Source organism: Anas acuta, chromosome 12 (assembly GCF_963932015.1).
Source record: "Anas acuta chromosome 12, bAnaAcu1.1, whole genome shotgun sequence".
Lineage (NCBI taxonomy): Eukaryota > Metazoa > Chordata > Aves > Anseriformes > Anatidae > Anas > Anas acuta.
Window position 1 is genome coordinate 5,345,454 of NC_088990.1, and position 72,089 is coordinate 5,417,542.

The 72,089-nt window shown below is 40.2% G+C and overlaps 3 long non-coding RNA genes across 3 annotated transcripts in view; all 3 read left to right on the forward strand.

The window, feature by feature from the left end:
- Positions 1 to 31,719: 31,719 nt before the first annotated feature.
- On the forward strand, positions 31,720 to 35,361 carry LOC137863136 (uncharacterized). Its single transcript, XR_011100705.1, has 2 exons — positions 31,720 to 31,889; positions 32,372 to 35,361. It is a non-coding gene; the product is annotated as an uncharacterized lncRNA (long non-coding RNA).
- A 7,167-nt stretch (positions 35,362 to 42,528) lies between these two features.
- Positions 42,529 to 50,470, forward strand: LOC137863229 (uncharacterized). Its single transcript, XR_011100755.1, has 2 exons — positions 42,529 to 42,639; positions 43,075 to 50,470. It is a non-coding gene; the product is annotated as an uncharacterized lncRNA (long non-coding RNA).
- A 16,789-nt stretch (positions 50,471 to 67,259) lies between these two features.
- LOC137863347 (uncharacterized) overlaps positions 67,260 to 72,089 on the forward strand; it is an 18,110-nt gene continuing 13,280 nt past the window's right edge. The window contains exons 1-2 of the long non-coding RNA XR_011100880.1: positions 67,260 to 67,539; positions 67,624 to 67,693. This is a non-coding gene — a long non-coding RNA (uncharacterized lncRNA). The remainder of the gene's footprint in view (positions 67,540 to 67,623; positions 67,694 to 72,089) is intronic.

Here is a 72,089-nt window from a genome sequence, read left to right on the forward strand (position 1 = left end):
CAAAGCAGTGCTGAGCTTGCAAGGGAGGAGATGGAGGAGAGCAGTGCAGTGGGAGCACAGCTGCTGCTGTTCAGGCACTCTGTACCAGTAGCATGTGGACAGCAGAGGTTTTTCCAGCTTCATACTTCATAATTTCATCCTCCTTAAATCTAAACTGGGGAGAGAAGAAATATCCCCACTGTGACAGTCTAGATCGTCTAAACGGATCCTATTTTTTGGTGGAAGGGAGGGAAGAGGAAGGAACCGCATTTACTATAGAAACTGGTTTCTATTCCTACATAATAAAAAAGCAGATGAAGTCCTGATCAAAAAAAAAAAAAAAAAAGCTGAAAGAGGAACCAATATGTTGCCAAATGCAAACCTACCGAAAAACCCCAACAAAAAGCCCAACAACCGAAAAACATGCCTTTTGTAAGGCACTCTTTGTAGCAAATCAGTAAAAGTTGATTCCTGTAATGAATTAAAATATTCCAAAAGCTTAAAGCTTCTATCGCAGTTGACCTTTAAGGCATGTAGCAGCAAAGAAGTTAATACACTTTGCACATGTTGCAGAGCAACAGGTGGTAGAAAAACCCATGCGGGCTCCTCGCATTCCTTACTTTTCAAACTGGTGGCCCCTGGTATTCTGGGATTTACACTACCTCCCCCAGGCTCTGACTGACAAGCTAATCGGTGTGCTGGGAAGCCCTAAGCTATTGATTCCACTGTAACAGAACACCTCCCAGTCAATGAAACTGCAATGAAATGCTTCAACAACGAAGAAAGGGAGGCATTAGGCTGTTGAGCAACTGGAAGAAATTTGCTTGTAGGTAGTGCGGCAGAAATGAAAAGGCTCTCGGGGGCACAAGCTTGAAAAGCCAGGTTATTAAAAAAGCCACAAAGCTGGAGTCTGGCTGAGTGGAGAAAAATAGTTATGGCTCAGTTAGGCGTATCTAAAAGGAGGAGGGAGGGGAATGCAGCTTTCAAAATTGCGTTAATCCCCCATGTACTTAATTTCTTTTCTTTTATGGCAGCTTGTAGTATAGCAACAAGTATTCAAGCAGTTAATAATTTTAAACAGTTTAGCTTTCCGTAGGCAATATATCTTTAGCCTTAATTAAAATTTTATTTTAGTAAGGGGAAAATATTAAAATGACATTCTGATCATCCTCTAAGATGGAAAATATATGATAATATGAATATTTTATTAGACAAACTATTATTAAACAGCTGGTGCAAAATCTTAGCCACTGATTAGGTGGGGTTGTTGGAAATGCAGGTCACTATTTCTTAATAATGGCCCAACAGCCTCCTGTTGGAATAACGACCACTGACATGAGAACTGCAAACACAGAAAAATCTAATATCTCTTACCATAATCCTAATATCTCCAGAACAGAATTACATACCCGCTGTGCCAGTCCTCTGGAAGGTTCTCATTTGGGGTTAAAAAGCATCGTTTCTATTCTTTTGTATTCTTTTATGTGGTAAAGCCTGTTTCATTTTTTTTGTTTTATCACCTGATAAGGAGCTAGTCTTGACAAGCTGGCAGAATGTCGCTGCCAGCACAAAATACCCGTGTGCTCTCTGGGTATAACTCAGGTGCTGCGTCCATCCCAACCTGGATGAAGAGACATGCCCTTTGCTGTGGGATAGCTGAAGCGGCAAGCATCAGAAGGTAGAACAGCTTGGCCACTTTAATTTGGGTGGGAGTCAGGGCAAGCTGTCAGAGCAAAGAGTTGAGGCTGGAATTTGCATCTGTCATTAATTCAGGAGCCTGGGTTTGCTGACCTTCAGGCAACGTCCAAGTCCTATTTGTTTACTCTGTGTTTTCCTGAGTAAGCTGTCAGGTTTTCTTTTGGAAAGTCCTCTCCCCCTGTGTGGGATGATGAGTACAATAAAAAATGTGTAGGCCTTGATTGCACATGAGGCAAAGCTGTTATGTGCTTAGGCAGCTGGATTAATTTTTCAATGGCAATAAAGTGGCTGACATTGTACATAAACCCTGGAAAAAGTGGCCTTTTTGGAAATTTTCCACCCCATCAATTATTGCCTGCTATAGGTTCAGGAATTTTGCCTTGAACAACAGAGATGGCTTTTCTGCATTTTTTTCTTTGTTTGTTGATGGTGGTGGTGCCACCTATCTGAGTCTATGTATGAATGAATATAAATGTATATAAGGGTTGTCTTGCTGTAATGGACTGCTCTGTGTATAGAAGAGACAAGGGAGCTGAATGCTAAAAGTTAGGCTCAACTTGCTTAGCGTTTTTGCCCATCTCTCATGCTTATGAAGCCGTACTTGGTCACCTTTGCTCACAGAAGCCTCATCGATCCTGTGATGGACAGACCTGGATGAGCAATGTCCATCTGGCTACACAGTCATGGAAACAAGGAGAGCATCTGCAGGTTAAAACTGGAGTCAAGGTATTAGCAGAAAGCCTTATAAACTTAAAATTGCAGAAACCCAACTCCTACCTGTGCTGAAGCCAGTCAGAATGTGGACTCTGATTTCAGTTTGACCAGAATAGGAATAAAATGTCTCTTTTATTTAATATATTTTCTTATGATGAGTGGGATATATGCAAATTATGGATTGTTCCTAATGCTGACCCATATCTGTTTGCCTTAATTCTATTCTCATCCTTGGATGAAATTCCTTTGAGTTTGATGGACACTCACCAAAAACTTGGATTTGTGTCAGCAGTGTTAATTAATCTGAATCCAGAAATATGCAACTCAACACTGAGGAGCCCTGTTTTACATTTGTACAGCCTGGCCTAAACTCTCATGGACTTTCCAGTCATTGAAATGAAACTCTCCGGCCATGAAATGCATATGAGCAATATACAGCTCAACTGAATAGCAGGCCAACAGCTGTAGACCTAACTAATAAATTCTCTGCATACCATGTTATCAATGTTTGGGATGTTCTTTTAGCCCCAGATATTTCTACATTTTTTTTTTTTAATCATTCATTTGTTTTGATCTGATAGTTGTTTATATTTTAGAGACTTTTGTCATTATCTGATGACGTGAAAAAAAAAACAGTGAAGAACATAGTGTGTCTATTTCTAATCTGAGAATTTAGTAAATTTTTACAGCACTTTTATTTTATGCTTGGAACATTACCTATTAGAAAAAGCAATTCTAAACTCTTTTATTTCACCACTTAGAAATGAGTGTTTTACAAGAAGCTTCCAGTTTAAATATTTCAGTATCATTTTTTCCTTTAAGGGTCTGTAAATCTTGTTTTTCTTGATGTCCAAGAAATTGAAACATTAAAAGCTTCGAGTCCTTTTCCAATCTATAAACTCTGTGCTGGTGTAAGCTCTAAAACTGAACAAAAGATATCTTTCAGGTCTAGATCATGCCAGTTGCTGAGTCTATTTTCTTTCTGATACTTTGCTTTCCTATGAGCATATTTTACAGATTACCATTAACAGGAGAACAGGAGGATGGAGGCTTGGAGATAGGGACTTCTTTTCTGCTATTCACAAAGAGAAATTAAAAAAAATAATCTCCAAGGTGATCTAAGTCAGGAAGTTTATAAATAACCAAGGATGGCTGGAACACCTTGGAGAAGATAATCAGCTCTGTTTACTCCAGATGATTGTTAATAACCCTGTAATTATTGACTATTATTAGTGAAAATGTAAAAACAATTAATAGTTGCTTAAAAATAAAAAAAGAGATGTAATGCAAATGGGCTTCAATCAATGGGCTTTTAAGCTTCCTCTAGGCTTTAGATTAACAGCAAAGTCACTGCTGGCATGGCTTATAGTGGCTGTTAATGCAACACATGCCTATCATTTGCTGTTGACAGGCATTAATAAAAAACTAATCTGAGGAAATTATGAAAAACCTACATATTATGCAATCTGGTTTATGTTTTGGCATGTGGCAATCATTGGTCTAATACAAAAGAAACCATCATGTATAAACTTTACTGCCATTGTTTCCACGGTAAGGGCAATTGCATTTCTCTCTCTTTCTCTCTCTTTCTCTCTCTTTCTCTCTCTTTCTCTCTCTTTCTCTCTCTTTCTCTCTCTTTCTCTCTCTGTTTCTCTCTTTCTTTCTCTCTCTCTCTCTTTTTCCCTTTCTCTCTCTCTCTCTTTTTCCCTTTCTCTCTCTTTCTCTCTCTCTCTCTCTCTTTCTTTCTCTCCCTTTCTTTCCCCAAATATGTTTGATCCTTTAATCGCCTCAAGATTCAGACAGGTTTACTTTGTGGTACCATGGGTGTTACTTGAAGGTTTTCTCCTACAGAAGCAAGAACCTCAAACAGCAATTACTGACTCCAGGTCAGCAATAGGGAAGTTCCACTCCAATACATCTCTTCTCTAGCTGCCTGCTCTTTCTCCTAAACACTGGCTGTTTTGGCATGTTTCCAGTTCCCTTAACCTGAAATCTTCTTAGAAACCTATCCTCTTTTTTTTTTTTTTTTCCCTTTTATTTATTTATTTTTGTTTCTTCTTCATTCTTCCTTGCTTCCATCCTAGCTTCATTCCTTGTTTCTTTCCTTCTTTCCCTGCTTCCTTCCTTCTTCCCTTCTTTCTTTCTTCCCCAGCTATACAACCTCCTTCTCTTAAAGGAACAGAACTTTATCATCAGCAGAATCAAGAACCTACCACTACTAGGTCTTCTTTTTTCTTTGGCTTTCTCTTTTCTGTGTGAGTTGCTTCACTGTTGATGATAATCCGCACTGTACAATTAGATCTTCTGCATTTATCTGGAGCCGCTGGGAATTCACTGGATTTCTCTGCCTCCCAATAGGGATATTAAAACTTATTTACTAGTTTCATCCCATACACCAGAAAATGTGTTATTTCTTAAAACACCATAAAATTCAGTTATATTTGTAATTTAAGGTGTGATAAATTATTTCTTGCTTGTTTGTTTTCTCTGTCTTTCTCTTCTTTGTCTCTTTCACAGGATTTTTTTTTTTTTTTTTAATTTAAATTTGTAAGCTGAGAAATTCATGTTGTACTGATAAGTTTTTGTCCTTGTTTGTAGTATTGTGCTACTAAACTTTAAAATATCCAAAATATGAATGCATAAGAGAACTGAAACAACAACAACAACAAAAGACACAGAAGACAATGAACAGTATAAGGGTGAGAAATGGGGTGAAATGATTCTATAGATAACCAGGCTGGAATGTGAGCACTAAGAGAAGTCTTTGGATAAATTCAACACAGATTTGGCCTGCAGCTCTTAGCTGGCAATTCCAGTAGAAAAGCAGACTTCTACCCTGTAGTAAAGAGGTACAGAATAATGCCTCTTTGAATTAGTTTCAAAATGTTACTGTGATGCAGATGAATGGCTTCTAGATACTGAAGTGCAGTGCACCAACATAATAGCATATTGTTAAGTCACACTGACATTAAAGTATATAGTTATTAATCAAATTAAGTCAAAACACAAAGCGAGTACAAATTAGTATCAGATGACATGTCTCACTGTGAGCAGTGAAGAAGGAATGGGGGGAACCTGCCATTTTAAAAGAAAACAATCTTTCATAAAACCAAAACAGAAGGTGAGGGAATATCCTACTACACAGTAACTGGCAGCTGGTATGTGCTATCTGGACAGTATTTGTCTTTAAATTCACATGACAGTCCTCGAGTGCTGCAATATAATTGGTGTCTCAGAAGCCTGGGCTAAACTCTGAACAGTGTTTGTTTTTGGAGATGTGGAAAATGTTTACCAAGCAACACAAAAGTACTTGAAACTTAAGGGGGTTCATATTTTGATACTTTTTCTGTCTTTATACACATCTTGTCAGTGTAATTTTTTACTTCCAAAAGAAATGTTATTTCTCATTGAATGTTGATTTGGGGTTGGGGTGATTTAAATTTTAATTTCATTAAATTCTGTAGGAATCTCCTACATCACACATCATTTGTGGGTTGCAAAACTGGTCCAAATATTGTGACTTGTGCATGTTTGTCTAGAAACAAAGGAACCTTTCACAACAAGAAATGATGCACTAGTTCATCACACGTGAACACATGGTCACTCATCATGATACGGATATATGTGTGTTCCTAAGTACCACAATATTAGCTTCAGCTCTTTAAATTCTTCCAGGTATGGCTAAATTTGATGAGTAGTTTATTGAAAACAGTGATACTTATAGTGCCTAAAGGTAATGTAATCACCTTCAGTGCCATTGAAAGATTAGGATTCCGCATTATGATGTGCATCCTTGCAGTAAATTTAGTTTCTTTATGGATCATCAGAAATGTATAAAGTGGAAGCAGAGACTTTTGCATGGAAGAAAAAGAGGCATTTTCCCTCTGCGCTTTGAAGCTAGTGTGCCTGCTCAGGCATTAGATGCATGGCCAGCATGGGATAATCTATCTTAAAAATGATTCTGAATTTTGTTTACAGAAAGATTTGCATTTTTTGTAAGTGTTGGTTTGATTTGGAACAAGACTGGTAGTTGGCTTTGTGAGTTACCTGTCAACATTCAAGTGTGTTTACTTCATTAATGTTTTCTGAGCGTGAAAGTTAGTTTCACTTCTGCTCTTGCTTCCTGAGCCTATGGTTTCCTCATCACCATGACACTGCCAAGCATGGTGCTAACAGACTACTGCAGAAGAGAATGTCATCACATGGGATTACAACCTTAAACAAAAGTCACAGCAGCAAGGCAGTCAATCTCAGGTGAATTGCTTAAACAGTGCATGTTTGTATTAGCTCAAATGTTAATATAGGCTGCTTTCTGCCATTATACATTTGTTATGGGTGACAACACCTGGAGAATATATCTTTCAAAACTGGACAAAGAGCAAACATTGCTCTCACTCAGTTCCTCACTAATAAATGCACTGAGATGTCACATAGTTTGTTATTAGTCTTTTTGTAAGGTGTTACTCTACTAGATGTAGGAGAGAACTACAGAAACTGAAAATAGGGATAGAGGAGAAATTCCTGGAGGGTTATTTGTAGATGATGATAACAACTATTTGACTGACTTGAGTAGAATTGGTAGTCACTAATTGATAGCAAATCATGTCCTTTCTTAATTATGGCCTTTTGGTGACAACATGTTTATAGAGTGTCTCAAGGGTATATGCATGTGAAGCACAATGAATAGAAACAAAGAAAGAGGATATCATTTCAGGGAGGTTTGGCTTTAAATCTTGGAAAAATACAATCCTAACAGGCGAGGCTCTAGTAATCTTTGACCACATGCTTTATGCTCTTGAAAGGTCAGGTCATCATTTGTTTATGCAATACCTAAAATACAGTATGATGAGCAGGTCTACAAAGAGGTTTCAAGGGTGTTATGTAGTATGACAGCAAAGATTTGGGAATCTGAAGAAACAAAAGGTGTAAGGCTTGTAACAGATTAATACAGGTCTCAGCATGTAGAGGCTGTTTTAAAACAGACTAAAACCAACATGTGTACTTCAATCCTCACTCAATAGGAATGAGCTTAAGAAACACCTTAAATTATTTGCTCATTTGAAGCCTGAATGGGATGGGAATATAGCAATTATTATAGGGTGTTAAAAACAAAACAGCCCTCATATAATTGGGTACAGCTTTCCTGAAGCAAGTATAGTTGCACCTGTTTGAACCAGGGCTTCCTCTGGTCTGCTGAAGGTGAGCTTGAGGCCCACCAACACCTTTCAGATGGATCTACCATAAGTCAACAGCTGATGATAACAGCCTTCAACCCCAGCAGCAAACAATCCTCATTCAAGAAGTGTTTGGAACCACACAGGAATACTGGGAAATAAACCTGTTCTGAGAAAGAATGGACTTTCCATAAATAGCTGAGTTTAATTCTGAATGTTCACTCCATCAGTGAGTAAAGTAATGTAGCCATCTCTTTCTGGTCTATCTATAGAGATAAAGGGGAGATATGGGAAGCTTATACAAATTAAGGAAGATGCATATATGGTCACATATTAAGGTGGTAATAGATTCAAGGAGCTTCTTCCTGACTGTGTCTAGATTAAGAAATTCTGATGATGAAACTTAAAAACAGTTATTGAGATACAATCAGCTTTACACATTAAATATTCCAAACCCAAAAAGGAAACAAAACAGAATCAAAGCTTCTAATCAGTTTATGATCCAGAGATTTTGCCAGCCAAAATTATTGGAAGAAGTAATGTAAACAGAAAGATGCAAGCAAAGTCAGTTAAGTGGAATTTAAGCTGTCAAGCTACAGTGTAGAACTCCATTACCATATCTCCTAGTGGTTTTTTTTTTTTTTAATAGTATTCTCTGAAAAGCACTAGATGTAATAAAGTCAATTTAAAATTTGTTCTACCAATCTTTTGCATCTGTAATTTTCCCATTAAATGTAAATGCCCATGAGGCATGCTATTTGCATTACATTGCATTTGCAGTCTTTAAAACAAACTATAAATCCCCTCCTTGTTTCATGTGATTGATGCTGTGTGTATAAATACCACCATAAACCTCAAAGGGGGCTAACAGTGACAGTAAATTAAAGTTTTCAAGTCTGGCAGCATCTCAGCACTTCAGCCCTTGATCTTAAGCAGCGTTGTTAACCCCCGCCTCATTGCCCTCCTGAACTCACCTTTTTTTTTTTTTTTTTCTTTTTTTTTTTCTCCTTTCCCCTTTTTCCCTATTCTGTCCCTGCTCTGATTTCCTTGGGAAACACCTTCCCACCTTCCCATCCATACAAGCTGGACCAAGTCAGGAATATGCTGTTAATTAAAAGGGGGCTGCAGCTGTTTGCCAGATAGGATGGGGCTTTAACTTAGCTGCACTGGCATATCTGAGTTCTCAGGGCATCTTGGCTTTGTAAGCAGTAGTCAACCACAGCTTTATGATTATCCAGCACCAGTCCAATGATTAAATGGCTTTTGGGGTATTTATTCTTTTTCTTTCTGTTTCTTTTTTGTCTTCTTTTTTTTTTTTTTTTTAATTTTCTGATGAGCTTTTATTGATTCAAGATATATGCAGAAGAAAATAAATTAAGAATTGAAAGAAACCTCCTCCAAGGTTAAGGAAATACATATCTGTGTCATTATTCAATCTTCTGGTTAATAGATAATCCCAGCCTGTTTTATGAAGTCTTGTTACAAAATTTACCTTGGTTTGATCCTGTTGAATCTCAGCTCTAGGTAATAACAGCTTCTCCTGTTATATCTATCACTGTTTAAGTAGAAGAAGACACTATTTATTCCCAAAGTATCTAGAAGATCATTGTGGTCCAAACACAGCCTCTTCATACGCTAAAGTGTAACCCAGGCAATAGGATAATGCTAGCTTACCCCCACTAAGGATCTAGTTCTCTATTCTTCATGTCAGAATCAAGCACCAATAGCTCAGCACTCCATCCTGTAGTCAGGATTTGGTGTTTTTTTTTTTTTTTTTTTTTTTTTTTTTTTTTTTTTGTATATTTGTTTTTGTTTTCTTAGAAAGGAAAAAAAATACTTAAGTGAGGATACTGCAGCTACCTTACAACCTGCACTTATATCTGTGGGGCAGAGGGAATTCTTTCCTGGTCTGGAAAATGTTTGGTGATATGATTTTTAGAGATAATTTTCAAAGGTGGAAAGTAGAAGAAAGAAAAAGAAAAGGTGAAATTTGAATGGAGATGAGGCTAATTAATTAATTCAGGCTACTAATCTCCACCTGAGATCCTCTGAGAATCTGGGAGAGGATAGAGTGTCCCAGGTGTGTGCTGCTTGGGATTTGCACAGGCCTCAGGGGAGGGAAGTCTGCAGCACCTTTCCTACTGCTTTTTCCTCCCACCCTGCATGCTCATGTAACTTTTCTGCCTGGGAAGGAGATTTCTGTCCTCCCTGAGGCTTTGCAAGTTACTCTCTTCTGTAAATCTCTCTATGCTATAACCTTTAGAAGTTAGTGATGTCAAAAATCCTATAAGGCTTCTTTAAGACATGGAGAGCATTACAATCTGAATGCTTTTTGTTCAGTGTTTCTGAAGGGTGTCAGTTTTCAGTAAAATGAAGAATGTGTGTGAACCTTTTTTTTTTTTTCTTTTTTCTATAAAATGGCTGGGATACACAGAAATACAAAAGGAATGGAAATAAACTGGAAGTTTTATTGACAAAATGGAGTCCTGAAATAAAATAAGCAATGCCATTAAGTCTGGATTCCTTTAAAACAAATTTAACAACTACTGAGGGTGTAAGGTATTAGCATTTTTTCCTGAGGATGTCTTTGCTGAACATCGATAATTGCATTCAACAATCTGCAGCAAACCATGCAGAATGATGACTCAACAGGTAAATGCTGATGGCTGTTCAACTTCCCTTCCTGTAAAAAGGTTTCCTCTGAGTTTTATCCTGAAAAGTCTGAAGTAGCCAAAGAAAACCACAGTATTTCATTTCTTTTGACAAAGAGGTTCAGAGGTGCCCAGATCACGCACAGCCAAGCCCAGGTTTGTTTGTGTTTTTGACTGATATTGGGTAACGTTTCCCTGAGTCTTGCCAAGTTTGGGCTTTATAGGAAGCTGTCAAACCTGGCTGTCACAGCTTGGTATTCAGTTCCATGTCTTCTCATTACTGTCTCGGGGCTGATGATTAACTCTTTCGGTTTCTCCATGTTTTTGCTGTGAATACCTGTTGGCAGTCCCATCAGCTATGAGTGGAAGGACTCTGCACTCCTAACAGAAAGTGTGTAACACTCTGGGGCATTTTTCAGGAAATCCTTAAAAAGAATGCTGATACTGAAGGACTTCTGTGAAGGGGTCTCCTTTTAAAAAAGTTAAACTGCTGCTCAGACAATAAACTGTTTAAAAAACAGACAGCTTTCATTCAGACACATCCCTCTCTTGAGCCAGTATTACCTACCCTGTGCCTCCTCTGTCTTTTCTGCCCTTTAACATATGATTTTCTTGGACACCCTGTTCTTCAAAAGTTGTTATAGCAGTTTGACTGCAGTCAGCTGTGTGATGCTCTCAGTAGTGGTCTGGGGACATGGTCCCTAATCTTATGAAGAAGCTGCTGAATGGATCTTTTAAACGTCCCTTGGCTTATCTATTAGAGGGATTTCACTCAAAAGCAGAAGCTCAATGTGTGTCTTGCAGGTCAGTGAAATAACTCAGGACATTCCTTCTCCTAGCCATGAATCTCTTGAGAGCTAAGTTTACTGCAATCAGATTCAAATTTACAAAGTAAAATGAATAAAACCCAATTTTGATAGTACTAATATATATACACACACGCATCTATATATTTTAAATACACTTAAATTTCATTAGCAATGATTGTTTAGAGAAACATCATTACATTCCTGGGCTTGGGAGCCTTCTCCAGGGTTGTGAACAATCAAAGATTTATTTGAGCTTTCTGCACACTGGGAAATGAAGACACAGAATCTCATTATCATGTCTATTAAAAGGCAGAATCTGGGGTACATCTAAGAAAAGATGTATTACTTTTTAAACTGCACTGCAAACTGTGAAGTACTACAGGGACTTGAACTATTTAAAAATACTCTGGGCTTATGAGTAAGAAAAAATAGGGTCTCTTTCCCAAACAGTATAAAAATATCACACCATTAAGTTCTGCTGTTATTACAGTCTTGGAAATATGATTGTATCTACTTTTCCTTCAAGCTGGTTGATCCCTGAGTTTGATGTTGGGGTCGAGGGACCATGGAGGGCTACCAGAGTGAGTTACATAGGGGACAATGCAATGGGGGGTATGAACAATGACCAGTTAAATTCTAGTTAACCCCAATTATAAACCTTCACCTTTGTTAATTAGATTAATTCATCAGCAGGCACTATGCTTACAGTGTATTGGAGGCATGCAATCTAACATTTTCAACATTTATTAAAAGTTAAAATCTTTTATGTCATCAGTCTGTTGCACACAAATGGCCATGCAATGTATTACTGTAAAGGTAAAATCAGGTTAAGTTTACCTATAAATTAGAAGGTAACATTTATTATAGGGATCCTTCTTAGAAGTGAAAAATTTGCCTCGCAAGCACTTTCTGTAGTTATTAAAGATCTCCAAGCTATGAATCTGAGAGCTTAATTAAAAGTAGCAGAGACATGTCCAAGGAAGGAAATAAAAGGGCTGAACATCAGTATAGGTAATTTTCTAACATTTTCTTCATCTTGTTCCTTCCTTGATCAGTGCCTGAAATTTTGCGTGCAATGGTGCAACGTCTTAACATGCTGACCTCTGGAGGCTGGAGTCCAGTTGAGGTCTGCTTAGGGCCGCAGGTGAAGGTAAACGGGTTTCCTTCCAGAGCCAAAATGTTGGTTACCTGCTGCCCTGGTTGTCACAACTCCATGTGGACTTCCCATCAGAGAAGCAAAGGTTATTTTACTGCAGGTGTGGAAAGCAAAGGGCAAACTTGAATAGCACCTGCTCAGTCTGTGCAGGCTTGAGAAATCCTTTTCATGAATGCCAGAACAGCTCACCATTTTCCATGCGAGCAAAAATCATACAAATAGTTTGTACAAACAGAAACAAGTTTTGCCCTCTGTCCCATACGTGCAGTAAATTTACACTAATCCCACTGAATCCAAGGAGTGGTGGTGTGTGTGTGTGTAGGGGGTAATTCCAATCTATATTGGTGAGAACGCTGTGTTTTGTCCATGGAATGCTTTCAGCAGAATGACTTGAAGGAATTTACATGTGTTCATAAGCTCTACAAGAGACCTATGAAGCAGGTGAATATTGTATATATAAAATATATTTTTATACCTCCAATTTACAATTGTGTAAACTGAAGCAGGAGAGCCCAAGCCTAGTTCTTTACAATGCCACGGTTTAATTTCACATTTGAGTGTAGTGACAATATTCAAAGGGGCCTACAAGAAAAATATTTATCAAAACTAGAGTATTTCTGAACGTTTAAAAAAAAATCTTAACAAAATGGCCACAAACAAGCAACCTGAACAAAAACAACTTTTTTCACTCCCCAGCAATGTGGAAAGACTCTCCTATGCCCACAAAGCAGGAGCTTCTCTTAACCGCTGTTCCTTTCTAATCGTGTGTGTCATGATTTGATGAAGCATTTTGGGGGAAGATCTTTTCTTGGCTAACCACATGGGTAGAATAATGCAGAAATCTTTCTGAGATTTGTTCAAGAAGCCACATTTTGGCTGTGGAACTGTGTTTTAAATGTAAAATGTTTGGAGATCTGTCTCTGAAAATGCGTGTTTATTTAAGAGATTGCTGCAGTAGATTTCTGGCATTATGTTTCTCTACATTAAAACATGCTATGGGGCTGGGAGGTCTGGACTGAAACTTAGGGGAGAGCATGCCATGTTCACAATATTGAAGAGGTAGGGAGCAGCTGAACTGCTATAAGTGCAGGAAGAACTTTTTCTTTCTTAAAATCTCTACTGAAGGTAAATAGGAAATAGGTTTAATCTTAATTAAGAACTATGGGATTGTAGCTGTTGCAGGCGTGCTGTATCAAGTACCCAGGACACTGCCCCCTTTTTCATAGGCTAAGCAGTGATGTTGTCTTGTTAGACTCTCCTTGAAAACCAAAAGATCTTGTGAGGTGAGCAAACAAAAATTCCAGATTATGGAAATTAATTAAAGTGCACAATGCTGCCTTTCTCAATATTCTGACTCAACTAATTAGGGATTATATTATTCAAGAGCAGCAGATCAATTAGGATTGTTTTCTGTATAAATCCACAGTGAAATATAGTTACCTATTGAAAAGTGAAAGAAATCATACCCAAGTACAATGGACGGATCAAAGCACAACACTGCACGTTGACAAAATAAATTATGAAAACAATAATCATGTTTATCCAATCTCTTTGTGCAAAACTGTTATTTTGATTCCAGTGCCAGCTGTCTGAAACTTTAATTTAAGTGCTTGCTTGAGGCAAGACATTTGGGATACTAGTTTAGAGTGTTTTATAGCCTAAGCAATATGTTTTACTAACCTCAAATACTATGATGATGATTTTAATGGTAACTATAATATGTTCAAGGGGGTTCCAGGCTGATCTTTGATTTTACCAGAATGCTTGTGTGCTTAATGAACCCCGATATTTTTTTGACTTCATTAGCTGCCAGCTCCCCAGGAACCACAGGAGGCTTCTCAACGGGAGATGAGTGCTTTAAGTTTAAATGGGAGACATACCAAGTAACTTACTGCACTACCTTTATTCTAGTGTCAAAGTAGCGTGTGTGTGATTGTCATCTGGGGAAGCATTTTAAAAATATTCCATCTGAATTTCAGTAATACAAACAGGCTCATAGTCATTGTGCCTCAGTTTCTAACAGCACAACACAGTTAGCAACACTTGCAGGGTCTGCAGTCCCTGCAGTTGCTCTTTTTCAGTACTGTTGCTAGCACTAAATGCATACAAGAAGGTTTGGTGTAAATAAATGTTTAAAAGGATTTTGTTATATTCAGTGGGTTTTCTGAACCCATTGAAGTGGATGGAAATATTTTCAGTGGTTTTGTTTTTGTTTTTATTCTAAAATGTTGAATAAAAAGCATGAATGTATACCTTTTAACCAAAGGGATTCCAAACAAGTGTTATAAAGATTTCTTCAGGCTAAAGATTTTTTTTTTCTCCTCTGCTAGGTTTTCTTGTTTTGATTGAAATATATCATCCTCTTCAATGAGCTTTTTGGCACTTTAACACATAGCCTTACCCAGAAATTAATGGCTTATTGAAATAACAAATTTGACACTTTTTTTTTTTTTTTTTTCCAGAGAAGGATTTCATTTATTACATGTTAAAATACTGTTTCAGTCATGCTTTACCATGGAAAATGACTATTTGCCTTAATGTATACATTATAATATAGCACATAATATATATATTTTTCTAACAGGTCACGTCACTTCACTGAACCAAAGACAATATTTCATTGAATATAATAATTCCTTTCCATTTTTTAAAAATTTAAAAAATTGTGAAATGTGTATTCAGTTTGAAACACTATATTCTCAAACCATTTTAAATACACACCAATTCTAAAATAATTATTCGTAAAGGGAAATTTGGGCCTAGGTTTCTTTGGTCAAGTGCATTAACTGAAAGTGTAGTCTTCATGAAGCCATTAAGTCCGAAATGAATCGTGGGTTCCCTTACAGTTAGTGGACCATTTGCAATATTCTGTGATGATTTCTGTGGCCTGTGACTTTCACTCTTCTTCTGATTTTCCTGATGGCTCCTCACAGCTCAGCTCAGCTCTCTGTGTGTTGTTTGATTCAATCAGCAATCAGGTCTCTGCTTCTCGCTAGCTGCCTTTTCTCTGTTAAACTTTTTAAGTTTGTCTTTTTAAGTTTTTATTTACCAGTTCTTATCTATTACTGCCTTTAAAACCAATTACATACTCTGAATAATATTTTTCTTCCTTGTCCTTTATAAATTCAAGATTTGGTGGGTTATTTACTCATTGAATATTGGTTTTACTCATGGACATCCTACCAGAAAGAAATTAAAGTGCAAACTTTAAAATGCAGCTTGTATGACTGTTACAGAATAATCCTAATTCTAAGTTATTTCTCATAACATTTTTTTTTTTTTAATTGATTCATTTCCTTTTTTTTTTTTTTTTTTTTTTTTTTTTTTTTTTTTTTTTCCCTGAGCAATGAGCCTGAAACATGCTCATATAGCCTGATGATTTCAATTTGGAGAAAGCTGGGAAGGTGTTTTTGTACTACTTTCTTTATTTATTTTTACTGCTGGTGACAAAAAAATATAGAACTGAATGAAAGGTTATTTCATCCATGCCATTTGTTTTCTCTGATGCAGACTGAATGGTTCTAAGTCATCTTGGGCCCCACAAAGTTTGACATCTGTCAGGCAACTTGGGTAATTTTTAATCCATTAGCAAGTCTTTCCATTACAACAAATACTTTTCCTGCTCTAATTTTTGTCAGAAATACAAGATCACCCGGATCTTGCCAGTTTTCACTATGAATGTGCTGAACCAGTTCTGATATTAGTAAGCATTTTGTTTTCTTGTATGTGCAACAAAGCAATAGTTTATTCTGTTTTCATCTAAGGCTATCATATACAAAGTGCTTTTGAATATTTACTTTCAGTGTATTGGCATGGCTTTTAGAGCTGTAACTCCTGATTCAGGGTCTGTGATGAGGAATAAATCTATGAGGTCACCAGAAAAACACTGCAGTTCTGTCTAGAGTTTTTCCATTTCTATAGCAAGGATGGTACATACATTGTACAAACAACGGAGAAGTGTTTGCAGAACATACGCAATATGCAGAGTAATATTCAAGTAGAAAGTATCAGTATCCTTTCCTAAAGAGTGATTTTGATAAATTATATCAAATTCCAATACTCGGTAGATCATTCCTGGTCTAAGTTCCAAGTCCAAGTACATACATGCAGTCCTATGTACTAACATATGATCTTTTTCTCAAATAGTTGAATATATACTTTAAGACAGAGGAAAGAAGTTTGGCATACAAGTAGCAGACAGATTGTAGAAGACAAGAATAAAGATAATAAGATCACACACTTATGCATATATCAGTGACAAGACAGCTTGGGAGTTCGAGGTTATCTGAAATGGAGGTGTGTATCTGTTTGTACACATGTACCATCACCCAAAATATTGGCTGTCCCACCTGCTCTCTGACACATGAGAAACTAATATCCTGATCCTGAAGAATTAATGTAGTCTAATCCCTTTACTGGGGAAAAATTGAATATTGTACAGATTTAAAGGGGAAGAAAATGTCATTGTAGTTTAATCCAAGAAAGGCACTCATGAAAAAGAGATATGGAAGCAAAAATAAGGGGTGGTTTATTTCCTGTTACTAGTAAGCTGACAAGACTAGCATAGAAAAGCAGTGCTTGGAAAAGACCTGATAAATGAGACCAAAAATTCTGTTTGGATGTGGTGCACAGGACATTAAACTCAGGTGTGCTTACTAGCTCAGACAAGAAGTACATCTAATTCCCAGTGTGTAGTCTCCCAACGAAGTCAATGAGAGTGTTAGAAATGTGACCCATGCAAGGCAATCCTTGCATTGCCAGAGGCATTCAGCAGCATCAGGATTTTTTGAGGCTCTATCTGGACCACCATGCAGCACAGGGATGGATCTGCTCCCCAGGATATGGTCCAAACCTTTTTATAAGCTTTTGTATATTTCCTCAAATTCTTTTGTGAATGAGTTGTGTAGTTTAGCCATTTGTGAGGAAAAAATTCAACTGCAAGCTAACTCTCTGGGAGATTTCCTTCCTTGTTGGTATCCAGTTCAGCCTCTCAAGCAGGATCTTGCTGTTTCTTTTTTAGATCCCATACCATTTAGCGTTAGAGTTACATAAGACCCAGACATTATGGTTAGAGATGGCATACAATCTGGAACTGTGGAATTTCTAAATAGATGGAATCCATCAGTTTGATTCTAATCCCTGCAGGAGACAAGGGAAATAATTTTTCTGTCTATATTGCCCTTTGAATAGATTCCTTGTAATATTTGGATTATTTTGAAGTGCAACTGTATATTTCCCTTTGTATGGAAAAAGAGACAGATATGTTCCATCACAGTGGAAATCAGATAAATTTTGAGGTGAAAAGGAACCGATGGGGTCTAGACTCAATGCTGCAAGTCCATGGCATTCATTGGACAGTTGTATTTGGCCTTAAACTGATGAGTATCAATGGAAGCTACAAAAACAACAGCAACAGCAAAGAAGCTGGAACACTGTATTTATTCATTAGAAAAACTCTGAAACTCTAGGTAAACATAAGAAAAGTTTAATTTTAGAAGATACCTCTTATGGAAATTTCATTCACTACATATTAAATCTATGGGAGTCTCTGACACAGCAAGAACTAACTGAGATTCTGCAATATGCAAGAGAAGAAATTCCATTGCATTTTTATCTAGCTTTCACTATGTGCTGAATAGGACTTTGAACATTATGTGAGTGCTGGTTGGTAAAGTCTTACAGCACAGACATTATTAACAATGCTTAAATCCACATACAGTATTTCCTATTGCATCTCAATTACTGGATTTAATTAGCATCCAGTAGCTGGGAAAGAACAGCAATAACATTTGACATAAAGTAAGGTGCAGATGTACTGGGAAATCCACATGGTCCAGTTGAGATATGAGATACAAGACCACCCTTGAGCATTAGAGTATTACATCCATCAGCATGGTACAGGTTCCTCATTAGCCAATAAGATTCCTTCTTTTCATCCTATAGATTCAACAACTTTGCCTTTGTAATTTGTTTTATTAAACAATGAAAATAGATGAGTTGACTGTTGCAAAAAAATTATATATCTTAATATGCATTTTATTCTTTTTTTTTGGATATATATTTCTGCTCAAAATCCGTAACAGATCATAAAGAACGTATCTTAAATAAAAACAGCACATCTTAAAGGCACCCTGTGAGTGCAATTAGAAACATTTCCCATCATACAGCAAAGATAATGTTTCCTAAATGCTCTTAATTTCATACATCTGTTATGCTCTGTCATGATTTTTTTTTTCTCCTCCCAAGACAATTTTTGAAGGTTTCTGCCAATGTAATTCAATTTAAAGCTTTTAATGTCAGCTCAATGGGTCATGCCACATTCTCCACATTTGTATTAACTTTTCCTCTTAGGAAAGGCAGAAATATGATGAATATTTTTCATCAGTAGCCTATGTTCATGAGAAATAACCATTTTTTCCCCATTATTTTTTGACCATATTTTTCAAACATTGTTATTTTTTTTTAATGTGTTTAATGTATATACAACCATGCAGATGTGCATACACACATCAATGCAGAATCTTACATGGCATTTTCTTAGGCCACGAGTTATTTGTATTGCTTTTAAAACTGCAGTGTCTTCCTCAGTCACCTATTTTCAAAATATGTCTGTAGTTTTTCTTGGAATGTTTACGGAACAATTACCATACATTAATGTTTGACATTGTATTGTATTGAAACTATGTTCAAAGGAGCTGACTTCACATTACTTTTCATTTTTTAAGAGCTACCTGTTCTGCTTGCAAAGTAATCACCATGTTCTAGAGCAAGTTAGCTAGGGTGCACTCATGGTTTCTGAAAACCATAGTATTCTGAATACAACTGTATTATCTTTTATTTCTAATAGAGTGTTACAGTGGAATTTGAGCTCATTTATTCCGTCTCAGCTGCTTAGCTGTGAAATCGCACATTGACTGAATACTAGGAAAAACACACAAAAGAGATTTCTGTGGTTAGAGTTGAAGGATGTAGGGGGCATGCATACCTGAGAAACAAAATAATATGTGTAAATATTTGTAAATAAAGAAATATATTGCTATCACTTTGTCTTTAGTTTGTGGGATACTGTATGAAACTTGAGATATCTTATGAAATTAGGATTACCTGTCCTGTGGGGTGACATATTTGAGCATACTACACTCTGATAGACCAGGTTCTCATCATACACAAATTCAAAAAGCCTAAGGACATTCTGTGCCTGTGGAGAACAATTTCTGTGTGAAGAGGCTGTGGTTCAAGATTCACTGTTGCTAAGAAGCTGGGCTTCCTTAAAGGGGTTACTGGTGACTACTGGGACAAGGGAAGTCCAGGACCACTCCACTGGAAGCTCTTGGCAATCTTTACCCAATGAAATCCTACAGACACGAGTAGCTCTTCTTTGCTAAGCCTCTGGATGAGGATGCCCACCTAACCAGGGCAAATGCTTCCCATTACCACCACTCGGTATGTTCTCCTATATCTTTTTCTCACATGACCACAGTGCCGATGATGATAACTGGTCAGAGTCTAGATTTATTTTCAGCAATTCCTTTAACCATTTTTAGTAATATTGGAATACGTTGTCTCATCCTTGTTTGAGTATTGCATTCTAAGAAGCTTCCCCAAATCAATATGGACATTTCCTACAACATTGCCAAGACTACCTAAAACCCGTATTAGGTCAGCTTTGCTAGAGATAGGACCATCATACTCTTACAAATCTAAGCTCATCCTCAAGAGCAGGTTCAAAGACCAACTGCTTATCAACTTCTCAGTTGGGTTTTATTTTCATTGGTGCCAAAAATAAGTTTTAAATTTTCATATTTCCACCATGAACAAGGTACTGCAGCAGTGGAAGCCTCTAGCAGTGGTAAAACATGGAGGACAGAGTTAACAGTTTTCCTTCACCCCCAGTTGGACTGGGAAGTCCCCCTTGCCTCCCTAGAAGTTTGAAAAGTTGTGGAGGTATTTTGTTTATTCATTTTCAGTTGAAAATCTCACACTGCCCTTTTCCCCAGAAGTGAATTACCTCCTAGGATTTGCAAGTGGGAGGCTGGAGTCTCTGTTTGTCCCAAAGACATGAACAAAATTCCAGAAGGACACCTCGTGTGGTGCCCACAAGGAGCTGTGATGTGGCTCAGTGCCATGCAGGCTCTGTGCTGTGCCAGCGAGCAATGCAGGACGCCTCATCTAGAGGGGCAGCTGGCCATATTTTTTTTTTTTTGGGGGGGGAGGCCAAATAAAAATAAAGAGCTCTAGGTTAATTAAAAAAAAATAAATAATCTGAGTGGACCATGCCAGCTTGCAATGAAATACACAGATGTTTATATTCAAAATTCTTCTCTCCCCCAACATCAGTATGTTCTTCAGCTCACACTTGCTTTGATTTTATCATGATAAGAAAATGATTTTCCAAAAGGGAATTCCAACACAGGTTTTGCTATAAAACTGCTTCACCAGCACCCTTCCAGGTATGAGAAATCTGAAATGCATCAAAATCTGCTAGCAAAATAAACAGTGAATCTGTTTTCCTGAGGGAATTAGGGGCCAGGGAAATAAAACCAAGGGGGGGTTACACTCAAACACTGGGGAAAAAATATTGAAAACAGTGAATACCATCAGCAGAGCCTGGCCTTACAGCCCAAGAGACACTCCTTTACCTCATGACTGCACAGCAGCTCAAACACTGCTACAATTGATCAGGAAAGCAGCTTTAAAACCTCAGTCTAAGGCTTTTCTAATTATCTTAAAATAATCATTTAACCGCTTGAAACGAATACAGCCACAAAGCAAACCTTCCAGCCCTCTCACTGCACACTAACAGACACAGACTAATGACCCTAGAGACCAAGCCAGCTCTTCTGATGCAGCATCAGCTGCTCTCCAAGACTAAAGTGACGTGTCCTCTGCTCTCCACGTGCTCCGCAGACCGGGAATGAAGCCACATCACTTCTAACACAATCCCAAAAATGACACCTGTTCTGCACAGACGCCACACAGGGACTTTGAGAGCCAGTCTCTCGCAGCTATACAATCAAAGATCAGTTTTCAATGAAATATTACTTACTTGAATCAATGTTGTCTTGATTCTTTGTGAAGGGTGCAGAAGGCATAAAATGCGATATTGATTTCTGAGATGTAGCCTGGTCCTCTCTTCATGGCCATTTCAAAAAATGCAAAGTATTTCTTTTCTTTCATACCAGAAATCACGTCACCTTTACGAACTGGAGGTTGAGGCCCTTTTATGTTACCTCATGTTTATCTGCTGTCCTTTTTTTCTCGTCCTTCTCTCTTCATCTTGCAGTTTTTCTTTCTCCTCCTTGAGTTTTTATTGCCTCTTCGGCTCTCCTCTTAGCTCCTGTTCTAATTTCTGCCTTTTCCCCTGCTCTCCTGAGTGCTTTTAGATTCTGATCTAATTTCTCATGTCTTCTCCCAGTGCTGCTCTCTCTCCTTTCTATCTTTCTGACCCTCACCTGTTCTTTCTGCGTCTCTGACTCCAACTCTGCTGCTCCCTGTACAAGGCATTGGCTCTGGATTTTCCTTCATGTCGTTTCCCACATTGCTCTTGGGCTGTTTTTAGCAGTCATTTCAATAAAGTTTTCCCTCTTGTACATACAAATACAACGCCCCAGCCTCACATAATAATACATCTTTTTTCTAGGTTGCCTCCCATCTCCATGATTAGCATGCGTGTCTTTTTAATGAAAACTGTAGAAACAACCAGGAACAAGGCTCCCAAAATTGATAATCTGTTACTGCCATCCTCCTGTGATAGACAAGGGTTACTTTTTTTTTTTCTTTTCTTTTTTTTTTCCTGAAGCCAGTGTGAATTTAAGTCTATCCCACTGGTTTGGTTTAATTAATTTAGGAGCTAGAGAGGGGTCCAGATCAGAAATCATAATCCTGAAACTGTCTCTCAGTACTCCACAGCATGCAATAGGGAAGAATTGATATATTTTCCAGTTATATTTCACAGCAGTATTTTATATAGGAAAACTACAATTTCCTGAAATACACCACTGGATAGGTCACTGAAATTAATATTTTAGCCATGAAAAGTGAGCAACAGTTAAGGATATGTCTGATACTGCAGTACCACTAAGGACAACATTTCCCTGATGCTCCACATGGTTTCAGAGGAAGGTACATTTTATCCCAAATATCCAAATGATGTTACTAAGCAGCTTGTCTGTTTTGCCAAGATTTGCAAACAGTTCTTATGTAGTTTGTGAAAGCTGAAAAGATCTTGGTACATAATGCCTACAAATATTCAGGCTGATGTGTTGACTGTTGTCCCACACCCTTTGGGCTGGTCGTATATATGGTAACAATTTGATACCATAATTGGATAAATCCAAAGCTTAGACTTAGGTCTGCATTACAAATACTTGTGGTTGCAAGCTTGAAATTCTCTTTCAATTACTTAGTGTTTTATTTACTTAAAACATACTCAGAAAATACCAGTAAACTTGTTCATTAAGGTCAACATAAAAAAAAAAAAAAACAACAACAAAAAAAACCCCTTGTATGCTGTGCTCTGTCAACAAGACCTTTGATTAAAAAACAAGCAAACAAAAAGCAACATCTGATACAGTATTTTAAACATAGTTATGTATATTTATTTACTTACATTTCCCCTAAATTAACGTTAACCAATTGTCATTATACTCATATTTAAGTTAAATTATTCTATCTCTTTCTCTCTGTGTAATATCAATTCCAGAATGGTCCAAGGAGTTCTGACTTCTCTCTCTCTTTCTTGCTCTTTTTTTTCTTCCTGTCTCCCTTTGGGTTATGATAGCAAAAAGCAGTATTTTCTGCCAACTTACAGAAAAAAAACACACACCATTATCTTTGTATTACTCAGACAGGGATAAGACTGTGGACATGAGTCTTCTGTGATGAGAAGAAGCCCTCTGGCATGCAGTAATCTGGGGTACCCCAGCTGGCGAGTTTGATCCAAAGCCTATTAAAAGTGCCATCCTGGGTCCGATTACTTTCAGCCTGGCTTTGATCCAGGAACATGCCCTTCTTCTGAACAGGAAATCAGATTTTGGAAACAAATAAGAAAAGGATGACAAATGACTGTAGCCTCTGCTAATTTCCATTTCATGGAAGTTCCATGGAAATCAATAGATCAGCTCCTAATCTCAGTAGCAAAACTTCAAATCTCATAGTTCTCCTGAATTTATCTGGGTTAACAGCAATGGGGGTCTGATGATTTAGTTTATTTTTTGTTTTACCAAATTACAGCAGTATTTAGCCCAAATTAGTATATCCTGCAAGATAAAATACAAAACCATAGTACAATGCAGACACATTTCTCTTGCAGAGATATGTTTGAAAGAACTTTAGAACTTTGAACACTTTAAAGCTATTAAGTGGTCAGCTTTTGAGTTAAATATGTCTCTATACTAACACTGATCTCACAGGAATGCAACAGTCTGTACCATAAATCCTGGGCTAAACCTTTCTCTCTGTTGTTCCTTGATGTGCATGTCCAGTATACAATTTCCTGTGATAGGCTAGGTAACAACTCACCCAGCCCCATGTCACTAAACTGGAAGTTGTCTTCAGTAAGGTTTTGCTGAAAGCAATGTCACTTTCCAAAGAGTCTTCAATGGAAAATATTTTATTTCGCTATAAATGCCTTGAAGGAAGAATTCAAATTCAGTAGAATCTAATATAACATGTCATTTTATATTCTAGCATTCCACCAGGCAGAGGTAACATAGTTCAGTGAAAGCACACGTTCTTTCCAACATGCTGCTGAGCTGAAACAGTGTGTACATTTTATATATTTTCTCTTCTTTTAGGTCTTTAAAAGAATTTTTCAATTTATGAGCTTTAATTTTTCATAAATGTAACCAATTTTGCTTGGCAAATAGAAGGCTGAATGAAATTTGCTGCAAGTGCATTCCTAACTGAGTCAGAAGCAATTGAATAGCTCAGGAAAATAGTTTTTGGAGCTTTTGCTGCTTGGGTTAATTGCTGGGATTAGTCAAGATATATCAAGCCAAGATATATTGGCTTGATAGTAATGTGTATCTTGGACACCTGGAATTATTTCTATGCCTTGGTAGGTTACCTGAGAGATTTGAACCTAATACATACCTGTGAGCACCTTGAATTTAAGATAACATTGAAAATCAGTCCTGGTCTCAGGTACAATTATACCTGAATCAGATGTTTCACATGTATTTAGTCAGAATAAAACCCCTATATAAATACTTCATAGAATGTTGTGTACACTAATTAATAAATACAATTTTCTGAGAGCTTTCTGAACCTTGAATAAACATTACTTAAACAAACATATGCAAATTATTAATAGAAACTGTAATCTCTCTCTATCTATTATTCTTATTTGGCCCTAACTATTTTGATATCAGAAGATTAGAAGAACAGAACTGGTTGGCTTTGCCAAATAGGAAAATTAAATACTCCAAAGAATGGAGGAAATAATTTTAAGTCTGACGCACCACACGAATCAAGGAATAACAAATCTTGGACTGCTCAAACCTTGTTGTTTAACTTCTAGTGGTATAATCTGTTTCTCCCACTAGCTGTTAGATATCCTTCTGTGACTGCAGTGTTGTTTTATGTATGTGAACCAACCTTGCAATATAAGGTGACAAACAAAAAAGATGGAAAAATATATAAAATGGGGAAAAAAAAAAAAAAGTCTACTTGCTACCTCGGGCTTTAAAACTCTTCTTACACACTTCGGCACGAAGTCTATTAAAGCAGAATATAGTGGAAATACAATATACAGCAATGAATGTCTCCAAACCAGCAATTTAGCGCTAAAGCTGAGGGCAGTTCTTATGCACCGACTTTTAATACCGAGACGATTTGTGGTCTCACAAAGTTCCTGCCTTGGGCAAGAATTGTGCTGTGCTCTAATAGGTCTAGTTTGTTGACTGTCAGAATAATGGAGAAATTGGTAGCAGAGGGCCTGAGCGCTGTAAACAGCTGAGATAATTAGAAGGTCTGTCAGGAGGAGAATAAGGCTAAAGTAGTTTACGTTCTGTCATAGGGCGGAAAGCATTCATTCAGAAGGCTGCTGGATAATGCGGGATGCATTGCTTTATATCCTAGCAAGCTTGGTTGCAGGAGGGGAAAGAGTGCTTCTTGTCAACTTGGCTTCCTTTGCTGGCTTTCCCACTGCATGCTTGCAAGATCGTATATTTATTATTAATAAAATAATACTTCCTGCAAGCAGAATGCTGACTTGCATTTTAAACTCATGCTGTGGGGTTAATAGGGAGCTTGGGGTTGGGTGAGGCAGCAGAGGGAGGCTGAGGAAGCCATGAGAGCTGAAGGAAGTCCCTTGTGCAATGCAGATGCTAAAAGTGCCGTCTCCTGAGGAAGTCATCCAGCTGGTGGAGGATGCTCCCGTATTGGTGAAGCAAAATTCCACAAGTCGTGAACACCAGAATTCTGGTGCCTTAGCCGAGAAACTAGACAACAGGAAACCTAGCTATCTAGAAATCAATGCCACTAAGTCATTTCAAGTCAATAGCTTGTCTGAGGATGAAGTAAACCAAAGTTTTCAGTGCTGAACTGTGGTTTTGGTACATAGTTTAGGGCCTGACTTTCGGAAAAATGAAGGTTAGCTGTCACATGCATTGCAAACCTTGTTAAGGATTTGGAAACTAGGTAGGCAAAAAGGCAATTGCTTGAAACCCCTGGTATTTCAGAAATATGGAATTAGCGTGCATATTCAGGAATCAGTAAGGTTTGGAGTTATGTTAAGGTTAAGGTATGTTAATGCTTAATAACAAGCAAATATTAATAAGGTTTGAGTTGTAAAGAAACAGGGTGGGAGAGGTGGACCAGGCATGTGGCCAAGAGACCTTTGTCCTTCTTGCTCTGCCATTAACAGCAGTCACACATTAACTCGGCCTCCATCTCAGTGAAGGAGGCAGCCTGCCTCATGAGCTGGGCTGGGGGATGTCTAGGTGTCAGATGATTTGAAGTTGTCTCTTACACATGCTGCAATTGCTTACACAGCACAGGGCCTGCCTGTTGAATACATTCTTGCATGCTGATTTTAGCTGATACAAGTCTCTCTGAAGGCTCCCCACATTTTCCTGGATCTGTGGAAAAGACACTCAGGTCAGGACTGGGGGTTTTGGACACCACAGAAGGGACTTGGATAGGACAAACCACCTCAGTGAGGAATCAAGGAGCCTACTTCCATTCTGATATTTACTGACATGCTTCAATAAAGCAATATTTGGCAATATTTGTCCTTTCTTCCCCCCCAGTACCAACATCCCTCCTGCCCTCCTGTGTTTTGGCCTAAGCGGCAGACCAGCCCTTTACCTCAGCTTCCACCCCTGCCTCCTTCTGTCCTTCTGAGCACCTGCATAGCTGTTGCTTTAATAATTCGGTTGTCTTTCTGACAGGACCAGAGGAGTCTTTTTTAAGCTCCTGCAACAGCAGGCAGCAGACAGTGCATGATTGCACTGGGACTTAAGAGCAAACTCCAGCTCACTGTCAGTGGCTGTGTGCCAGACAGCTCAGCCTGCCGAGAGCAAAACCTTGCAAGCAGCTGAGCATTTAAAAGGGAGACTGTCAACATCCGCCTGAGCAGCAGCAAGCAGGGGGATCGCCACAGAAAAAGGGAGAATGTCTGAAAATTGAGGTGTATGGGGACAGGCGGTGTAAAAGGGCTAATTATCTTCCTATTCCCCTCGCATTGCCTATTAAAGACCACCAAAAATAGCATCTACTTAAGGACGTTTTTTTCCCCTTCTGTTAAGTTAAATGGACGTCCCACCTGTCATTGGGTGAAGTGGAATCACTCATGGAAGATGGAGCTGGCCAGAAGCCACCTCTTGACAGCGAGAGGCAGGTCTGAACAACAAAGTTTGGATCAAGATCTGAACTTCTCTCACATCCAAATGTGCTTGGATCCAGGACGTTGGCTGACACCCATCTCTGCTACATCTATACCGTGATTATGTGTGAATGGCCCTATTGCTTCACACTGCACTCGGTGTAATCACTTCCATTTGGGCATCATTCTGCAAGAAAATCTGCTGTCATGATGGCCGATGTGCGATGCTGTGCTGGATGAAGATTCCTTCCTAACCCTTACAAGACATCAGTTTTCACCTGGAAACAGACTCGTTGAGCTTTACTGATGACAACTTCCATATTTACAGTTCTCATTATTAAGTCAATTTTAACTCCAGGTTTAAATGGGGGATCCTTTCCCAAATGGGTATCAAAATATGATCCATTAGACAGCCTGTGCGTACATGCAGAGGGCCTGATTCTGATTCTTCCTTCCTTCACATCTGCTTCATGCCTTTGCAACCCCATTGACTTCAGCGGAATTGTTTCTGATAGGGATTTGATGAATTCCATATTTTCCTGTGTATCACCCACAGATTATCTATAAAAACAGAGATTCATCAGCAGTGCAGTTTATACACATATGTAAGTAATGTGAGGGGAAGTTTACTCTGGGGCCCACTCTTTCCCAGTAGCCCTATTGCCTCTAATGCCTCTCTCATTTTCTTCCTTTCCTCAGTATCTCCCTTCTTCAGATTCCTCCCTTCTTTGGGTTCTGCCTAGCCCTGATCAACTCTGATTTTGAGTGGCTTGTGAGAAACCACCTGAGGATGTATTTTCAAGAGCCACTATTTTTTAAGGAACACCAGTTTTTAAAGCTACCCAATGTATGCAAAAAACATAGTGACCAATATATATATCTTTCTGTTTGCTGTTTGAAAAGTAGTAGCAAAAGAAATTGGTTGGGCAGCCTGAAGGGAAATTTCAGTTTTCTGGCTGGAATTAAAACTGGAGGAAAAAAAAAAAAAAAAGACGTGTTAGATGAAATGTTTCATTTAGTTGTCAGGTATTCTTCTTTAAAACTTTTTAAATGTAATTAAGTTTGGCTAAATTTGTTCTAAAAATATCATTCTGAAATAAAAAATGAAATGATTTGTTTCAGGAACTTTAAAGCAAAACTCTGACTTTTTCATTCCATACTTCCCCACAAGATATTCACTGTTTAACATGTATTCTGAGAATATGTTTCTCAGGAAAAAAAAAATGCCTTTAAAATCTACTTTTGATTAACATGAGGAAAGAGGTGAATGAGATCCTGCTTATTTGAGGAATCATTTGCTCACCCTTAAGGTGTGAAAAGTGAACAGAGGTGAAGGCCAATAAAATCTGTAATAATTTTTGGCACTTAAGCTCTTTTTGGAAGTCACGTACACAGCTGTGATGAACTACAGATAATGTCATGTAGCTAACCCAAAGTCATACAGCAAATCACTGGCAGAACCAGAAGAGCAAGTATACCACATTCAATTCCTTGCATTACATAGCAACCACAAGAAAATTGTTGTTTTATATAAAAATGTGTAGATAGTCCATGACCAAAACTATCATTTTCACTTTGTATTGTGGTCTTTCCAATACTTGTTTTAAGTGAAGACTGCATGCAGCAATCATGGTTGGATGCTCTCTGTTGAACTGGTACCAAAAATGTGGTCTCATTTCTTAAGAAAAGTATGTGCTAAGTTTTGACCTCACAAACACTTCTGCTACTGTCAGAATAAAAATGCAATAAATAGTACTATAGGAAGAAAACAAAATGATTATCCTGCAACCTAGTAAGCAATTACAAAGGGTAAATTGCTTGTACCCTCTGTAATTTTTTGCCATTAGATAATTAACATCAGAAGTATTAACGATCATTTTAACAAATTACTATATAATTATAATGTGTTTCTTCATTTAGCCATACATACTGTACAAACCCTTCTAAGATTTGTGTATTAATTGAAAATGCATTATTTATTTGCTGAGCTGAGTAACAACCCACACTGGTAACTAAACCTATTAAAGAAATGCTGGGCTGATCGTAACTAGCTGTCAATCTATGGTTACTAGAGCAATTCTTAGTGGATGCGAGTGTCACTGGCCAAACTCAAATTAAGGATCAAATGAAAAACTGTAATAGGTCACAATACTCACTGGGATCGCAGACCTAGAAATGTCACATCTCTGACTCGTGTTAACTTCATCTGGAAAGAAATCTAAGAGTGGAACAAAGGAGCTCATGAGTTTACAGGGCCAGCACATGCTGGTGGCAATGCTGCTTCTTAGATTAATTAATTTCATAACATTTCCATAATACAGTTTTACTTAGTGTACTTTTCATAATCTAATTTTAGTTGAATTGCTTTGCACAATCTGCTCAAAATGTGTTTACGATTCAGAATTGTTAGAGTCCCCTTTTCATTTTGTGCTTTGCTGCCTTTATAAAATCTGCCTAAATTGGTGAAATAAATTAGGGGAATGCTGCCAAAAGCATCTTTTTGTACTATCCTAACATTCAAACTAATTCACTTGGGCCAGGTTTACAGCACTTCCTATGAATCCTCTCCTGGAGGTGTGTGGACAGGAGGGTGGATGGAAGAGTGAACTTCAGGGGGATGCTGCAGATTTTTCTGTGGGAAGAGAGTTTTGGATGAGGGGGGGAAGCTGATTCCAAATTACCCATTTCCAATTTGGGAACAGATATGGCCCATGTGACCTAAGCATCTTGTCAAGACAGCTTGAATTTGAAATTGTGAATATGCATGTGATGAGCTACAGACCCAAAATGATTCACACAATGATATGGCAGATCTTTCTGAATAGATTGAAATTCACCCTTGGGCAAAAGGCCGGGAGAAAGCTCTGAAACCTTGGCTCATGTGAGATATAAGAAGCTCCATGGCTTCACTATAGCCACCTTGGACAGGATCCGTTGTACATACAACATACACATTTGAAAAAATCCAAGATCCCTTTCTGACAATTCATGAAGAGGGAAATGGATTGGAATAAATTATTCATTACAGCTTTACTCATCTCTGGCAACAAATCCACAGGTTAAGGGAGAAGGGGAACTATCCTAGCTGTAATGGTGTGTTACGGCTATTTTCAATACTGTAGATTTTAGCTTTGTGACCAGCTGATAATATGATCTTGATGATCTTGAAGGTCTTTTCCAGCCTAGAGGATCCTATGATTTTGTAATATCCAGCCATTTAAATAATTTCTGAGGGCTTCCTGCAGGATTCTTCCTCTCAAGAACCCCTGTTCCTCACAGGACTCAGGATCCTAACTTTTTTTCCCTGCTGCTTTCAGTTTCAGCTGCTTGAACTGCTATGATGACACCTTACAAAGTTGCCATTGCGTTGGTGATATTAGTATTAATCACACGTTGCTTGATACTGTAATTGAATAGTTTTTTACGCAGATGATATTAACTGATAAAATATGGCATCCTCATGAGAAAACATTACCTTGAAATATTAGCGTTATAATATGTTAATTTCTATGGAGGATACGACCACAGATATATGAGGAGATGTAAATTTCCCAGCACTTCTGCTGACAATTTCCATGTCAACATAATTCTTAGGAATTCGTACTCACTATTTTGTGATGACTTATATGATGATGTATAACAACTTAAGGGGGTTTTAAAATGCAGTATTTTGACTAATGCAGTTTAGTAAATAGCATGCAGGACTGCTTCTTCCTTTCAATTCTGGGAAGGCTGACGCTAGCCCTTGGTACCATCAGGAAGTCAGTGACCTGAATGCCAAATGCCTAAGAGTGTGCTCAGGATGCTTTGGGCGCATTGCAGCTGTGCATTAAGAGGGAGAGAAAAGATTGTAGTGGGAGGTAGCAACATCCCTCCCCAAGTATTACAAATTGAGGGCAGTACTGAAGAAAAAAAAAAAAAGAAAGAAAGGAGAAGAAAAAAATGGTGATTTAAAGGAAGTTCTGCACATCTTGCAAAGCTGTTGGAAAGCAAACTTCAGGTTGAAATTCATGACCAGGACAGCATTGTCCTGTCATTTTATCCCACCTGTAGACTCTTAATTCTGATCTTTTGATTTTCTGATGTAGTGGGGTGGAGGCATCCTAGACAAAATTTGGGTTTGGTTGTGAGTTTGTTAGCATGCACTGAACTGAACTGTGTCAGGGCCCACATTAGCCCTTATCTCTGGAGACAAAACCCAAGATCTGCAACACACTGCCCCATGTCTTGCTGTTATTGCTTGTGAATAGTTTGCACCAACACAAACCTGATGGACTTGCTGTCTTCTGACTTATGCTGGTGCTCTTCTGACTTATGCTGGTGGTTCCCTTGGGAAAACGATCTGGAATAAGGAGAAAAATCTTGAGCCTGGGACAACAGAGAGGCATCCTAAATACAGGGGAGATGGCAGCAATGGGAGCTGTGCATCCAGGAGCAGGCAGCTAACCTGGCCATCTCTCCTGGGCTAATCTGAATTAATTGGTGCTATTGGTGCCTTTGATACCCAAATGCAGACCCCGGGGGTGGGAGTTCTCATGAAACAAGTGGCCACTTGGGAGAGCTGTCCCAGGCCCAATCATGTCATGGGCTCATTTGTCTCCCACAGTAATTCACTACTCACTTCAGTCACTTTAAATGTAAAACAGCTGCTGCTGCTTAGCCCTCTTTTAAGGTACCCACTAGCAGCTTTAAACCAATCCTGAATGGGGCCCATCCCATAATAGTCTCCCACACAGTGGTCATTTGGAAACAATTAACCCTTGATTCAAGATCCTCTTAAAGAATCCTTTTCCAAGCCCTCCTCTTTTCCATTGCAGCCTGTTGTGTTGTTGCCTCTTCCCTTGGATGAGAACAGCTTTATCCTCCAGGAGCAACATCCATGTATGTATACGGTGCTGGGGGGTGGGAGGGAGCATAGAGCTGCCAGGTTTATTGTATGGATTTTGCTCTCCTTGGCCACCCTCACCAAAGAAGCTTGAAGCTACCAAATCAAAACAGAGTGGTGCTTTGTCAAAAAAAAAAAAAAAAAAAAAAAATCATTTCCTTTTCCCTTCTCCCCCTACAGTACCTGGGGGTCTTGTTCACTTCACACATGTTTGGCACTGCTGCTACCCCTCGCCTCACTTGGTCTCCAGTGATATGATGAACTGGAGATTAATCTGTTTTAAGGAAAAGCATCTGGCTTTGAGCTAATAAAATACCAATTTGTAACAGGGAGGAAAAGGCTCAGCGAGAGGTCTGCATGGTTGGGGCTTTGAGACCCAATCTGACTTGGGAGTTCAATGCCACTTGTGAATTTTAGGCTGTTCTCTGAGCACTTCAAAAACTTCTCTTTTTTTTTTTTTTTTTTTTCTCCTGTGCAGTGGTCTTGACTTTCTCCAAAGTGCTGCGGTTTTGGACTGGTGGCTTTTTCCCCTGATGGGGTATCACCCAGCTCCAAATCCTGTGGAGCACCCCCTGCCTTCCCCTTCCCCTTGTGGCTCTGCGGCCAGATGTGGTGGCCCCTTGCTGGGATGTTAAACTGGCAACACCCTTGATCCAGGCAGACAGACACTCAATAGCCAACTTCTGGAAAACCTCCCCCCTCACTGGACGGCTCTGACACAAACCAGCTGAAGACATTGCAATGCCAGAAAGTGTTACAGCTGGACCTCCTGACAGATTGGCAGCACGCACGCTGATTTGGGGACTGTATTTGGGGGCCTGCAAAGTGCTCACTGTCCAGGCACCGAGCCACTAATCACAGTTTACATTAGGCAATCAGATACTTTTCCACTACTGAATGATCTGCTCTTTTCCATCCCCCTCCTTTATTTTACCTTATGGGACCCTGTGTGTGTATATACAGTACCTACCCTCCGTGTTTCACATCTGCACCGTGTTTTAAGCTGCATTTAATGCACAGCTACTTGCCTCGGTTCTGGCAGTGACAAGGAGCCCAAATTGCTTCTGCCCTCTTTCCTACTCCCCAGCCTGATACCTGCCTGTCTCTGTGCTAAACCACTTGGTTAACTTAACCTGGGGTGGGGGGGATTGACTTATGATCAAACCCCTGGGCAAAAAGAAAGGCTGGATATTTTATGGCACTCTACAGAAGTGGGGTTTCTGTCAGCCTATAGAATCCGATGAGTGGTTTAAATAAAATTCCAGAGATCAGGTCTTCACTGAAAACAATAGATTTTTAGAGTAATTTCTCTAGCATGCTGCCCTTAATCACTTTTATAAAGGAGTGTTTCATTAGGAATGAATCTGTCAGCCCCATACGTCAGCTCTGATTTCTGCGTTGGCCCAGCCACGATGCTGTAGATCTATGTTCGTGTAAGATAAGTTTGCCATGGCTGGCTGTCTAATGAATATGGCCTCATTTACAATAAGGAGGGCTCAGGTCTGGCTACAACCCAGAGTTTCTATTCCAAAGAAATTCTGACATTTTGGAAAACCTGGGTCTCTGTCAGAATGAGTAGCTGAAATTTTGATATTTTCCAAGCCAAAAAAGGTGCTCTGAAAAATGTGTGTTGTATTAAAACATTAAATAACAGTTAGGTGCCAATTTAAGAAAAATATATAAACACAGAACATGAAAATTCAAATTTTAATATAAACATTGAACTGAAATTAACAGAAATGTTTTGATGTTGGCAAAATGAGATATCATAACTTCTCACCAATGTTTTTCTGCCACAGCTGATCTATTCCTATGAAAACGTTTTGATTTTAATGAATCTGTATGTTTTCCACCGCATAATTATTTTGTCAAAGAAGGGAAAACAAATCGCACCACATAAGATGGCTCCAGACTTGTCCTGCTGAACAGAGTATTGGGCAATTGACCTAACTGATCTCCAGCTTTGCTTGTGCAGGGTTAGCCCCTGAGGTTCAAGCAGAGGAGGAATGATATTTTCAAGTTTTAGCAAATGTGAAGGTGTACATTTTGGAGTTAACATTGTGGTCTTTAATTTTCCTTCCAGTCCTTGCAACCAAATAGGTTTTTGCCAATTATGGCTCAATTTCCCCATCTGAAAAGTGGGAATACTGCTGTTTGCTCACCTTTCTTAAGATCTGTGCCTAGGTAAAGCACTCATAAGCACCAATTAACCTTATTACCCAATTCCTGTGCATAAACTCAGGGCTGATGTGAAGAAATGAGCACACACAGTGTTGTGCAGATAGAAAACAGGGGGTTATTTTCAGCCCAGATTGCAGTTTCACGGTTCCTGGGGCAGAGCTGAAGCTTGCAAGACTGTTTATTTTCTTCCCTGGAGAACCCAGGATGTGACAATCAACAACCCCCATGACAGAATGTGAGAGGAAAAGGACGTTTATTAGGTAAATATAGTGTAAAAGTCCAGCAAGGTACTGCATGCATGCACACACACCGAGGGTCTGAGTGAGCATGGAAGGGACTTGGGAAAGGTATTATGCATTCAGGCATCTTCGATGTACTGCTAATAAAATTAAGTGTTGAAACATAAATGTTTTAATTTTAGTGCAAATGCTCCAAGCAATAGCCCCTTCTGCACCTTTCCTTCCCACCCCCAGCCTGGACTAATCCATTTAGACACAAATTTACATTTTATTTCTTCAAACCCTATTAGCATTAATAGAAAGGTCAGCACTGAAAAGGCAGCTTCAGAAGCTAAAGTGCCAGTGTGCTGTGCTCTGCGGCTAGACAAGGGCACGTGGGTCTCTCACCCACTGGGTCTGACAAGAATTTGTAATTTAAGAGGGAAGTCCTCTTCTCCAGACATTCCCATGGCTCATGGAGATGATCAGGCCACCCTCTGGACACTGAATGGGTCTTCATATCAGAAGGGAAAGAGACGAAGAAATTTCTTGGTGAAAGGCCACTGATGCTGTGGAAGAAACTGTGGACAAAATTCAATGTCTTTTAGACAAAACAAAACATTCTCTTTGGGAATGGTTTGGCTCCAACAGTGCCTTGACTGTCCCTTTTTGATAGATTGGTTGGGCTGCAAATAAGAGTTTCGGCACCTCTCAACCCATCGCTGGCTTCTGGCAGAGTCAGAAATCTCCTTCAGGAGTATCCCTACTGCTGAGTGATGATTACAGAGCTGTGAAGAGAAAATTCTTCTGGTTTCAGAAGTGCAAAATGTTTGTATGAGAACGGTATGAACTTGATGTGGTTTGTGGTTTGTTTCCAGCTGAGAACCCTGCCTTGGGAAAAGCTTAATAACCCGGAGTAATCCCATTGAATGTACTGGGCATTCTTATGTGTATAAAATTACTTACGTGCTAATTTTTCAGAGGATCAGAGCCAAGGATCTTGACCATGCATGCTGGACATCTAATTGACTCATGGCTTTGTGTCTAAATCATGTGAATTTCTTCTCAAGTTTCAAACAGATGTTTGGTCTGAAATGCAAAGTCTTAAAAAGGAATGAAGTCAGCTTCATCCCCTGGATCAAGATCCTGTGAAATTCCTATTTCTGTATAATCACAAAGCAGACGCCAGGGGAAAGCTGAATGCTCCAAATTAACGTCATTCCTCCAGGCAAACTGCATCGTGTGTTGCATCGATTTTTTTTTTTTTTCCTCATACATTGTAGGGTCCTACTCCTTCTACTGCTGCTACCATTAGTATTACTATAACGTGAATCTTAAAAAGCCCCAAAAATTAAAAATTAAGACCCAAAGAAGCTCTCAAGCTACTCTGGACTTAGCTGTCTAATTCAAGGATAAACTGATAGAGCAGGTGGACATGCCAAATGTCATTAAATTTGCCAGAACCCAGCCCTGAGGAACACAAAGGTGAGAAGTATATTCCCCAACAAATGACCCCTGACCGGGAGCTCCCTGCTACCAGTCCCCCTCGCTTTTAAATTAAACCAGTAAGCCTACTTGAGTGTCTAGCTTGAGTGTTTCATTTGATTCCACTCCAGGGGAAACGCAGCCTCTCAATTAAGCATTTAGAGTTTCACATGTGAAACCGAGGCACAGAGAGAAGCTCCTGGAGCTCACATGGAGAATTGAGGCAGGAGATGTGAGTTCAGCTGCTGCCTCCGTATATGGCATGGTTGAATTGTTTTACCCTGTGCCTGTTTCCTTCTCTTATAAGCTTACATGCCTGAAAATCACTTTCAAAACATTCCAGGTAGAAGTACGTGTGTTCTGTGTCTTGTTTGTACATTTCCCCAGTGTTTCTGTATCTTCTTGCATTCTCAGGATTGTATTAATGATCTTCACTTGACTCCCTTTTCAATGTGCTCAAAGAGAAAACCATAAATAAAGAATTGATAGGAAAGCCCAGATGTTTCTCCATAGGTGAGGGCTGAAGGAATGCCATAGCTTTCATACCAACACATAAGCAGACATTTGGAAGATTAGGGACTGCTGAATGCATCACTGGGGATCAGCACAAAGTTATTTGCAGTTGTTTCTGTAATTGCGTTGCTCAGGGAGAAAATTCGCAGTATGTCTTGCTGCCTGCCCGCCTCCTGAACATGCACCCTGCCACCTGTGTGCAGTGCTGGGGTAGTGTTAATGCCCTGTACTGTGCTAGAAGCCATATAAATTAATTGACTGGCTAAACACCTGCTTTCTGTGTTTGTTTGTTTCCTTTTTTTTTTTTTTTTTTTTTCTTTTTCCTTACATTTCTCTAACTAGACTAGCATTTCTTTCCTTCTTTCCCCCAAAATTGGGTAAGTTGACACCAAACAAAGAGCCTTGTTTTCTCAGCATATCAAGGGGTGCAACTCCATGAATGTCAATGGCTGGGGTTTGCATTAGTGGTAGATAAATCTCATAAACCATCAGGTAGGAGTCCTTAATTTGATTAGGGAGACAGGTCCTTTGGTGCTGAGCCAACATGATCAGAACTTCCTTAGTTTTTAAAATGTTTAAAATTTTGGACAGGAAATCTCAAGAAATATAGATTTTCTTTGGAGATCCCAGCTAGTTGCTGTTTTCCTTTGGGCAGGCCACAGGAAGGCAGCTGTCTTACGGATGTTTTTGCTCCTTGTTTTGTCTAAAGTTAATTGAGCCCAAGTCCCCAGTAGTGAGGTACCTGACTGTTTGTTTTATTGACTGAATCTGCACAGTATGGGCCAAGACTTCTGCTCGTGTAGATCTGTTCAGCTCTATGGAAGCCAATGGAGCCACAATAAACATAGAAACTCTGGGTTGTGAATGTGTCCCCTAACACTCACTACAGCTCTCAAAGTCTGGCCCAAAACTAGGAACGAGCAGTTTTTTAGGCACCGTTTTATTAGCTGGTTGTTAAAATCCTGCTTGGGAATTCGGAGGGGAGATCCTCATGTTCTTAAGGTCAGGACGTATGGAAGTGTCTAGAGGACTTCATTCTGACAGAGGCATGAGTTTCTCTTCGTTATAACTGAAGCATGTAGATGTGGCTTTACATCTAATTTAGATCAGATGGGGAGGGGGAAGGAGCAGCCCTCAGCAGTTAATTCCAGACAAGGTGATTTTTGATTCACTAAACCCAAACATATATATTTTAGTTTAATAGTGACCTACCCTTTGTAAACATGTGTACAGGAGACTGTGGGTCCCCCCCGATGACATCTGAGTGGGGATAATGTGGCAGTAGAGAAATAAATAAAACCAGACACCCAGCAGTGAGGAAGACATCAAATTAAAACTCCTTAAAGAAATCTCTCACTTCCCATTTTCTAAATCACTCATTCTGTAAATGTCTTTGCTGTTGGTGCTACCACATATAATGTGATCAATAGCATTATTCTCTAGCGTTCCCCCAAATGACTGGTTGAAGAAGATGCTGGCTAGGAGAGAAAGGGGGTGGGATGTGGAGCGAGGGGGCTGGGAGGAGGAAACTGTACTTGATCCTTATGGAAGTCAGTTAAAATTAATTGGAAAAAGCTTTTAAAGACCTAAGATGAAGACCAAATGTATCTCAGACCTGCGGCCTCATCCCCGACACTGAATGCGAAGGTCATTGCAAAGCTGTAGATTTATGCGGAAGGCTTGGGTGATGGAAAATGAGACAAAAGCATTTGGATTTTATTATTCCATTTACTCTGACCCTGGGCCATAAAGGGTTTGGAGAGCCTGTTTTATGTATTCAGCTGGTTGCCACACTGACAAGCATTTGGAGCCACTTAAATAAACCACCCCAACCCACAGCTGCAACAACACCATATCAAATACAGGTTAGAGTTGAAATGTAGAGCCAGCAGCACAGCGTCTCCAGCAGGTGCATGCAGAGTGTTTTTTAACCCCCTTGGTTTTGGAATAGTTCCCTTATTTATCTATTGGCTTTGATTTAAAGACCATTTAATCACTGGTATAGATTCCATGTTAAAGTGCATGCACACACACTCATAGACACATGTACTGGCCGAGCAAGCCACTTTCTTCTGATCCTCCTGGTTCCTGATTTTTCTAGGGACTAGTACAAAGATTGAAAGCCTCATGTTCTGGGCCAAAGATGGGTGATTCTCTCCTCTTGGCCCCTTCCCCAGGCTGCTCTATACACCCTCTGAATCCCTCACATTCCTGGCAGGCACTACTGCTTCGAAGCAATGAAAGAGGGGAAAGAGTAATGTGTTGGGGAGGGGGAGCGGGAATAAGAGTTTTGCTCAGAAAGAGGGGAAAATAGAGCATGTGTTTGGACTGATGACAGCAAAACTAGGTATCCAGGCGTGCTGGGAAAAGGGAAAAAGGCAGACAGTCAACCACACATCCACTCGCTCAGAAATCAGTGGGAAACCTAATATCAAATTTCTTAATGCGTCTTGCGTGCTGTATGTGTAATGTGTTCTGTTGTGTGGACATGTTGAGACTCTCCAATGGGCTATAGGATGTATATGAAGGTGGAGAGTTAAGCTTAAGTAATCCACAGACATTCAGATTTTCTAGAAGGTCTCTTTTACCCTGTCTGCCCCTCTTTTGTTCCAATTTTCCATTAATTTTTTGTGATTGTTCATACTCTTGCTTTCAAATAGCAATATCACCACTGTGGATGCAAGTTCTGGTGAAAACTGCTACGTTTGCTCGCATAAGCCAAGCTGCTCATTTATTAGATTTAAGGAAAGCAATTCACCTTTAAATAGGGATCACAACTATTCAGGGCAAAGCATTTAATAGCCAAGAGAGTTTAAAAAAAATGGCAAAAGAGTATGTCAAATACATTTGAGTAACAAAGCAATTCCAGTCTCCTCTCAATATCCCACTAGCTGGAGAAGGAGGCTAATTTATGTGCTGTGAATTTTGCGTTCAGCCCTCTTCCTAGAGGCTATTCTTTCAGAAGAGAGTTGAAACACGTGATGGCTGAGATGAAATGTTGGAAGAGATTGCATTGCACTAGTCTGTATTTTCTAATCCTGGCTAGATAAGCAGGGAACAATTGCTTGTAGGACTTTTATTTCCAAAATTCACTTTTTCTATAGTTTATTTTCCTTCATAGCACATTTCCATGGGGATCAAACTGAATTCTCTTAACCAGCACCTCTAGTCATGCAGTGTTAAGAATATTACAACAAAAGCTGGAGTGGCCAGCACATCTTGCAATCTTTTAATTTATTCTTATTTTGTGTTACTCATATTTAATTTTGAGTGTTAGGCACTGCCTAATCTACATAATAATTTAGAATAAAATAGAGCCTGATAATATTTAACAGAATTCAAGGGCTCTTTTCCATTTAAGTGCCTCTCATGAGAGTAAAGGGACAATAATATAATTTCTCACTTTCATAAAGAAAGAGAATGCAGTCAGACCCATCTTAGCCTTGAAGATACTTTTGCATGACAGACAGCTGTCCTTAGCAGTAGGTGCAGTGCCAAACTGGAAATCCCAGTCCATATGCTCTCGTGTGTTTGGATTGCTAGGCTGAAACTTTGCTTGGTTAAATCAATAGGGCCTTAAATTAAGAGCCTGAAACCTGCCTTTATTTTTGGTGCTGGTGGCATGGACACAAAAGGTGAGGATATTCTTACATGACCTTCAGCTACCTGTATCACAGCTGTCCATGCCCAAGGTGGTCACCCTTCAATGAACAGCAGCAGGGCACTAGGGCTCATCCTGAAGCAGTCAAAGCAGATGAACTGTGCACGAGAAATGCCCTTTCTCTCTACTGACTACAGTGGAGTACAAGCGTGGTGAGAGCAGATGCAGAAATCTACCTTAAAGACAAGTGAAGTTACATGAGACAAATCCCAGGCATGGTCACCTTTATCAGCTCTCTGACACGGCAAAGTCCTGGTCTTTCCTTCTCTCTGCCTAGAGCAGGCGAGTTTTGTCTCTTGATTTCTGAAATGCTCTCATTTAATTAATGTCACTGGGCTCAGTGTAGAACTATGTGAGTGAAATATAATTGTGTGGGCTAAGAAGAGAGTTGAAGGAGATGAACTGAAGGTCTATCCTGGCCTTACATGCAAAGAAACTGAACCTGAGCCAAATGTTGTGTGTAGCTGTTAGCCGTAACATAATCTGAATGAACTCTTGATCCAAATCATTCGAGGGAGTCCGAAACCCAGGGCTCAGCTTTTTATTCAGTCATTATTGATGTAGTCTCAATATTCCTACATCTGGAAATGAATTGAAAACAATTCTTATTTACTTACACATGATAATTAATCTTCCTGGACTGGGAGGAACTGATACATTAAGTGTTTCACTGGGGAGAGTCCTTTGTGCTTTACAGATATTTAAGATTAGAACTGGGTGGAAACTGGAGTTTTTTACATATTTTTTTTTTTCCCCAAATGTTTGCTGCAAAATTATCTGACAAACAAAAATATATAATCTTGAGCAAAATCTGCTCCAGACTAAATCATTGTTGGATTGGAGCCTTTCTCACTGAAATATTGAAAACTTTCTATTTAAATCAAGTAGCTGCTGCATAAGAATGTGTAAATCCAACCTTCAGTAAGATAATGTTGTGTACATTTATATAATGCTAGCGATAGTTAGGACAATTTGCCAAGGTTAATAACTATATAGGCAGAGCTGTGATACCAGCTGCTAGAGAAAGAGAACTGGAAAAGCTTCACTTCTTCTTTGGTTGTTAAAACTTGAAATCTTCCATAAGACCCTTGCATGGTCCAAAGTAAAGAATGATTAGGTCAGGCAAAATGATAACCAAATGTGGCTGGTTTCTAGCATCCACGATTAGTTCTTTCTGTCTAGCCTAATCCCCTTTCAACTACACTAAAAGGAAATTGTTGGTATGTAACAAAACTGACAAATCCATACTGTGTGCCTTCAGCCAAATATTGCTGAGTTTTAAGTGTGATACCCATAATGGTCACAGAAACAAGTGAGAAAGACAGGAAGAACAAGCAGAGTCCAGCAATTGCCACACTGTTGCATGGAAAACTGGGGTCATTTGGCTCATAGGACTGCTGTTTGTCCGCTGTTACATGAGTCATGAAGCAAGGCAGCACAAGAACATCATACTGGCCTGTTTAATGCAAAAGAGAAAGGAAGAAACATATAATAACCACATGTATAGTGATTCCTGCTGATCAGTGACTTTCCCTGAAATTGGGACAGTTGCATTTTAATTGACTTTTTTCCCCTACAGCATTGCATTGGGAAATCAACTCTGATATACTTGTAGCAAGGTAGAAAACAGTTGAACTCATGTCAGATTTCTGTGGAGATCAGATGGTATTTATTTGCTGTCGTGCTCTCTTGGGCTAGATTCAAACTCAGGTTCTACAGATTACAGGGAAAATCTTTGGAGCCTCAGATGGATTTTATGCTGACTAAATTTAGAAATATTAGCAATTAAACCTGAAGCTGGGTTCCTTTTTCTTGGCATTCCTATGAAATGTTGCATTAAAGAGAGAACAGGGTGAAAATAAGAGCTGGTGGACTGAGAAGGATAAAAGATTCATGAATATTTCTGCTAATAAAAAGTGCTGAGCTTGGCCTATTTGATTCATGGGGTCATATTATGCATTATTTTTGAGTATTCAGATGACCTTCAGGAATTTGTAAAGCTTTCATAAAAGTAGAGAATTCATTGATATTTTAACTGAAAGTATGCTTTTAAAGAGCACCTATCATGTTCAGACACAACTTAATTCCAATTCTAGAGAAAATGTTGTTCCATGTAGTACTAAAAACATAGGCTGTATTAATGGATTAGATACATTTCTTTGTTCTTTCCTAAGAGAAAGTGCAGCCACTTCATTTGTTTTTTGATGATATTCACTATTTATTATCCACAATTTATTAAAAAAAAATTAGTTGTAGGCATCCAAGCAGAAGGCAGAAGCAATACCATAGAGCTGGGTAGGCAGCCACATCACTGACTCAACTAATAACCACAGCCAAAATGGTTTTGAATGCCCCATCACCTGCATATTATTTCTGCCAAATTTTCATGAGTATTTCTGAATAACAAAAGCAGTAGTAGAAAATCAGACTCTGTTTTCAAGCTGTTGTGCAGTAAAAATAAAAAGGGAAAAAAATAATCACAATATTACTGGGAAAAAAAAAAAAAAAGAATGCAAGAAGGGGAAATCCCAGCCTAGTTGCTTGTCATGCAACTTCATGAAATACTTTTACTGTTTTCAGGTCCTCTGGAAAATGCAAGCCCTGAACAAAACCCAGCCCTGTCAAGCAAACTGCTTCCTAACTGCAAGCATGGTGACCATTCCTGCAAACAAAGGGAGAAGAAAATATGTAAATTTAAACAAATTCACACTTCTTTTTCTTCAGAAAAAAAAAGCTTTCATGTTATTTGAAATAGCCAGACTGCTAGAGTAATGTTCTTACATATAAATGGAAATCCTTTTTGATATTTACACTACTGATTTCTGCACTTTCTTTAATCTCTGCTTTCAAATTAATAGACAATAACATCAGATTCCTTCCTTGGCTCACTCAGCACTTGTGCATATTTACCCAAGTGTCTAGAGTGGAGATTGTACACATATCTCTAATCCACCTGCCTATGTTAGTTAAAAGCCCAGATAAAATCAGCAGCACTTAAATCTTAACCTTTTAAGTCTGAAATGTTTTTAAAGTCTGGGCTCATGGCAACTCCACTGGAGAAGGGGGGAGAGGTGGAAGTTGAATGTAAAACATTTCACAGCTTGAACTATTGTTTCTTTCCAGGGCAAACTGAGCTCAGGAGTCCCACAAGAGTGTTACTCTGAGAACATTAGTGGTGCTGACCAGCTCATAAAGCTTGCCGTCGTGTTGAGTGCTCCTAGCCTCCGAGAGTCAACTTCATTTTCCGTCCTGGCAATATACTGCTCCCGAAAACCTTAGCAAGCAAAAGAGAAGCAGAGGGAGAGCGAGCTGTGATATCTGGCGCTCTCCATCCCTGTTTTTGCCTTTTGTTTCAGTGTTTGGCTCCGGACCCTGTAGAGGCCACTGAGTGATTTAACACCTGGATGGCCCCAGGACAGCATTGCTGCTCTAACAGCATGTTGTGCTCCCTTCTTCCTTAAACAGTGTCAAGTCTCTTGTTGGCTTCCCTTAGGAGCCGGGCCTGGGCGAACAGATGCACCTATTCCTTGGAGAATGAATAGTTTGTTTATGTAGAAGAGATGAATGGGGCAGTAAGGCCAGCTAGGTCAGTTATTTAGCATGAAAAAAGCCATCAGGATCGCCCTGCGGTACTGCTCAAGGAAGTGTGGAGCATACAAAGGTGTACATACATCCTCCAAGCCAGTCCTCCTCGGGGAGCACTTTAATTAGGAAGGAGGGCAAATGACCAGAGAGGCTGTGTGTGGAGGCATGGGGACAGGCAGTGACAAGGCCACACGGCTGTCTGAGCAGAGCACCACGATCTGTGGGTGTCCACTGGGCATTACCTCCACCTGTGACACTTCTCCCCAAGTCCCCTGCTCAGCACCCAAGCATTAAGGTTTATTTTTTTATTGTTTTTTCTTGTTTACTCCCAAGCTGATACTGGGGGAAAGGGCTAGCTGGGAACAAGGATGGGGAAAGTATGTGTGCATCTTTCTTTTTGCCCGTCTCTTTTTCTCTCAATCTACCCTCAACAAGGGTGCCTATAGAATATAGCATAATGCTGTATTGTTTGGTTAGGGATTTAATTTCACTCCATCACAAGCTACCATCGGAGCCCCTGTCATTGCAATTTGTCACACTTTTTTGTGCGCTATATCTCACTGAAGTCACATCTCCTCCTCAGCCCGTTGCATAATCTCCTGGTCTGGAACAAAGCTCTCCAACATAATGAAAGAGGTGAAATCAGGAAAGGGAAAGTCAACGGTGACCGTTATCACTATAGAGCTTGCTCCCACTGGCTCTGCAGGTTCAGTCACACCACGCAAAGCAGAGTAAGAAGGACATGCTGTGTATGTTTTTTTTTTTTTTTTTTTTTTTAAGCCTGTTTATTGAACCTGCTGGCAACACCATTGGCTGCTGAGATATGTAATCCTATTCCCTCCTGCAGACCACCAGCCATAAAGAGGCTGCGGGATGTCCCAGTGACCCACCAGGGAGTTGAGAGCCTCCAAAATAGATATCACAGGGAAAGAAGTGGAGAAATCAGTTTGCTTTAAAAGAAAGGGTTGACTCATGTCTCAGCCTAAACCTACAATAACGTGGTGCTTAGGAAAAATACCCTAAACAGAAAGAAGATAGAATAGGTGCACTTTAAAGGAAAAATGAACATCTGCTAAAATAAGCAGGATTATGTTTTCTATAGGAGAGTGGTCAAGGACTCTGTTATGTGTTCAAGGCTAAATTTCAAGATGTAAACTGACTGCTTAGAGTTCGGGGAGGGAAGGGGAGGGGAATCATATGGTGGTTCATGAGGCTGCCCATGTGCTCAGGGCTCCACACCTTGCTGCGCTGCTCCAGCCAGGACTTCAGGGTTTGCCCTGCATTTCTCCTGGAGCCCTACAACAACGTCTTAATGTTCTTGCTTGATGATTAAATTAGAAACTTTGATTTGTTTGTGATTCACTTACCATGGCATCAACAAGGGCATGTTGATGCTGAAAAGGCAATGAAAGTAGAGAAATCAGCTTCATAAATTCTTTTGTGGACTTTTCATATCCTGTGGAGGGGTAGGGAGCGGCCTGAGACAGATAGCTAACTCACAGGACAATACTATTTTTGTTCTTCATTCGCATTGTTGCAACTCTGCCTGCTCAGAACTTGTGAAAAAATCTGTCCGCTCTTCCTCCATGGCTGATTTATCGATGTGGGCTCCCAGGTTTGAACTATCTGGGAAAACACTTTACCAGGCTCACAAGCAAAACACACGGATTTGTGCTTGCAGCTTACCAGATCTGGCAGCAGAATTCTTTAGAAAATGTGTTTGGAGGGTTTCTTAAGAAATGTAAATAATGTCCTCTATAAGGAATTTCAATTTCTCCAAGAGGAACAAAAGAAAAGAAAAATCTGAAACACTAAATGTTTGTGGCCTTGGGTGAACTCTTATATTCTAATTTCTGCTAAAGGCTATTTTATTTTTTTATTTTTTTTTATTTTTTGGTAGAAAAACTGCATTTCATCTGAAAGTTTTCACTAAAAAGTCCCCAATTTTTGATCAGTTCTGAACAGCACCCTTTCACATTAAATAAAGAGAAAGTATAAGGTATTCACAAGACATGTATCAATTTGACATCAGTGTAACATTTCTTAAGTGGCTCATTCAGGAGTGAAGCCCATGACTAACAGGCAAATGGCAGTGAGATACAAGGAAAGATGGTTTTACAAAGGAGAGCAATAAGAAAGGAAAATGTTACACTGTTTGCACCGTGTGTTTTATAAGGAAGATCAGGGTAACAATGAGTCACTATGGAAAGGATTTATTGGGCTATGGAGCTAAAAGTCTGTAAAGATTAAAATTCTGATGGGGTTTGGATGTGGAATTGTTTCTGAGTTTAGTTTTTATCCAGCACACTGTCCAAGTTATTAATCCCCTTGTGTTTTCTAAGCTGGGTAACTCGTTGTCGATATGCTCCCTCGGCCAATTTCAGGCATGCCGGCCCACAGGCTGGTGTAATATTTCTTCAGGCGAATCACTGGGTGGTCTTGTCTTGTCTTGTGAAGAGTGAGAAGCAGATAGCAGGAGACTTTCAAGATTGCTGTTGCAGGCATCAGTCTCTGAGTGGAAAATAATCCACCTGGAAGGACGCTGCCTTTGCAGAGAGGGGCGGCCGGCGCTGCGATCGGGAGATAAGTTACGCTCAGAGATGTTTGCAGTGAAGGTGCAATTTGTCAGTGAGAGGCAGGGCTGGCGATTCAGCTCTCTGGTGTCTGTTAGCATCTGCCACTCGCATCCACTTGCAGCTTCTCTGGAATCGCTGAGCGCTAGAAAGCGGCACACTTCACTGCTGTGCGAGAGCAGGTGACTGGCATCAGCCCTCAGTTAGCCCTCCTGACAAAGCCCAGAGACGTGTTGACTAGCTGCAGAAGGTGTCTAGTGTCCAGCTTTCCTCGGTGATGGCCGTATGATCACTTGCAGCGTAGGACACAAAGGGACCCCAAGTGGGACAACCCCACGTGAAAATACAGTAGGCAGGGAAGCGTGTTGCGATAGTCTTGGCTCCACAGCTGCTATCTACCATGTTTTCCTCACATCGCTGATGGTGAGATGCTCTTGGAGGAAGGAGATATGACTTGAAAGGGAAGCAAAGAGTCCAGTTGGGACAGTTTGTTCCTACAGGCAGCATTTACCTCCTGTGAATGCTGTCAGAGAAGGCAAGATGCCAGTGGACAATACTGCCTGCAGGGAGGAGCAGGGAGCTGGGGCTTTGCATGTGGCTGTGTGGAAGCCAGCAGAGTCCCTCCGTGCTAATCCCTTGGTGTCTCTGAATTGCTGAGGAGACTGATCGCAGGTCTTGCCCTTGAGTACAAGTGCTCCAGGTCAGATTCACTGTAGCTGGAGGTTTTTGCAAGTATGTTTCCCACTGGTGCGTTGTACACCAGGAGGCAATATCTTGTTTCCTGGAGAAGAACTTGATATTATCACTAAGAAGAAGATTTAACAGAGGAATCTGGTGAACTTGTCACCGCCCTGCATAGTTTCTCTGGTTTTGCTTTTGTTAAAGCAGTTTACATAGGGTAAGGAGATAGGATGGAACTAGGATCCTTTTTGTTTTGTTGTTGTTAAAAACGTTATTACAAAGAAAGGGATCAGAATGTTCACAGCTCAAGCTTGACTTGGATAAGGTTGCCTAGTGTCTGAATTTATCCAAATTATCCATGCTACTGTTAGGACAATGAGTCATGAAATTTACAACACTTCCATTTCTTGTCCCAGCTGGAACTACTACTAGAACATTTTTGTGTGCTGGTCTGGTGTTCTCAGCTCTGGTCCCATCTGGAGTTAGTAAGATGCACCTGAGTGGGAAACACTTAGCTGAACATTTCAAAACAATGAGGCACAACATTAGAGACTGAGACCTAAGGGTTCATGTCGTCAGATCTAGGCTTGAAGAACAATTTTGTGTTTGCTCCAGTAAAGGCAGGTGCTGGACTACTGGGATAGAGGCATCAGAGATGTGTCTGCTGCTTTAGGGCTCAAAGGACAGAGGAAACTTCATTAAGCTTTGTAAGTTGTAAGTTTTAATGGGCACATGCCTAAACACCTTTATTGCTTAACCTTGTTTTTGGTGTGGCTTGTACACAAATTCCATGGATCATCAGCAAAAAATTGGCTGAATAAGTGAAAATATCTTGAATGGAGTTTTGTTTAAAGGACACCCTTCATGAAACAGAGTGAGGAAAACTACTGCCAGTCAGTGTATCTTTGCAATGCCATAATCTGTTGCTATTTGTAGACGTTTTATGTAATGATGAGGATTTACTTGAGATTTTTCTCAGGAGCTTGGCTGGGTCGTAATGGCACTAAATTCCTATCATTGGGTTTTAGAACACAGACTCCCACTCTGCAAGCTGATGTGACCAAGGCAAATCACATATGATCAAGTTTTCTGTAGTTCTTCAGCAAGTTCTTACAAGTGCTTAAGCAGGTTAAGTGCCCAAATCCTATTACTTTAGTTTTGAAAAGCTGGCTTTCAGTCTTTCTAGTACATATGTTCATAGGTATTTATGATCCCAGCTACCTCTGATGATTTCCCCCTCTGTGCCTTCAGCAAAAGACAGAGAATAGCACTACCTTATCTACCAGAGATACTGGGGGGATAAGTACATTAAAGATTCCTCAGAAGTCACTTGTGCTGGTTGATCTCACAGGTGTATTTACATGGCTTGATTCTCTTCCCATGAACTCATTTGAAATAAATAGAAATGCAGTGGTAATAGAGCTGGTGTCACCAAAGAATGATTCTTATAATGTCATACCCTGCTCAGAGGCAGCATGGGTGCAGAACCCAAGTGCCCTTCTTATTTGGAGAGGGCTTGTTTCAGTTAAGCAACAGTTGAGATATGTATAGGATGGAAGCCTTCCTTCCTACTCTGTCGCCGTAGTTATGGGGGCAAAATGGAGCTTTTGCAGAAGTACTTCTAGTTCTATATAGCTACCAGCTAAACTATCAGAATTTACCTGGTATTCATTCCTATTACCTACCCCTTTATTTTTGAGGCAAAATGAGCACAAACACTTTGGTTCAGAAAGATGGAAATTTACACTCCAGCAAATAGCTGAGCGTTAATGACATTCACCCTATATAGAAGCATATATCTTATAGGAAACTGCATTGGTTATGCTTGAGAAATCTTTCTAGGACAGTCATTGCCCTGAGACTTATGCATCTGCATAAAGTCTACTACATTAGAAACTGAACAGAATGGCCCGTCTCTCCCACGGTCTTAAGTTAACACTTTTCCTTTTGTCTGGGGCACCCTTTTCTAAACTTGAAATCCAATTGGCCAACAATTAAAGCCAATTAGCACGTGAGGAAAATAAACCACAGATCCCACTTCTATGTATTTCATGGGCTGTTAGAAAGCCTAGTTAGCTCAAGGCATTAGCATAGTTCAGGATCGGTCGAGGCACACAGCACAGACTAGTTGGCTTAAAGTATTAGAGGACTGCGATAGCGGGCTGGCTGAGCAGCAGTGTTATTCTGGGCTCACAGCTGCCAAACATTCTTGACAGGAGATGAGGCAGATGTCCAAGGACAATCAAAGAGAGAAGAAAGTTTAAGCCAACGTTTGCCTATCTCATATTCTCTACTTGATCCTCTCCTCAAAGACAAGGCACAGCTGTTGCACTTCAAGGTCTATCTGGCTGAACCCAGCAGCTCCTCCTTTTCCCCCTCCTGGCCTGCCTGAGCTTTCTCTGTGTTGGACTTTGGCAACCTACCAGACCTCATTAACTCCTAACAGGACGATTCGTGACGCTAAATGGGTCTTATTTAATCTTTTTGCATGTGTGTGAGTATCTGAGGACAATTCTGCTGCATACTAATTGCATGAAAATGTGGCGGATTATAGTTATGTGAGCATTGCCCACCAGTCTACAAGGGATCACCCCAGGCCACAAGAACAAGCACTGTAACATTAACAAGGTGATTTTTCACAGCTGCGATGGCAAAGGTGATACAAAAACAGCAGACAAAAGTGTTTCACAGACAAAGGCATCAAGAGGCTCGGTCATTTTGCTCTCACTGATGAATAAAAATACAAGAACTGTTGTGATAATGAACACGGTGAATGATGGCAGGTGTATTAGTAAGAACAGAAGTGCCATATCTATAGCTCCCAGCCCTACACAACAATTTATCCCACTCGCAGCCTGCTCTCTGCAGCCCTGTTTTCTGCCTGATGTTTGGATTTGGGTACAGACTGAGCGGTAGGCCAGATTTTGTGATACTCATGTCAACTCCTTCTGCTTTCCTTTTTCTGAGTTCCACAGCAACTCCTCTCACACAACAAGCATGGGGCAAGTGTCTACTATGTGGCCATATGAGATGGGGATGTCTCAAACTTAATCCCATAATAGCCAGGTGATAAAGGAAGGACCAGGCTAAATAGCTTTCAAATGTCTTCTACTTAAAGAAATATATTGCACTCTAGGACCCCCCAAATTGAATGTCACTGACCTACAGGAACAGGCTGGGACACAAGAAACTTGGGCTCTGCCTCTCCTTAGCCTTCAGCAAATCATTTACTTTCTCATGGTTTATCCTGGGCCAGTGCATGGGAATAATAACAGTTAGCTGTGTTTCGAAAGCACTGTGAGACTGTCAGAGGAAAGGAATTGGCTAACTTCAAAGTAGTGCTATTATTAACTGCATACAGAGCTGTGGAAAAGATGTAACTGGCCAGTTTAATTCAAGTAGCCAGCTGAGTTTCCTGGGCCAAAAATATGGGGAGTTTGTTTTAGATTTTCCAAATGAGAAACAAAGCGTGTTTCTCAAAGACAGATACCTTCATGCTTTACGTTTTTTGAATTTTTTACATATGGAGAATTTTTGCACAGGCAGAGTAGCAACCATGTGCAAATAGCAGCTGAGATTTGGGCATGTGTTATTTTGTTCCCCAAAGTACGTCTGCAATGAGTCTGAATGAGCAATCCTACAATAACAAATGTTTCTAAGTCTATAATGGAGCAATTCTCCCTGTCCCTCAAATGCAGTAAAGAATCTCAATTCTGGACATCCAGCAGTTTCAGAAAACATGTGTTACTTACCTATTATTCACTGTACTTAGCGTTATTCTGCCCTTTACACATTGATTTGTTTCATTCATCCTTTATAGTCTGTTTTCAGCATTAGGAACCATACCTGCAGGCACGCAGCAGACGCACTGAGGCCACCACATGCTGGAAGCTTAGAAGTGCTGTTGCGATACATCCCAGCAATATAATAACTCCTCGCCATGAGCTGCAGGCACATGGCTGCGATGGTTGAATCACGGTGGCTGGAGGAGCTACCACCCAACAGCTGAGCCACAGCAGCCGTGCACACTTTCTTAAAGCACCACCTCTTGTGAGCTAACGCATTTTCTTTGACCATGAAAGCAGTTCCCACGCCTCATCTGGCAGGCAGTAACTGGTTAAACTGTGGTAAATGGATCACTTTCAATTGTGTGACTATATCCATAACATAATCTGGGATTTCAAAGGAGCCTTGGGCAATCAGCATCTCCCACTGCTTTATAGTGGGCTTTGCATGTCTCCGTCCCTTAGGATTTTGGTTATAATTCCTAGAATAAAATAATGTCAAAAACTATTTTGACTGTCCCCTAAATGTAATAAAAATATATCCCTGAAGAGTCATCAGTGCCCGGTCTCTGTGTGCCAAATTTAATTTTCTGTGTTGGGAGGAGGGGAATGAAAACAAACAACCCCTTAAACAATGACATTGGGATCTGAATGTGCTGTGCCTCCCAAGCCATCCAAAATCAAACACAAAAGGATGCAAAGCATTCCCAAATGCCTTCCCTTCACTTCTCTTCTCACAGCAACTCTGATGGACTAAAGCCTTTGGCTGAGAACAAGCTCATGACCGCAGCAGTAATTCAGCCACTCTTTCTCTCTCCAGCAGCCCCTTTCTGTCTGCCTCCAACCTCTATGCTTGCAGCAGTTTGAATTTTTGGTGGCTGGATGTCCTCGAGAGAGCATCTTCTGCCTCTTTAGCATGGAGCTGGTGGGCTATTTTGAGCACATCATGAATTCAATGGACAAATAGGAGGGAGCCTGTGTGAAGAAAGCCCCTGTTTGTCACTTTTTGGGTGCCAGGGAGTGCTGCAGTTTGCCGTGATACAGCAGAGAGGATGTTGGATATTGGTGCAACCCACCCAGGAGGCATCTGGTGCTTCTGCATGCTCAGAGTCTCAGGAAAAAAAAAATGCATTGGGAAACATCATGAATCCAGGGCTTGATGGAAGCAATGTGCATGCAACCTTGCCAGACAGGCTGGAGGAATTGGGGTGCAACATTTGTGCTCGACTTTCAGCTGGCCAAGGGAAGGCAAGCTTCACAGTTACTGCCACACTCTGTTCAAGGTGAGGGGGGATTTGGCAGCTGAAGCCCCATCCTCTCACCCTCATTAAAAACCCCATTCATTACATGTGATTTAGTGCTATGAGACACATTAGAAAGCAGGCTCTAACTAGCACTTGAAAAGTTACTTTGGTCTATGCTGAAGATATTTAGGTACCTAAGCTGCTTAGGATAGATTTTTCAAAAATGCCAGGATGATTCATTCCTATTAATTTCAATAAGAGGCAGTTAAATGGTGCATTTATTTGTCAGTGCCTAACTGCTTAAAAATTGGATGGTGCTGATTGCAAAGATTTAGGAGCCCTGGCTCCTCACTGGAGCCAAAATCCTGCAAAGCAACCATCATTTTTTGCTATCCAAAACTCCCTGCATTTTTGGGGTCATTTCCTGTGTCTATCCAGGTCTGTGCTCTCTTACTGCTGTTTCCACTTTAAAGGCGGCTGTATTTCAGTGCCTGGGGAGGGATTGGCTGCACACATATGGCCAGACCACACTTAAGGCCTTTAAAATGTATAAGAAAGGGTGAAGCTGAAGTCACCCTGCAGCTTGACGCCCACCATCCCTGGACACAGCTGTGAATCCCCATTAGTCTTTGCAGCATAAGGGTCATGCGAAGGCGTGCTGGTTTTGGTGACGTGCAGTTTGAAGAAGTAAACATGAAATACTGCCTCTTTTTACACTCTGACTGAGTTTCTGGAGTTACACGAATTGCTATATATTGTTATATATTTCCTGGTGCTTCTGAGGCTGTGATTTCAGGGCACAAGCAGACATCTAGCGTGCAGGGACGGCACTAGAAAGGGCAGAGCTCTGCATGCTTCACGTGGCAAAACGGAAAGGATGGAAAGCAATCTCGGCAGGAAAGCAGAGGTTTTGGGCTATGGCTGTCTCTCTAGAGAGTGTCCCAGGGCTGGCAGCCAGCAGCCGGGTGGCAGGCTGTCTCAGGTGTCTCTCTGCTCTGCAGAGACCACAGGGGAAGGCAGCCAAGGGTGGATCAGACCTGCATTCGGTTGCACGGAGTCGCTCAAGCAGAGCAAAACACAAGGCAAATCTTTCTTCCAGGCCCCAGCTGAGTTTGCCCTGACACTACCCCACCTTGTCAGAGGGAGGGAAGGGTCTGGTTACTACGAGCACTTTTTGTTCATTAAACTTGAGCTGCAAGAACTAATTTGCCTTTTGGGCAAGCTTGCTGAATACAAAGCCGCGCCTTGTCCTGTCGGGCGCAGGCAGCGCTGCCAGCGCTTCGGCATCAGAGGCCGCAGTGGCATGGCCTTAGCTGGCAGGCAAAGCTAGGCCTTGCTTTGCGTGACCTGGTGCGGGGGTTTTGCTTTGACACGTGGCAGCACATTTGGATTGCTATCACCTCCCTCACCTGACTGCTGCTGGCAGTCAGGTCGCAACGAAGCACCTCGTGTTTTATTGGGAAAATCCTGCTGCTGCTTTCAAGGGGTAGGCCTCTGGGTGAGCCTTCCTCACAGAGCCCCCTACCATTGCTTTCACTTACCACGAGGGTCCAACCCTTATCCCTTTAGCCAGTGAGGCTGACCTCAGGCAGCTCAGGCTTGTGAAACCCAGATGGTAACAGCTCTGAGGACAAAATATCTCCCTGCCCCGTGGAGAAAGAGCAAAGGGAAGTTTACAAAAGGCCCATATGTGGCTGAGCCATTTTAAGCAGCTCAGGTACAGACACACCTCTTCCTTATCCAGAAACCTCCTCAGGGAAGGAAAAAAAGACATATGTTTGGCCTCTGCAGCAAGCTCTTATCTTGGCAGGAAAAAGCTATTGATGTTCATGTTTCACCTTTCTGGCGCCCAAAACAGGTTCTGATGTTTAAAACGAGGCAGCGGTGGAACCTGTTTTAAATATGTAACAGTCTCAGAAAGGAGCAGTCTAATCACTTCATTATCCAACATAGCAGAAAATGGTTTGAAACCCAAACTTGGGAGAGGGGGGCTTGGAGGAACCTTCCACAACAAGACATTGCCAGCATTAACCCTGGTATTTATTGCTCATTTTAACTATGGTGCACAGCAAGCATTTTCTCAGCCTTGCATTGCAAGAATATATAATTCATATGCTTAATATTTAGCCTCAGCTCTCCTTGCATATGTTACAGTGCTGGAGACTGTTTGTGTGTTTGCTATATATCAGTTGACACCTCTGTAAAATCTTTATATTGAATGCCTTTGGCAACTATATGCCAAATAATAGCATTACCATTTGTAATTTTCTTAGCTGCAGCTTTCCTGTAAGCTTTGCTCTATGCATTACAAGTAGGAAGGATTTAAAGAGCTTTATTGGTTCTCAAGTCTTCCTAATGACCTTTCCTTGCTTTTGTAAGTCAAAATAACTTTTTTTTTTTTTTTTTCTTTTCTGTTCTCCTTGTGCATTTTCAAGTAAAACTGCAAGAGCTCCTAAGCAAATAAGTAAGAGAGTCAGATAATCACTGTCTCTGCCCCCACAGAAACTCTTTCTTCCTCCTCCTCCTCTCTCGCTTCCCGCCTAGAGTCCTCTGGTGTCACCCTCAGATTTTGTTGACTCTTGTCTTGCAGATGCTTTTCTTCCCTTGCTCTCATCTTCAGCTCTGCTCATTATACTAGCAATGCTGGCAAAAGAAATAGAAGAGCCCCTGGTGAAAGATCGGGGCCGAGCTGTGCTAAGCGCTGTACAAATAACACAAAGGCTGTCCTTGCTTCGGGACTCGCAGTGTAGGATTTAGACAATATGCCACTGGGGAATAAATCAATAAATGGGAAGGAGAGAGTGTTTAAGAAGGAGATATGTTTATACCTGTTAATGATTATGTGGAGTTTCAATAGCCCCGTTATTTGCTTCTTTTATAAATTCTGAGGGTTTTCACCTAAAACCTCTCAATACTTTCCTGAATCATAGTCCTTTGTTTTGCCTGTCCTGGACGTCATCTTGTCCAGGTTGGGCTCTGAACTTTTCCCAATCAGCACTGCATGTTATTCTTGTTTAGTTAGCACCAGGTACATTTACAGGGTTGTATATTTGCTTAATAAAAATAAATAACCAGCAGAAGTTCCAAGCTCAGAATTACTTCAGACACAGCATTTTCCTTATTGCTTTGTCTTGTGGAAAACAAAGTACATTTTATCCTACGTTTATCATGTAGCTTATGTGGTACTTTTCATTTTGATGTATGGCACACTTTCTAATGTGTCTCCCCTCATGTCTCTTTATTACTAAAGTGTTCCGGTAGAAAAGTATATTACAAACAAATAAATAACTTTCAACTACTGTCACTAGACTAGCAAGTGAGCCACAGGCACAGGCTAGTTGGGTCCATTCATTACAAAGCCTTTTTCAGGACTTTCTATCTTTTTGCTTTGCTTTGTTTTGTTTTAATGAATAGCTCTCATAGCTTCATCCTAGCAAATTTTAATTTCTGGCTCTTGTTCTCATATATCCGTCCAAAGGGATGTTTGAGCTGGTTCAATATCAGAAGGAAAAGCAAAACTCAGTTTATTTCCCCCTTCCCTCCCCCCAAAAAAACCTCCCCAAAATGAAAAGTTGGAACAGGGAGGGGAAGAGAAAGGAGAAAGAGCAGAGAGGAAGCAGATGGGATCTGAGCTCTTGGGTTAAACCTCTGCTAGTTTTTGGAAGAGGGATGGGGACGGTGACAACTGCTGATGAAATGAGCCACTGCTTTCACCCCATGATAGCTGCCAGCCCAGTCACCAGCATCTCCCTGGGTCACGGCAGCAGCAAGAGTGGCTTCCTAGGGCTCTGAAGGCAAAACAGCCAGCAGTCATGGTTCAGGCTGGTACCTTCACCCAGGCTTGGTCTGTACCTAGCTGCTGCTGCAGAAGCCCAGGCTCAACCTAGGTTTTGAAACCAGATAAGAGATGAGAGTTTGGAAGTAGAGGGAGTAGTGGAGAGTCGTTTGATGGTCATGGGGAGTTGGACTTGCCTGTGTTGGCCATTGATAGCTACTAGTGAGGAGACCAATGAGAATGAGTTTAAATGCATGAAGCTTTCTTTGTCCAGTTAGGAAAGAGTGAAAGGCAAAAGCATAGCTTTCAAATAGCAATGTGGGAAGCACCTGCAAGCCTTCATTAGTCCCACAAACCTGTTGTTAGTAATGTAATAAAGGAGCGTGGGCAGGAGGGTGCAGGCTGCCAGCACTGTAGCAAACACAAGCAAGCTCTGTGTTCAATAAGTGACGGGTCCCTCCCCACCCCCTGCCCTCCTCCATCACCTTGCCTTTCTAAAGCATCAAGTGCGCCCGGGGTTGTTTTACGTGGGCTGGGTTGTACATGCAAAACTTTGCGACAAGCCCATTAAAAGTGTGTTAAATTACAATGCTCCTGTTTAGGCTCTCTCACCGAGACGTGGACACTAATTTATGGCAGCTGCTGGATGATAAACCTAGAGATGGAAGGAAGAACCCACACAAAGGGAAATGGAGAGAATTGCATGGTAATTCCTTCAGGCAGGCCTGAAGCCTGGGAATATTCCTTTGTTTGTTTTGAAGCACTTTCTATGAAAATACAGTTATAAAAGAATTCTTTTAGCTATATCTTTTCTGCTCCCTGCCCCAGCCTGATTGTGTGAAAAAGCAACTTTGCCATAAACAGATTTTACTATATCAGAGTCAAATTTTACTACATCATTATAGGAGTGTTCCACTGGGTAATATGACTGGCCGCCCTATCAGAGGACTAGTGCTAATGCTGCAGTGAAAACATGCCATCACACTTCCCCAATAAAAACTTTTATTGTATCCCAGTGCACATTAAAAACAACACTAACTGCATTAATACATTGTAATTTACTTTTGTGTTATGGAGCAAATGACAAACCTAGTGCTAATGAGGTCATATTTTCCATTACCCCAATGCATACTCTTGGTTAATCCAGTCCTTGGAGATTTCCATTTGGGACTCAGACACTGGTGTGTGCACATGCACTCATGGACACACAGACACACACAGTGTGCGTTTGCTGGTAAAGGATGCTTCCATTGTCACTTTGCCAATTGTGGTGCTCTAATGTGATTTTATTTTAAACTGCCACTTTCGAAACATTTTTTTTTTTTTTATTGCCGTGACATTTGTGTTTAGTTCACAAAGCCTTCCTTAACCAAAAAAATATACACGCATTCCCATCACCAGTGTCGTCTCTTACTTGTGAAGCCTCTTTCACACTGTGGTGAACAGAAATGCAATTCTTCTGTGCTGCAGAAGATGAGGCTGAAAGGATTCTTTAGGGATTGCTTATATTTCAAGTGCAATTATTTAAGAAGCTGTAAGCTTTCCATTTTATTTTGTCATGAGCTGAATGTTAGAAGAAAACTCATTTCTCAGGAGATATGGATGATTCTTTATTTCTAAACTTCCTGTGGTGTTTTCTTAATGATGCTATTAAATGATTAAGCTTTGCTTTTATAAATTAAATCACCAAAATGAAATCATTAAGGCACTCTCAGTTTTATTAAGCATAGTTATTTGCCATCATGTGTAAATTCACTTAAGTAATCATCTACACTATCTCCTTTAAAATTGTGTTGGCAGCACCACATGGAGGTCAGTTCAGAGTGGTGGTTGGCGATACCTGTCTCTTCTCATTTCAGCCGGCTTAAAATAGGCTAATGAGAACAAGGGATGTGTTTGTACCAGCCAGGCAAACCAAAGCCTTAGTGCAGGGAAGATCGCACAGCCTAGCCCTGCCATTTAATTCAGGGGCTTTCTGCAGCCAGGGCTGTGCACAGGAGCAGCCTCTTCCAGCCCAGGTGACACAACTGGGAGCTCCGCCGGCTTGCATTAGTTAGCAAATTGCTTTGTCTTTATTTTCCTTCCAGCCCCGTCTCTTTCTCTCCATATCTCTCCTCTGCTCTCTGCTATTTGTTCTTGCCACATTTGAGTCTCCACTCTGCTGATGAATTAGGCTGCTGCTCAGGGAGAAAATTGATCTTCACTCTTACAGAAGTTGCAAGACAAGTTATGCTTAGTTCAGGCAGTGGTATTTTGCTGGTCCTTGCTATGATAAGGAATGGATGGTACTAGGTATATGGATGTGAACTGCAGCTGTGGAACTTAAAGCAGAGCCTCTTGTTGATATTTATGTTTAAAGCCATTCCCTTTAGCTCTTAAAAACATTATACATTTTTAATAATGTCTTATCGAGAATGTTTTCTGTTTTTGAAAGACTACAGTGTGAAAGGGTAGTTTTTTAGTGATTCAGAAACTAGTTTCAGATTAGCGAAAAACAGTGTACTTGTGTTATCTCAGATTGTAACCTCTGCGTGTTGTAAAGCTGGAAGTGGTGAGGCAGCCTCGTGTGATAATGCAAGTATCTTACTTCTTGTTTGGATACGTGTCTGAGGTGGGAATTATCCCTAACAAAGCACCTGAGGGAGGTGTGCTTTGCCCTGCTGCAACGGGTTAACTAAGTTGTCCTCTCCGAGCTGCGAAGGGCCAGATTCCTGCCCTGGCTTCACATCGAGCAGGTTTTGCTGATGGCTGTCACTTCTCCTGACACTGGAGACGATGGAGATAACGGGGAGGCTCAGTAATTGAGTTTGGCATGTGGTCAGGAGCTGCACAGTTGCAGGGACAACATGCCTCTGGAGCAATCAAACTCCTCAACCATGGGCAGTCTCCTGTGTCCTCTCTCTCTTAATTTTCTCTTTCTTTCTTTCTTTCTTTCTTTCTTTCTTTCTTTCTTTCTTTCTTTCTTTCTTTCTTTCTTTCTTTCTTTCTTTCTTTCTTTCTTTCTTTCTTTCTTTCTTTCTTTCTTTCTTTCTTTCTTTCTTTCTTTCTTTTTCTTTCTTTCTTTCTTTCTTTCTTTCTTTCTTTCTTTCTTTCTTTCTTTCTTTCTTTCTTTCTTTTTCTTTCTTCCTTTTTCTTTCTTTCTTTCTTTCTTTCTTTCTTTCTTTCTTTCTTTCTTTCTTTCTTTCTTTCTTTCTTTCTTTCTTTCTTTTTCTTTCTTCCTTTTCTTTCTTTCTTTCTTTCTTTCTTTCTTTCTTTCTTTCTTTCTTTCTTTCTTTCTTTCTTTCTTTCTTTCTTTCTTTCTTTCTTTCTTTCTTTCTTTCTTTCTTTCTTTCTTTCTTCCTTCCTTCCTTCCTTCCTTCCTTCCTTCCTTCCTTCCTTCCTTCCTTCCTTCCTTCCTTCCTTCCTTCCTTCCTTCCTTCCTTCCTTCCTTCCTTCCTAACTGAAACTGCAAAGTATAAAAACAGGGAATAATCAATAGTAGCTTATTTTTTCCTCCTGTCACAAGCACTGTTTACTGCTGTTTGGTTTCAAACTTCAGCTAGTAAATATTCCCAAACTCAGCTCTGTCTTGTCACTTTACCAGCTTGCTGGCAAATAAATGAATAAATGAATACTTCCTATTATCAATTTATAATATTTTCAGAAAACTATGAGTAACCGTGATCCCCTGGAATCATTCCTGAGCTGATTGCATCCATTTGCTTAGATTTTGAATGGCAGAAGGCTTAACAAAAAATAATAATAATAATAAAAAGGAATTTCAGAATAAAAATTCATTCTGAAAAAAATGTTTCAAACCTATGGAGTGCAGCTTCTTGTATCCTCAGATTATTTGTTGTGGCTTTCTTCTCCAAGAAAATAGTTTGGCATACAAGATTACTTGGCATTGAGAAACCTGATTATTTTTGTTTAAAATGCTGAATTATTTTATTATTTCTGATAACGAAATTTTGGGTGAAATATAATTGTAATGTGCATCATCAGCCTAAGCATCTTCAGCTGAAGACTCCTGCCTGTTTTTATTCTGAAAAGTGCTTATTTACTTAGACTTCTTTGGAACATAAACATCCAGAAGCAGAGAAATAATTCTCAGATGATGGTAATGTTAATGAAAAACAATTTGCATTATATATACACACATGTATGTATATATATTTATTTGGTACTTATATGCTGTTAACATATATCTGCTACAACTTTAAAATACTCTTGAAATATATGAAGTGCTTTTAAATTTGATCTGGAAGCATATTAAAACAAATGAAAGTCAGCAGTAAATCTGGGACAATATTATTGAAAACCTGATGCAGATATCTATGTTGTTTGCAGAGAGGCCTTTTTGTCAGACTTAGAATAGTTTTGGCTGAATTTTCAATGAAAGAGTTTAAACTGTAGGAACAATAAATTTTTTGACTTGACAGAAAACATTGTTATATAGACAAATAACTGGCATGCCAGTAAATAAATGGAGTGTATTTTCCAAGCATCAATAGATGCCTGGGCAAAAGCCATTTTAACAGGAACAGATTTTTTTGTGTGTACAGTGGCTCCTGTGTAGTGTTTGGAAAATGTACCCATATGTCTACTCACAAATAATGTTCACCTGTAAGGAAATGCACACCAGGTTTATGGATGCTATTGAGTATTCCCAGTCTACCACTATGAATAATGATGCTTACATGCCCTCAAACATGAAAAATGCTCATCTGAATGCACTGAAGTAGCCTGACATACAGATTGTTGACATTATTTTTTAAAGAAGTATTCACAGTTGGAGGCAGCAGCATTATCCTTGCCATGCGCCAGTGGAAAAAGGGTTTGGGAACTTAGCTGAGAACCAGCTATTGATGTTAGCTAATCCGGGGAGTTTGCTCCAAAGTATTCAGTGGAGAGCAGCAAGGCTGAAGATTTGGATTCCCCAGGGTGGGCAATCATTCACTGCTCATGAGCCAGAGACTGCAGGGCCTTAGGCAAATAACTTTGCTGCCTGTTGCCTCTTTTTCCCCATTTGTAATAGCTGACTAGGTATAATTATGTATCTGTTGCTTTAGAAGATAAATTAGTTCATATTTGCAAAGCAGGGGGAAGAAAAAAAAAAAAGTGGATTACCTCTGGTCTTTTCATTCTTCTTTTTCCTAACTGCCCACTGAAATTGTTTCCCTTTGCCAAAAGAATAAGAAAAGAAAGCCGATGTTTATTCCTGCCTTGCAGTGCTCTGCTCCTGAGCATTAAAACGCCATTGACCTTTTCAGCCAGGCTGAGTGGGGCAGGCCAGTGACACAGGAGAGATGGGGGCCAGTTCTGCGATGGCTACAACAGGTAGCGATTTGGCTTGTTGAGCCCGCACCCAAATTTTGTCTGCAAATTTGAGCCCTGAATCACATGTTGCTAGGCGGATACTATTTTCAAACATTTAAGGCAAGCTTTTGAGTGTAATGTGCACTTCTCTCCTTCAACATTTAAAGACTGCAGCAGTGGGAGAGGCATGCGGCATATCTGTAAAAGCCTGAAAGCTGATGAAATCTCAGTTAGATCTGTTATCTCCCAATGCTTTAAAGGTCTTCAGCTGGGAGATTAAAGAACAAGGTTACTGTGACAATTTGTTTACACGCAGGGAGAGATTAAGATCTCGTTGAAAAGGAATAAAAATAACATCATCTTGAGCTGTCACAGCATGAGACCCATTGTAATCAACACTGGTCTGATTTCAGGGATAATTTAAGACCAATTTATTATCTTAATTAAAAAAAAGAAGAAGAGAGAATTCAGTGTTTCAGATGCCAGTTGGGCTGCTGTATCTACACTTTACACAGTTAGAAACTTTAGAGGTGTTCTGAAAGCAAAGCCAAAATCAGATGATACAAACATTTTAGTCTGGCTTAATAAACTTCAGCTTAATTATACAGCTAACCACAGAAAAACAACCCCAAAATTCCCAAACCCACTCAGAAAATGAGCACAGAAAACGTTGTTTCTAAAGTCCATTTTAACCCTATATCTCAAGCAGGTGAAAATGAAATAAATACGTGTGCTTTGATTATATTTCATGCATATAATTAAATTGTTCAGTTGCAATAACAATAAGATCATGCTGAATATTCCTCATATTTGCTGTTCTTGAAATTTAAACTGCCTGAGCTTCCAGTATTCAAATAAGAGCACAAGCAATTTAGAGTTCAGAGAAGGGCTTCCCGTGTTTCACGGGATGTTTAAAATGGAGTTTAAATATATATATATATATATATATATATATATATATATATATATATATATAAAAAAAAAAAAGGAATCAATTTGCCTGGCCAGTTTTTGTGGTGCTTTTGCACTTCTTTTTACCAAACATTGAAATGGCTATTTCCATCTTGCGTGCTTGTAAAATGCATTTTAAATGTGTTTCTCATGATCATTCACCCTTGCAAGCTGATGATCCAAGTTGCTGTATGCTCATCCAGCTGGTGGAAGAATATCAGGTGACTCATACGACAGTGCTTTTGGCACAAATACCAAATTTTAAAAGCAACTAGGGGAAAAAAAGGAAATTCACCACAAGTGCATCTTTTAAATAGAATTTGAAACAAATCTGGCAAACTGGAAGAGTGTTTTCAGACATCTCCCTCAGAGAAAAAGGTGGGATGGGGCAGATGAATTACTCACTGCAATTTGCCTAGTTCTCCTGTCTCCTCCTCAGGTCTAATTCACTGGACCACCCTTGGAGATTTTGTGTTCAACTTTGAACCATTCCAAACCTCTGAAACAGAGTCAAACATGGGTTTTGTAAGCTGAATCCACCGGCACCACTGCCAGAAGAAGGGTTAGTCAGTGAACTCTCCCCTATACATAAAATGAGAAGGGCTTGACCTGGTTCTGGGTGGGAATCTGCTGGACCCCAGTGCTCCAAGGCAGGCAGACTGACCCAGCTTCTTCCAAATATTTTATAGCATCCTCATGCAAACTACTTCAGTATTTCACTGCCCATAACTTTAAGAAGTTTCAGCTAGGGAATCATTTGAATGACTAACCACAGGTCTCTACTGTCATTTTAAATGTCTTATTGCATCTTGCCAGGCCTACAGCCCCATCACAAAGATGCAAATCTTGCATAGGTCCCTTATCATATCTGTCAGCCTGTCTTGGATACCCCTGGCACTAACCTTTTAGATATAGGTACCTGAGCTTTTCCCCTGACCTGAATCCTTGGCCTGAACTAAACTCTACTTTCTAGTATAGCCAGTATGGCTGAGGAGGGTAGATTATTTTCTTCTTTCATCTTTTGCATTTCTGAAGACCCTCAGTTGAAACAATTTTGTTCTTTCACAGGGCAGATTCCCTGGAGCTCTGATCTTCCTGCTCGCCCTCCAAACCCAGCCCCAGCCAGCTCTGCATGGGCTGGAGGTCATTCAGGAGTCCTGCAGGCAATACCCCTGCTCACACATGCTAATATGATGTTTGCCTTTTCCACAACATCGTGACAGTGTTCCCTCCTCTTTGACCTGAGATCTGCTCGTCTCTTCATGTCCTTGTTGAAGAATCACTAGCTTGCCCGGCTTTTCCTGTCTTCATGTACCTTGCTCCTGCCCAGATTGGACTCCAAACTTACCCTTTGGGAGTGGTACCTTATTTATTTCCAGACCATTTTTTCCCATTTATCAAGATCTCTTTTGAATTGCTCTCCTTCCTTTCAGTGAGCTGCCGACCCTCCCTGGCTCAGTGTGCTCTGAACATTTAATGCTTATATTCTTTATTTCACTGGCTTTAACAATCTCGTTGAACAGGGCCAGTCCTAGGACAAACCCCAGGGGAGCTCACTCAGCATCGCTTTCCATTTTGACTGCTGATAACTTACCTCGGCAATCCTCAGAGTACAGATATACTTTTCTACATGGTCCTTTTATTCGTTTGCCCCACTCAGAGAGATCTCCCCTGGAGGTTTGGGGGGTGGTGTAGAGGCACGGATTTCAAAGCAATATGTCATTTTACCCCAGCAGAGGATCTGACTGTTTATTTCCCCTCGCCCATTGAACTTCTTTGTCCTGTTGCCCCGCATATAAAGGCAATATGAATAACCCTGAGCCATGTGAGGCTGTGGAGGGGGAGGTTACTGTGACTCACACTACCATGCTTTTTTGTTCCCCCTTTGGTGCTGTATTGCCTAGTGCGTGTCCTCACTCCTGGCTCTCACCACAAAAGGCAGCAACAATCAACCAAACCTCCGAATGAGTAATCTGCTCACAAAGAGCCTTTTGAGTGCACAAAGTAGTTGCAGGGAGGAAATGTCCCACTGGGGAACCAGGTGGACAGCAAACATTCGCTTTCCATTACAAATGAGTTCAAGGGAAATGGAGTCACCCCAGCATGGGATGCCAAATCCGTGTCCAAAGCTACTTCCCACCATCCAAGCCAAACATGCTTCCCATTCTCTCCCTCCCCATCTCCCCTCCTTGTTTACAAACACGTTTACAAGTACTTGATAGGTGACCTTATTTACTTAGTAACCTGTGGATTCATTTATCTTGAAATTAGCAGGTAATGAACTGGAAACCCTCAACAACCCTCCCACTAATTAACATGATAATAAGATTGTTTTGCTACAGAGGTACAATTAGCATGTATGAGCTAGAGGGGGAGAAAGATCAATAAAATGTCTGAAGGGTACTAGGAACCAGTCTCAAGAAGAGAACAAAAGAAGAGAGCTTTATGGGGTTACAACAGCAGCAACAACTTCCAGGCCTGTCCCTTTACAGATAGCAAGAGCAGTGGTCTTCTTTCCACTAAGCTGCCTGCAGGCAGGCTGGAAAGACCTACCTGTGTCATATACTGCTCTTTGCCATTCAGACTAGATTAAGGATACATGAAAAGGATTGTAGACAATATGTTTGAAAATGGGGGAAAAAAAAAAAGTTTTGAAAAAAAGAAACACCATCAAAACACCAGAACATACATAAGATGTCTCTCCTTAAAAATAATGCATGTGTTAGGAGGTGAAAGGGGATGGTGTAGAGACCACCATCCCATAATCATGCAAGAACTTCAGCACGCATGTTGAGAACCCCCCCCCAACCCCTTTGCTGCCTAATTGCAGAATCATGCCTTTACATATGGAGAAGTAGCAAGAAAAAGTTGCACGACAGTTTCAAGAGGGGCTCTTTGCTAAGACAAAACGGGTTTGGCGGAAGGGAGCTAGGGAGAACTCCTTTGTGAGAGTGGTGTGCAGATGAAGAGAGCTAGCTCTGCCAGCTCCTCCAAATCCCTGGTCAGGTGGAGGGAAGCTGCTCCAAAAAGAGAGCATTTCTCCATAGGAAAAAGAACATGAAGGAAAAGGGAGAGTTTTTTTGTTTGTTTGTTGGTTTTGTTTTGTTTTGTTTTTCCAAACATGACGTTGTATTTAGTGGACTAATGGGGAATGAAGAGTATGGGGCTACAGACCTGTTAGCCTGTCTGTGTCCTTCTGTGGGTAAATGCACAGCTAATTATTAAAAATTAAGTATTATTCTAGCACTGGGTGCACTGTCTGATGCACCAAATTGAAGGGCCAGCAAACTGTAGTACTGCCCTTTTATGCAGATATTGCTGGATAAAAGAACTCTGGCCTTCAGTTTGGAGGAGTTCAGCTTAAATCCCTGCATGTTTCAGTGAAGCTCACTAGGATTCTTTATTTTTCATAAGCCCCTGTAAATATCGGCTCCTCCACACAAAGCCATTTTGCCCTGGATGACTTGGGAAATGAGATCATTCACAGTTGCTTGACGTAAATGGTGGGTGCTGAAGGCTTGAATCTGGCCCCGAGCTCTTTCCCTCACATCTGGCTTAACCCCACATCTGTCCTCCCCATCTGTACTGACGCCTTCTGTCACCTCCGAAACTTTACATTGTGCAGCGCATTTCAGCACAGTCCCTGCCAAGGAATTTGGGATTGCCGTGCCTCTGGAGTGCAGGCTTCAGGTAGCACTGACAACTCCTGTGAGCGTTTCACCACAAGTCTGATTTTCGCATGAATGTTATTCATCAGTCATTTGAGTTCACAGAATATTGTCTCCTGGCATTCTTTGGAGTGCGAAAGAGGAAGGAAAACTATTAATTACTTTTGATTGACGTTTTCCATTTGTGTGTGTGTGTGCAGGGGGGGGTTGTTGTGCATTTTTTTAATAGAACCTCAGGTTTCAATTGGGTAAACTGACACCTTGCAATCTGATCTGACAGCCCTGCTTTGTGTGGGAGTTTGTACGACTCCAAAATTTCAGCTGTGAGACTTTCTGCGTGAGCAGTCGTTTTATTAGAAGTTTTGACACCTCTCCTAGCAGGGATCAGTGCCCGCTGTGTGAACGGAAACACCAAAAAGAGCATTGTGTGATGCAGAGTGGGAAGGAAAGAAAAGAAGTTCTGTAGCAAATAACCGAAATTAGCTCAGACAGAGTTCTTTGGAGACCTTACCTCACAACAATAACAGTGGGACACTGGAGGTCATCCCACTGTAATTACTGTCATGGGTTCACGTTATCGTTTAAAAATCACAGATGCCCACACAGTTTTGTTGCATTTTGTTTCTCCCCCCTGAACCTGCCTGGTTTGTGTTATTTTGGACTTGACTGTTTATGATTTTCTCTCACAAGAGGATGGCAGCAGCTTGAGTTTCTTCCACCTTTTTAGCTTGAAATTTGCCAACAGTTTGTTGGTGCTGGGCTCTGGCGCTGTTGAGGCTGACTGCAGTAAGCAACGTGAGACAGATATTTGACTCCAGAAGGGAAGAAGTGCACTGGGACTACACCTTGTAGGACTGATCCAGTCCTTTCCCTAATGCACAGCCACACCCTGCACACCCCAGTGGATTTTTTTCTGTTTGGCTCCAGTAGCTAAAAGGGTTTTTTGTTGGATGGGAATGGCACGTGAGTAAATTATTTTTGAAATTTCCTGTCTTTCCACCATGTTTCCATCCAAATCCTTCTAGTAACTGGGGGGGCTTCCTGCACAGATTTTGGTTCAGGGAGTTGGAAAACAAAACCTCATCAATTGTAGAAGCTGGACTAAAGGTTTTGTGGGGATAAAGCATTTTTTTCTGATCCTTCTCACCTGCCCTCAGCTAGGTTGATAAATACCTGTGAAGCATTTGCTAGGAAAGTTCATTGTAATGAGCAATCCTTCTGGCCTAGATTTGTATCTTCCTTGAGAATAGGTGTAATTTTAGATCTGCTTTGCAAGCTTTTTTTTTTTTTTTTTTTTCCCTTTTCCCCCTTTTCTTTCCAATACTGCTCCGTACAATAGGAATCTTGTCCCATGGTGTGAAGCCCCTGCAGAGTTATAAAATTGTGTCACCTTCCCTGCCTCCCTTATAAGTTACTCTATGTGACACTATTAAAAAGAAAAACCACAGGATCTCCTGGGATCAAAACAATGTCCTGTTGTTATCTTAACACCACTCCATTTGGCTTTTTTGGCTTTTACCTTTCATTTCCTACAGCTCTGTGCAAGCAGAGCTTGCCTTGCATTGTGCTTCATTCCATGCATGCATTTTCTCAGAGAAGATGCTTTTATTTCTGAAGGATATGCTGGGTGGCCAGAGGTTTCAGATTTCTTCAGCAGGGATTCATCTCTTCCAGGAAGGGGGAGGTTGGAGTGAACAGGCCAACTAAGAAACTTTCATCTCTGTGCAAGAAGGGAGGAGAGACTTAGATGCTCATCACTTCCTCAGATGAAGATTTAAGCTCAAGAATTAACTAATAAACTCCCTATCCCGTGGGAGCTGAGACAGTGTGTGTGGGGGAGGGAACAGGCTCAACATGTGCGAGTTTCCCACTTTGAGCAGGAGTTTTGGTGGCCTGGAAAATGTAATGTGTTTTTCCTTCAGACTCTCTGGAGTGTGACTCATAAGCCTCTGCAGCTCAGACAGTTTTGCAGAACAAGCTACCAGCAACCTCTTTGTCCTTCGTGTGGTATTACTGAATAAGCTCACGGTAACTCATGCCTTGGAGCAACTTAGCATCGGAAGTAAGATGTTGCAATTGGTGCTTTCATACTCATTTCACATTTGTTAACAGGAGCAGAAGTAACCTACGTAAGAACAAGTTTATCACCGTGTAAAGGCTCAGGTCTAGAAAACATCGACAGGTAGTGCACCCTTAAATCTATTTGAATATGTGATGTGTCCAGTTGCATTTTCTATGTTACACATTTCTGCAATGTGATTTTATTTCTAACTTGAAGATCCTGCTATTAGATATTATTATAACTTGAGGATAAAACTCTTCATAATGCTACCTTGCAGTTATTGTTTTTGACCCAAAAGCCCACAGAGTGCCTGGCTAAATGGTTTTATCAGAGACCCTAGTTGTCATTAATTATAGTTATAGCCAATTTACACATATGCTAAGTGAGGGTTTCAGCAGTTTGTACTAGGTCATGCAGTGTGTACAGTATGTGGAGTAAAGCAGAGAGAGACAGAGGCCAATTTTGTCTGGCAGGATGTCCAGGTGTCCTGGGAACTGATGCCAGCTCTCCTTACAGGCTGAAAGGATTATTGGGCTGGAGAAGAAGCATTGCACCCCTTGAAGGTCTTTTCAGTAACGACAAAAACATCTTAGTATCTGACAGAGGCTGTATAAAGCTAACTGGTCTTAATTGCAATATCACAGCAGCAGTGCATAGCTGTGATGCACTGCCAAACCACTGGTCTGTCCAGGAACTTATGTGGCCCTGTTCACCTCCATATGAGAACACTTTTTTTTTTTTTTTTTTTTTTTTGTTGGTCTTTACTGAACTTTTAAACAGCAAAGGCTGTTTACTCACAGTTGTACAGAAAATGAAGTGGCTAAGGAGAGGAACCTGAGCCAGAACTACAGCATCCCCTTCCAGGACTCTATCCTTTAAATATGTCCCTTGCAGTCTTAACTTTTTTTTTAACAATTAATGTTCAGAAGTCTCTTAATAAATTAATTATGTACTTAATTAGGTAATATGAAAAAGCAACGATTTGAAGAAATAGCATTGCAGGCAATCTCACATCTTCTTCCTAGAGACAGCTTTAGCTTTTCCAGTGTCCACTTCCAGCACAGGGGTACGCTGCAGCCAATGGGCAGCTCCTGGCTCTTGGCTTGCAGACCACTGCATTAGAGGTGAGCAGAGTCTGGGTCTTTGCTTCTACACAAAGACTTCTTGTGATATGCATTTCTGCCATCATCTTTTTTACCTTTGTGTGACATTTCTGATTGTTTTGAGGTTGGTTTTTATTTTTTTGGTTTGTTTGTTTATTTTAATTAAACATGACTAAACAATGATTCTCTGGGTGGGAATCATTCTTCCTAATAACCACAGTGTGCATACTAACTATACTAAAAATAAATCTTGTCTCTGACTAGTTAAAAATTGCAGTGATTTGTTGATGCTTTTTACCTGTCACTAGTAAGATATAAATATAAATAAGTAGAATTACATTTAAAATATCCATCACTTCACATATGGAGAGTGGCAATGAGTGGGCTGTAATAATAAAATATACTTTATAAGTGTCATAATCATTCAGACACCAGGAACTCATAAGCCACAGATCTGACATTCAGATGATGAATTGTGATTTTGTTTTAAAAGCCAGACATGTCAACTCCATGTGCATATTGGGAATTGTAGTTCAAGTGACCTCTGCTAAAACACTGACCTTAACAATAACTTTGTTTTACATTTCCCAGAAACTTTTTAAGTAGGTGTGATACTTTCCAAATGCAGTTGTTGCACTAATAGTAATGTAAAGTCATTTAAAATATTTTGACACCTTTGTTGTGGTCATATATTATATGACACAGAAAATGAGATTCAGTGAATGGCTTAAAATTAATTCTATTTTGGGGTCTTGGTAACATCATAAAGCCCTTGAGATTCACCTGTGTGATATATGATATCACTGGATAAGATAATATTCTTCTAAAACTCTACAGCTCATCCATTCTTGCATGCAATAAATAAATACATTAAATATACATACGGAGGAGTGTTAGTATTGGTATATATGAAAGAGGATTAGATAACACTCAAGGGAGGCTCCATGGACTGTAGGGATCTTAAATCTGATGGAGGAAGGTTGATTCAGTGGACTTCAGAGACCTGGATTCTGCTCCCCTCTCTGCTGCAAGTTCCTCTTGTGTGACCTTGGACATGCTGTTTAAAACCAAATCTAAAAAGTATTTAGGCTCCTGATTCCTGTCAGGATGCCTTGCTCATGCTGATTTTGGTAGAAATTTAAGATTTGAAAAGGAACTGGGCACTAAAATCCCTTGAAAGATCAGGGCTATGTTTCTTTGGGCAGCAGTTCCCTACTTCCAGGATGGAGATAATATTATTTCACAGGGACATTTATTGGGTGAGTTCATGAAAGACAGTAAGTGCCTTACTGCACTGTGCATGGTCCTGGGAGCTGTACAGATGTGTGAAGTCCTGTCTCTGATTCCCTAGGAGTAGCTGCGTACACTATATAGATATAATTATAGTCGTATCAAATGAAAACACAATTAAGTTCCAGAATTGAAGCTGATTGGCATAACAAAGCTGAGATTTACTGCTTCCTTTACCAGGCCAGCACAGGTTCTAACACAAATCATGCCTCTTAGCCTTCAATTTGATAAACTTTCAGCTATTTTGACATGTAGAGCCAACTGCAGCCTACTCCATCCTGACAAAAAGAGCCTAACAAATGGATTTTCAGTCACCCACTGAACAGAGCTAGATGACAGATCTACATGAAATCCTTTTTGGAGGGAAGGCAGCCTTTTAACTTGATTGATGAAATTATATCTAAATCTGGTAGATTTGGGACTTCAAAGGCATTTTTGCCTACTTAGGGCATCCCAGATGAAGGGAGTATGCTATTTGTACCAAACTCCCATGCTCAAGTGGTTTGCAAATTGACCCCTTTGTAATAGGTTAAAGGTTCCGTGCTAGATAACGGTGGTTCATTTTGATTAATTATGTCAGGGAATTAATGTATGATTACTAACTTTTAGCAGACCCTGCTCTTTCTGACCTCGAGCTGCTTGTTTGTGTGGCTGGTTGTAATTTTCGACCAATGGGTTACGAGAGGTCACTGTGTGGTCAGCATATTTTAAACAAAGAAAAGGGAGGTGGGGAAGGGGGAGCAGAGAAACAGCAATCACAGATCAGAGTGGATGGACTACAGTTTACTGGCCTGACAGGGGAGATTTGTTAAGTGTTTTAACAGTAGATTTTTATACATTTACCATTTCCAATAAAATATTCTTCTGAAGAGCTAAGAGAGTGGCCTGGAAAGATGTTGGGAGGACAATTTAACAGTTGAATGTTAAGCCCATAAATTGCACTTCATACTGGTTTCAATAGCAGAGAACCTTGTTAAAAAATAAATTGGGTAGTGTTCTGTTTAGGACTTGGATTGGCTGAAAGCAAGGATGAAAGCTTCTTATTAAGCCAATGCTTGGGAAATGCTGCTTACAGATTTCTTAACCAATCACCAAATATTTAGCAAATGTTGATAAAACAAGGTTTCTTGGGCTTTTAGTTCCATTTCTTATTTAAAACTCTTGGGTGGTATGTGAAGCCATCCAAGAATTTCTAAAGTCTTGAAAGGGCAATATGTGAGGTCCAATCCTCTAAAAACCTATGCACACTAGATTAATTGTATTTGTTGTGTTCAATATCATAATCAATAAAATTGTTCATGCCAAAAGTGAAGACTGTGCTTAGGTCGTTATGGGACAATAGCTATCCTACAAAAATCAGACTACTGGGTAGGTGAAAGGAGTAGGAACTAGAAGTCCTAAATCCCTCCATCCTTGCACATCCTTGTTGTTTGATTCTGGTAGAGAACTTGAGACAGAGGCTTCTAAGCACATACTTTTAAAGCAGCTAAGGTAGGACCTGAGTTTTAGAGATGTTACATATTTCCAAAGCCATTAGAACCAAGGACACTTATCACTTCTGAAAATAAAGTGGTATTTACTATTGGGTCTAAACATACATCGACTTAAGTAACCAACTGCAAATGTACAAAACAAATTGCTATTATCTTTCCTGGGCCTCCCTCTTCCTTTAAAAAATGTGTCTAAAATATCTACCTTGTTTATAGGGGCATTGAGAGGCTTAGTTCATTAATGTTTGCACAGTGCTTTATGGCCCTTAGATGAAAGGCACTACTGATGCTTAAAGAATGATTATTATTATAATACTTATTCTAAGAACAATAGGCACATTTGTTTTATTTTCCACTGAGCCCCTTCAAACTCCAGGGTGTCCAATTAAGCTGTAATCAGAATAAGGGCTAGGACTTTGCTGAAACTTTTCCAGCTTGCTTTAGATACCCTATTTTTGCTTTACTTTTGGTCGTACATTTTTACCTACCCAATGAACATGGAACTTTTTTCTTTGCATTGGATCCCCTTAATTTGGTTGTTCCTTGCAAAAACATGCTCTTGACAAACTATCTGTTGCATTTGAAGTGTGAATGCTAAGACAGAGCTTTGCAAGAGGAGAAACGGGTTCTATC